This window comes from Sorex araneus, chromosome 4, assembly GCF_027595985.1.
Source record: "Sorex araneus isolate mSorAra2 chromosome 4, mSorAra2.pri, whole genome shotgun sequence".
NCBI lineage: Eukaryota > Metazoa > Chordata > Mammalia > Eulipotyphla > Soricidae > Sorex > Sorex araneus.
Window position 1 is genome coordinate 75,830,591 of NC_073305.1, and position 68,770 is coordinate 75,899,360.

General features: G+C 60.3%; 1 protein-coding gene across 3 annotated transcripts; it reads left to right on the forward strand.

The window, feature by feature from the left end:
* Positions 1-14,785: 14,785 nt before the first annotated feature.
* Positions 14,786-56,562, forward strand: FOXP4 (forkhead box P4). Of its 3 annotated transcripts, none has more exons than XM_055136023.1 (17): positions 14,786-15,061; positions 32,245-32,487; positions 43,629-43,727; positions 46,364-46,486; positions 46,586-46,672; positions 47,302-47,449; positions 47,531-47,744; positions 47,940-48,044; positions 48,526-48,613; positions 49,109-49,192; positions 49,290-49,461; positions 49,546-49,622; positions 50,528-50,629; positions 53,136-53,257; positions 54,461-54,527; positions 54,693-54,862; positions 55,024-56,562. In XM_055136023.1, exons 2-17 carry the CDS (start codon positions 32,260-32,262, stop codon positions 55,169-55,171), a joined length of 2,034 nt encoding a protein of 677 aa, XP_054991998.1. In that variant the 5' UTR covers positions 14,786-15,061; positions 32,245-32,259; the 3' UTR covers positions 55,172-56,562. The 3 variants fall into 3 exon arrangements, with proteins under 3 accessions (XP_054991998.1, XP_054991999.1, XP_054992001.1); XM_055136024.1 differs by having other exon boundaries at positions 47,534-47,744; XM_055136026.1 differs by having other exon boundaries at positions 47,549-47,744.
* Positions 56,563-68,770: the final 12,208 nt, after the last annotated feature.

Here is a 68,770-nt window from a genome sequence, read left to right on the forward strand (position 1 = left end):
GGGGCAGTCCTCGAACCTATCAAGTCTCAGGCGGCAGGTGCAACCCTGAGACAAGAGGCACGGGAACGGGTGCCCTGAACCCCGAGACGTCAGAGGGGACCCAGGGCGAGGACGTGAGCCACCTCTGTGCGGGAGGAGGAAACGTCAGGAGGAGAACAGGAGGGCCGAGTGCGGCTGGCACTGGCACCCTGCCCTTATCTCTTGGCTCTTATCTCCAAACAGAGAAGGTTGCTGACTGCCAACACCTGCTCTTTGCCTGAAGCTTTTTTTTTGTTCCTTTTCCTGGCCATGGAAACACCCTTGGCTCCAGCTCCCGGCAAGCTGGAAGTGCTGGAGAGCAGTGAGCCTGGACACAGCCCTGGGCCCCTGGCAGAGGAGGAAGGGGGGGGTCCGGGGTTGAACCCATGGCTCCCAGCATGCCTTGCAGGCCTGGGAGCGCTGGAGAGGACCGGCCCTCCCTGGCTCACCCAAAGGGGCATGAACCCTCTCCCTTCCCATTTCCCCCTCTAAGTGCTATTTCCTGGAATCCCCCAGCCCCCCCTCACCCCCAATTGCTCTTGCTTGAATCCTTCTCCTTGTCTGCTCCTGGGAGAGCCTAAACCAGGCCAGACGTGTTATGAAAAACCTAACAAGTCGGAACTTGCACGACATTCTCCCTGGGGAACTTCTGTTTGGGGGAATCAGATCCACCCGGGGCCCCCCAGCCCTGTCCACGTGCTTCCACGGGGCAGACCGGCCTCTCCCCTGGTCCCGAGGTTCTTGACAAGGGACTTTCCACATTCTGGGGCCCCAGGGAAAACTTTATTCTCAAATCCTTTCCCCTGTCTCCACTCATTCCCATGACTTTAGAGGGGCTGCCAGGCCCAGGGACACGCAGTCACAGCCGCCCCCGCCCCCCCAGCCAAAGGCAAAGGCCTGGAGAGATTTCCCGGCCCCAGGCCTGCCTCCTGCCCTGATGCTGTGATTCCTGCTTCCAGCACTCCAAACTTCTTTCATGATTTCCCATTTGCCATATGTCCCTGCCAGCCAGTGGCCCATCGGAAGGCCAGGAAGGGGGCCAGAGAGAAAGTACAGGGAGAGGGCGTTTGCCTTGCATGCGGCTGACCTGGGGTCTATTCCTCGCATCCAATATAGTCCCCTGAGCACCACCAGGAGTGACCCCTAAGTGCAGAGGCAGGAATATCCCCTAAACACTACTGAGCATGGCCCCAATAAATAAATAAATAAATAAATAAAAAGGAGGCCAAGCGGGATGAATGGCCCGGGAATTGCCCGCATTCTGGCTAGTGTGCTGGACCCTCTTTGCTCCTCACCAACAGCATTTTGCTGTTGTTTTTGTTTTGGAGGCTACAGTGCTCCTGGTTTACTCGGGATTCTGTGCTCAGGGGTCGTTCTTGGTGGTGCTCGCAGAATCATAAAGGATGCCAGGGCTTGCACCAGGATCAGCGTCCCATAAGGCATGCTCCCTGCCTGCTGGACTATCGCCCCAAACCTTTTACCTATCCAGGGAAGAAACCCAAGGAGGGCCTGGAGCCAGACTTCTGGGAGAAGGGCAGGGGTAACCTCAGGAAGCCAAGCAGGAGAGTGATGAAGCGGCCGCTCCAGTGAGTAACAGGTCAGGGTGTGAGCCCAGCAGGGGTTTGGCTCACCTCATTGCTTCTGTCCCAACCTCTCTGAGCTCTGGTCTTGGCATCTGTAAATTGAGAAGAATCACAGTACCCACTTTTTTTTTTTTTTTTTTTTTTGCTTTTTGTGTCACACCCGGCGATGCACAGGGGTTACTCTTGGCTCTGCACTCAGGAATTACTCCTGGCGGTGCTCGGGGGACCCTATGGGATGCTGGGAATCGAACCCGGGCCGGCCACGTGCAAGGCAAACGCCCTACCCACTGTGCTATCGCTCTAGCCCCAGTACCCACTTATTTTTTTGGGGGAGGGGCAGGTTTGGAGATGATTTAAGTATGGGGAGTTGAGTTAGGAGGTCAAGGATAGGCCACAGAGAGGAGGGGTGTGGAGGAAGGGAGAGAGTCAGTAAGGAGAGGTGTAGCATCTAGAGAAAAGGGTTCCCTCCTCCTGGCCCCTGGGAGTGTGTGGAGGGCTCACCTATGAGTGAGCCCACCGAAAGGAGAGTGGGTGTGAGTACAGAAGACCCCCCCTCCCGCCCGGGCTGGAACTCTGTGTCAGGTGTTCATTCCCTGGCACTTCCAGACTTCTACAGAGTGGCTGCCAGTGCCCAGAGCTCGCCCCGGGCAGGACAGGCAGGCGCTGGCGACGGGAAGCCAGAGCTGGTCCAAGGGGTCAGGGCGAGGGCACGTGGACAGCTTCCCCGCAGCCTGGGGTGTCCTCTCAGGGCTGTGGGGGAGGAAGTGAGTTCACACCCAAAGCACGCGGAGCCTGACGCACTGCTGGGTTTCCTCTGACTGGATCTGGCCACCATCAGGCCAGTTGCTCAGCAGCAGAGTGAGCTCAGCTTGGCGTGGGAGAGGCCCTGGGTTCGATCCCTGGGACTGGAAAACTAAAACTCCAGCTTTGAGATGCCTGAGGCCAAGGACCCAACAACCAGGAGTGAGAACTTGGGGGGTCTGGTGGTTCCCTGAGGGAAACGGGGCGGAGGAGAGAAGGTATGAGAGAATAGGGGGGTGCTCAGGAGCCCTACACATCTTGGCCCACCGTCCACAAGGGCAGATTTCTGAAGACTCTCTGGGGTCTCGCCTTTGCCTCTGGGCACTGCCCCAGCCTGCCCCCTCACAAGGGTCACAGAGGGATCTGCTAACTGCAGCCTTAAAAGGTATGGGGCTGGAGCGATAGCACAGTGGGTAGGGCGTTTGCCTATTCAATTCCCAGCATCCCATATGGTCCCCTGAGCACCACCAAGAGTGATTCCTGAGTGCATGAGCCAGGAGTGACCCCTGTGCATCGCCGGGTGTGACCCAAAAAGCCGCCCCCAAAAAAAAACAACCAGATGGTGGCTGTGTGGGGACCTTGATTTTATTTTTTTGAGAGAGGCTTCCAGGGGTGAAATCTAGGACCTTCCTGGCCCTGGCAAGGCCTGAGCACTGCCGCTGAGCCCCTCCCTGGCCTCTGGCTCCCCTGACTTAACTTTCTCCTTCAGATCCCACATCGCCACTGACCGAGAGCCCTGAGCCTCCCTGGACGGGGAGGAGTGCTCCCCACGCTGTTCTGGAGGCACCTCAGGGAGAAGCAGACAGGGAGGAGTGAGAGCAGTCCGGGAGCACGGCCCGCTGGGAATACAGCGCGGGCCCCAGGGAGGGAGGGCGCTGCCCAGGGCCCCCAGCCAGTCCCATCTCCCTCTCCTCCCCTCTGAGCAGTGTCCACTCAGCATCAGCCAGCTGGCTCTGGCTCAGGGGGAAGTGCTCTCAGCCTTCTCTGTGGGAACAGGCCTCCCAACAGTGCTCAGGGGTCCAGAACTGTGCCCCGAGATTCCAAGCTGCGCGGCCTGCAGTGCTGGCAGTGCAGGGGGTAGGGGGGAGCCGAGAGACACAAGCTCACGCTGACACCAGCCCTAACCCTGGGCCATTTCCCCAGTCACTGAAGCCTGACCATCCTATGGCGGGGGTCACAAGACTGGTTTTTGGTTGTATTTTGTTTGGTTGTTTGGGGGCCACACCTGTCAGTGCTCAGAGTTTATTCCTGACTGCGCTCAGGGCTCGCTCCAGCGGCACTTGGGGGTCTATATGTGAGGGGGCATGTCTAACTGGCATCAGCTGTGTGCACGGCAGACGCTTCACCCTGTACTGTCTCTCTCTGACCCCTCATGTGACTTTTTTTGTTTCTTTTGGGGTCCCCCCAGCGATGCACAGGGGTTACTCCTGGTTTTGCACTCAGGAATTACTCCTGGCGGTGCTCAGGGGACCATATGGGATGCTGGGGATCAAACCCAGGTTGGCCACATGCAAGGCAAACGCCCTACCTGCTGTGCTATCTCTCCAGCCCCTCATGTGACTTTTTAAAAAATGTGCTTTAAAATAAGTTTCTTTATGATTTATTACCACTAATATTTGTGTTGTAGACCTATTGTATATGCCTGTTTATGCGGTGTGACATAAAAAAATATTGGGCAAGTGGGGTTGCAAGGCTGAAAGACAGTACAGCGGGAAGGGCACTTGCCTTGCAGCGTCTGACTTGCATTCGATCCCCGGCACCTCATATGGTTCTGAGCGCCACCAGGAGTGATCCCTGAGCACAGAGCCAGGAGGAAACTCTGAGCACTGTTGGGTGTGGTCCAAAAACAAAAAATAAAAAGTGGGGGTTGTTGCAGATGAAGAAAGCTTTAAAAGTCCTGCTCTGAGGCATTTAGTTCCACCAGCAGCAAGTGTTTACCAGGCACGTGCGGTACTCGGGACCAGGCTGGGCCAACAGGTGAGCCCTGCAGGCTAAAGTCACACAGCCGGGCCTTCGGAGCTCAGGCACTCAGGGGTCTCCAGTCAGAGAGGAAGTGCTTACAGTGAAACCTTAATAATGTCTTTAAAGTTTCTAAGTGCTTATTAGCAAAAGTTGCCTCTTAATACACTGCAGTGTCAGCAGGAGGGAAAACGGGGCTGAGCCTGTCCTTCCACCCAAGGTCTGGGTCCCCGACTCTGCAGGGCGCCCGGCGCTAGGAGCAACCCTGAGCACAGAGCCAGGATCAGCCCTGAGCCCTGCCCACCAAAGAAGAAGAAGAAGAAAAAAAAAACTGGAGAGAAAGAAATAGAAGAGGGGCTGGAGTGATAGCACAGCGGGGAGGGCGTTTGCCTTGCACGCGGCCGACCCAGGTTTATTCCCAGCATCCCATATGGTCCCCTGAGCACCGCCAGGGGTAATTCCTGAGTGCAGAGCCAGGAGTAACCCCTGTGCATCGCCGGGTGTGACCCAAAAAGCAAAAAAAAAAAAAAAAAATAGAAGAAAGGGACTTGTATCCTATAACGGATAGGACGCTTTGCCGTGCACGTGGCCTCACTGGGTTCAATTCCTGGCACCCCTTAGGGTCTTCTCGGCCTGCCAGGAGTGATCCCAGAGTGCAGAGCCAGGAAAAAGGTGTGGTCCAGAAACAAAACGAAAACGAAAAAGAGGAGAACAGAGCTGGGTGTGACCCCAAAATGGGTGTGTGTGTGGGGGGGGTTGGCAATGTACTGGGTTACCAAGAAATTATAGGGGCTGGGGAGTAGCTCAACTATACATAACAAGACCCTGAGTTGGATCCCTCACCCCCCACCATAGAGTCTGCTGGTGGGAGCACTACGGGCAGTAGCCCCTATTTAAAGAAAAAAAAAAAACCAACCATTTCTGAAGTGGGGAGACGGTGTCAGAGCCACAATGCAGGCTTTGCAGGCTGGAGCTCGGGGTTTGATCCTGGCACCACATGGTCCCGCAAGCACCACTCCCCTGCACGGAGATGGGAGTAACCACTGGGTGTGGCCCAAAAAACAAAACAAACAGAAAAACAGTTCTAAGAATGAGGGTGGTAGGGCTGGCTCTTCAAGCCCGTGCTCCGTTGAACATGCATCTTGCTGGCCTGTCTGTTTCTTTGCTTGCCTTCTTCTCTCCGGAGAAGCCTGTGTGCCCGCTCCTGTCACTCCCCTTTTCTCTCTCCTCACATCTTTCTAAATACGCTTCAGTGGAAAACTTTCTTGTTGGGGCTAGAGTGATAGTGCAGCGGGTAGGTTGCTTGCCTTGCACACGGCCAACCTGGGTCCATGCGGTCCCCTGAGCACCACCAGGAGTGATTCCCGAGAGCAGAGCCAGGAGTAGCCCCTGAGCATCGCCGGGTGTGGCCCCCAAACCAAAAACCAATAAAACAAAAACAAAAACTTTCTTATCTCTCTCTCTCTTCTCTCTCTCTCTCTCTCTCTCTCTCTCTCTCTCTCTCTCTCTCTCTCTCTCTCCCCTCCCTCTCTCTCTCTCTCTCTCTCTCTCACACACACACACACACACACACACACACACACACACGCACACACGAAGGTAGTAGCTCCAACTTAGCCAATGAGCAGCGCTCAGCATTATCCCATCCCTGCCCCTGTGCCTGCCAGATGGCAGATGCTCGTACTCCTCCCTGTCGGCAGCTGAAGGAAGCAGGAGCAAATGTTTGCTTCAGGACTGCAGGCTAGAAAGTGGCAGAACTGGGGTTTAATCTGGGCTTCTCCACAGTGTGTGTGTGTGTGTGTGTGTGTGTGTGTGCGCGCGCGCGCGTGAGCGTGCGTGTACGGGGGGGGGGGGGGGGGAGTTGTCCCTGAAGTCTCTGAAGGGATTAAGAACCACAGAGGTGAGGAGGGTAGTTCTCTCCTTGGTGCCAGCTTCTAGGCCTTTCCTTACTTACCCCATTCACACCCTTCAGGTGAATGTGGGGTATAGTGCAGGGGACCCTCTCTCTCTCTCTGCTCTCTCTCCACTCAGGGGGCCTCATCCACTCAGACATTGGGTTCTAATTGATGGGAAATTATCCCCTGCTTGTTAGATGGTTGTTTCCTGGTCCTTCAAGGAGGATTTTCTACCCCAGCACCAGGCCTCCATCCCTGAGTCCCCAAAGGTGTCAGCAAGTGTGTGTGTGGGGGGAGAGTTGGGCCAGCAAATATTTCCCAGGGGCTGGGCACCACCCAGAGGGCATCCTGGCCCAGCCCTGTCCCTGGGTACACTCCTCTCACAGCCCAGGACAACTCCTCGCCCTACAGGACGCTCTACTCAGGGCAATATGGTAAGCCAATAAGCCTCCTCCCAGGGGCTGGAGCCTCCCTTTAAAAAGGGGGGTGGGGGGGAGCCTGGAGAGTGCCTTGAAGGTTCCTGGCACAGTTCATTAAGATATCAGCCCTTAATGAAATATTTCTTTGTTTAAATCCTCGTTTATCTTGGGGAATAGGGGCCTCCGTGGCAGAGGGGATGGCTGCCCCTTGTCATCCTCCTCCCCACCTCCACCCAGCACACACACCCCCTTTCTGTGTCCTGAAGACTGGGGAGTCCGGTGGGGAGGAGCAGCCAGGAAATGAAGGGCAGAGGGGAGACTCCAGAATGGACTGAAGGAGGGAAGGGAAAGAACTTAACAGAGCTGGAGGCAAAGGAGGAAAGAGATGGGAGAAAGGGGGGTGTACACAGCAGGATGCCCCCCACAGGGTGGCCCCCCCCAGCAGTGATACACTTTAGGGGCCAGAGTCATAGGACAGTGGGCAGGGTTAAATCCCAGCACTCCACGTGGTTCCCAAACCCCACCAGGGTTAAATCCCAGCACTCCACGTGGTTCCCAAACCCCACCAGGGTTAAATCCCAGCACTCCACGTGGTTCCCAAACCCCACCAGGGTTAAATCCCAGCACTCCACGTGGTTCCCAAACCCCACCAGGGTTAAATCCCAGCACTCCACGTGGTTCCCAAACCCCACCAGGGTTAAATCCCAGCACTCCACGTGGTTCCCAAACCCCACCAGGGTTAAATCCCAGCACTCCACGTGGTTCCCAAACCCCACCAGGGTTAAATCCCAGCACTCCACGTGGTTCCCAAACCCCACCAGGAGTGATCCCTGAACACCGCGGGTGTGACCCCAAAACAAAACAAATGAAAGAAATACACAGTGGTCTGTCCCCAGGAGGAGTAAGGAGGCCAGTATGGTGCACGCTGCCTGCGGCAGGAGTTCACCTCAGCCTTCCAGAATCACCCAGAACCCACCGCAAATAAAGGAAAGAGCAGGAAGGCGAAGGCTACCTTCATCTCACACTTCAGGGCAGCTCACTGGCTTTGGGAGCCTGGCTGGAGAGGAACAGAAGGATGAAGATCCTCTAGGGGACCACAGGGACAGGGGGTGGTATGGGGGAACGGGGGGGGGGGGCAGGGAGGACACAATCACCCTGCTCAGGGCTTGCTGATTTTGCACTCAGGGCTTGTTCCTGAGGGGGCCCCTGGAGACCACACGTGACGCTGGGGGTCAAACCTGGGTTGGCTGCCTGCAAGGCTAGCACAGCACCCATCGTGCCGTCTCTCTGGCTCCAGGATTCTGGCACTTCAGATGAATAAAATAATACTGTATTTCTCTTGAGCTGGTTTTTTCTTTTTTTAAAAAAATATGTTCTCAAGCCAGAACATTTGTACAACAAGTAGGGCATTTGCACAGTATGTACAATGGGTAAGGCATTTTTCTTGCTTGTGGTCAATCCAGGTTTGATCCCTGGCACCTCATACGAACCCTCAAGCTTGCCAGGAATGACTCCTTGAGTGTAGAGCCTGGAGTAAGCCCTGAGCACCGCTGGAGTGACCCAAAATCCATAGATAGATAGATAGATAGATAGATAGATAGATAGATAGATAGCACTGTAGCACTGTCCTCCCATTGTTCATCGATTTGCTTGAGCGGGCATCAGTCACGTCTCCATTGTGAGACTTGTTGTTACTGTTTTTGGCATATCGAATATGCCATGGGTAGCTTGCCAGGCTCTGCCGCAGGGGCAGGATATTCTTGCTAGCTTGCCGGGCTCTCCAAGAGGGACAGAGGAATCAAACCTGGGTTGGCCACGTGCAAGGCAAACGCTTTGGCTCCAGTCCATATAGATAGATAGATTCTTGTTTTGTTTTGTTTGGGGGCCATATCCAGTGATGCTAGGGATTACTCCTGGCGGTGCTCAAGAGATCAACCCAGGTCAGGTGTTCAAGGCAAATGCCCTATATGCTGTACTAACTCTCCAGCCTCTCTTCTTTTTTTCCTGCTTGTTTGGTTTTGGGGTCATACCTGGCTATGCTTAGGGGCTATAATCCAGGGCCCAACCCTAGGCCACTACGCGTGAAGCAGGCACTCGGCTGCTGAGCTTGCTCCCTGGCCTCTGTCTGGCTTTCGTGTTCAACGTCCAGTGTGTGATATCTGCCACAGTGTTTTGTCCATCCTCACAGCTTAAGAGCTAGGCCGAGTGTGGGGAGATCACGGGTTCTCTGCTAATGGCTACTGTGAATAGTGCTTGCCAGATCAAAAGAACATTCTGGAGCATTTCTTTGGATGAACACATATCTGTATGCATTTCTATGGGTAGAGTCTCACCAGTGGAATTGTGTTATGCTGCTAAAGTCTAATTCTTTACTAATTAAAATTATCTTGTTTTGTTTTGTTTTGGGGCCTCAGCGATGCTCAGAGATCACTCCTGGTGGTGCTTGGAGGACCATATGGGATGCTGGGGATTGAACCTGGCAGGCTTCATGCAAGGCCAATGCCCTCCCCACCGTACTAGCACTCCGGCCCTAAAATAATTTATTATTATTATTATTATTATTATTATTGTTATTATTTTCCTGCACTCAGGAATTACTCCTGGAGGTGCTCAGGGGACCATATATGATGCTGGGAATCAAACCCTGGTCGGCCTCAAGGTAAATGCCCTCCCTACCCACTGTGCTATCACTCCAGCCCCTAAAACAATTATTTTGAGAAGGAAAAAAGCAAGATTCAAGCATTCAGATGAATGGAAATAAAATATCTGATCCTCAATGTCTTATTCCTTGAGTGGGAACCCAGTATTTCAAGGTTCTAAAACACCACGAGGGCTGGGCACCCAGGAGTATGTTCCAGGAACAAGCTTCCTGCAACCTTCTTCCTCCCCGAAACAGCACGAGGCCATAAGGCTGGGAAAGGGCGGAGCTTCCCGGGCAGAGGTGGGTGCTAGTGTGGGCTGCACCACCACCTGGCTGTGTGACCTGGGACAGGTTGCCCAACCTCTCTGGGCCCCAAGTTCCTCACCTGCAAAATGCGAAGTGCTGCTGCTAAACAGCGGCCTTGATTGAGCACCTAGCAGGCAGTGAGCATTTACCAAGTCCCCACTGTAGCTGCCTGTGTGACCTGCAGTGTGCTGAGACAAAGAGAGTATGAGAAGAGCATTGCAAAAGCTGGGTGCTTTGCCCACGCCCTGCCCTCTCCTCCTCTCCTGTCCCCTTCCCTCCCCTCCCTTCCCCTCTGTTTTATGTGTGGGGGCCACACCTGGCGATGCTCAGGGCATTATACAGGGTGCGGGGATGGAACCTGGGTTGATCGGGGCTCAGCAAACACTCTAGCTGGCTCTCTTAACTTTTGTCTTTTTTTTTTTTAACTTTCTTTTTTCTTTCCTCTTTTTAGGGGGGAATGTATAGCCAGTGGTTCCTGGCAGCCAGTCCTGGCTTTGTGCTTCAGGATCGCTCCCCGCTGGCCCACTGCCCCCAGCCCTGGAGCTCGGGGGATTGTGCAGAGTCGGGGATCAACCCCCAGGTGCCTACAGACAAAGCATTGAGCCTCTCCCCTAGCCCACACTGCTTTGTGCTATCCTCTCAAGGGCCCTTGCAGGTAATCTCCCCATTCTGCAGATGGGAAAACTGCAGCCCAAATAGCATTAAAATTGCCCAGGGTGCCACAGCTGGTGACTTAACACAGGCTGAAGTTCAAGCCAAGGGACCTCACAGCAGCCTCTGGGCTGACCCCAGCTCTTGAGCACAGCCACCCCTGGTCCTGGTTTCTCCCAGTTAGAGCCTGGGGACCTGCCACTGGGCCCCATGGGACAATAAGGAGAAAGGGGACTCTCCTTCCTGTGCTCTGTCATTCTGCTTTGGGAGCCATGGGCTTGCCTCTGAAACTTCTTCTGGTGCTCCTGCACCAAGAGTTTTAGTTAGACAGGCTGCTTTGACTTCGGGGTTTTGGTACTTGTGTGTGTGTGTGTGTGTGTGTGTGTATGTGTGTTTGCTACATCAGAATGTCCTTTATTGGGGCTGGAGAAATAGCACAGCAGGTAGAGCATCTGTCTTGCACGTGGCTGACCCGGGTTTAGTCCCCAGCACCCCATATGGTCCCCTGAGCACCACCAGGAGTAATTCCTGAGTGCAGAGACAGGAGGAACCCCTGAGCATCGCCGGGTGTGACTCAAAAACCAAAAAGAAAAAGAATGTCCCTTATTGACTGGGGGCGGGAGGTGAATCTCCCAAGGTGATGCTTGCCAACAGGGCCACGGAGTTCAATGCTCACGTTGGAAATCTGGAGGTGCTGGGTCCAGCAGTACTCAGGGGACCAGGCAGCGCCAGGGAACTCAGAGCTTGGCACATGCGAGATAGCTGCTCCATCTTCCCCGGCACCACCCTGGCCCCTGGCCTGCTTTTCACAACGGAGTCCTTGACCTTTTGGGGGCCCCACTGTGACGCTCAGGGCACTGGGAATGGAGTTGGGTGGGAACGAGGGTAGACTAAGGTGGAGTCTCCACCTGTGAGAGACCCAGACGGTTTACTGTAGGCAGGGGCTGCGGAGAGGATTCAGAGGCCAGCGGCAGCCAGGGAAGAGCTGCAAAGCATATCAGGGGTCACCCCTCCTGCAGAAGTCCCATCTTCGTGTGGAAAGTCCCTAAATCTCACCCCAGCCAGTGCAGGAAGGAGGCCAAGAGGACCTGAGGGTCACAGGCCTGCCCAGATGGGCTTGTGAGAGGCCCAGCCACATGCAGGCCCAGTGGTGGCCTAGCCCTGCTTTCTGGGCCTTGCAGGGTCGGATCTCCATAGGAGGGAACTGGCACCCCACCACCAGAGGCTCCTTTCTTCCAAACACTCTTCTCCGGAGGACACCCTCCACCCCCGCCCCACACGAGTGCACACACACCATGATCGCTGATCCTGTCCCCACTGAGTAGGACGGCATCATGCTTCATCACTGACTAGCTGCATTAGCCTTAAAAATGAAGTGAAGGGGGCTGGAGCGATAGCACAGCAGATAGAGCGTTTGCCTTGCACGCGGCCGACCTGGGTTCGATTCCCAGCATCCCATATGGTCACCTGAGCACCACCAGGAGTAATTCCTGAGTGCAGAGCCAGGAGTAACCCCTGTGCATCACCAGGTGTGACCCCAAAAGCCAAACAATAGATAACTAAATTCTTATTAAAAAAATGAAGTGACTTCTAGGGATTGGAATGATAGTACAGCGGGTACGATGATCCGGGTTCAATCCCAGCACCCCCAATGGTCCCCGTGAGTGATCCCTCAGCATATAGCACAGAGTCACAAGTTAAGTTAAGCCTGTCCTTCTGGGTGTGGTCCCCAAACAAAAATTTTATTTTTTTTAATTTTTTTAATTTTTGGGTCACACCCGGCAATGCACAGGGGTTACTCCTGGTTCATGCACTCAGGAATCACTCCTGGCGGTGCTCAGGGGACCATATGGGATGCTGGGAATAAACCTGGGTCGGCCGCGTGCAAGGCAAACACCCTACCCGCTGTGCTATTGCTCCAGCCCCTGAAATTTTATTTTTTTAAAGTGGCTTCTATGTGCCAGGGCGACAGGACAGCGGGTAGGGCGTTTGCCTTGCACACAGCCAACCCAGTTTTATCCCCAGCATCCCACACGGTCCCCTGAGCCCACCAGCGGTGATTCCTGAGGGCAGAGCCAGGAGTCAGCCCTTAGCACCTCCGGGAGTGGTCCAAAAGGAAACAAACAAACAAACAAACAAACAAAAGTGACATCTAGGCTAGGAAGATGGGCTCAAAGGGCTGGAGCACATGTAGGAGGACCAGAAGCTGACTGAAGACCACACACACCATCTCCTAGGAACCTAGTCCCTCATGGACCCAAGGCAGCCCTCTAGGACCACTAAGAGTGGCCAGCCAAACAAGCAAAACTGAAGTGACCTAATCTGTCTGTGCCTCAGTTTTGGCCTCTGGAAAATGAAGAGTAGGATCTGCCTCACACAGGGAATCCTTTCCCTGCCGTGTGAAGGACGTACACATAACTGTTATATTATTATTATTATTTTGTTGTTTTTGTTTTTGGGTTACACCCAGCAATGCTCAGGGATTACTGCTGGCTGTACACTGAGGAATTACTCCTGGTGGTGCTCAGGGAGCCATATGGGATGCTGGGAATTGAACCCAGGTCAGCCACGTGCAAGGCAAACGCCCTACCTGCGAAGCTATCATTCCAGCCCGTTATATTTTGATTTTTTACACATATATATATTTTGCTTTATGGGTCACACCTGAAAATGCACAGGCCTTACTCCTGGCTCTGCACTCAGGAATTACCCCTGGCGGTGCTCAGAGGACCATATGGGATGCTGGGAATCGAACCCAGGTCTTCCGCGTGCAAGGCAAACGCCCTACCCGCTGTACTATTGCTCCAGTCCCAATTTTTTATATTTTTAAAAGAGGTGTTTGACTGAACTTAGAGTTTCTCCCATGCAAGGCATGTGCTCTATCCCTCCAGCCCCCATATTTTATTCTTTTCACAGTGCTAGAAGGTAACCTGGGTCTCATGCTTACCAGTTAAAAAGCTCAAACTCCCTGCCTTTACATTATGCTCACTGCCACGGCTATTGCTGCTCCAGAAAGGACACTGGCATTTAAATAAATGGTACTTAGCGTTCTCTGCCCCTCACAGCCAGATATTAGAGAGGCTCCAGCACGACCTAGGTATGCCTGTCATGCTGTGGAAAAGGGCAGACACGTCAGGATCCGTGTGGCCTTGGACAGGAATCACTAAGCTCAGGCTGATGCTGGCTATTTGCACCCATAAAAAGCTGCCGGGGTAAGGGACAGCACAGCCCAAGAAGGACCGCCCCTTATCTTAAAGACCCTTCTGGAACCGCATCTCAGGTGCCACATGTAAGCTACAATCCCAGAAGCCCCCACCTTTTTGCAGGTGCATCACGTGACCTGCCGGGCCCACACACACCTGCCTGGGGAGACTTGAGCCAGGGACCCTTAAAGAGCCACTGCCTCCCCGGACAAGCCTTGATCCCCGCTCCCCAGGTGACCCTCACGTCTGCACAGGGCAACACAGTGACAGGCAGTGGCCGCGGGTGGGGACGATTTATTCGGATTTCCCGGGGTCTCCGAGAGGAACGGAGCGCCTGCCCCGACTCGGCGCTCCCCTTGAAACGCGGGCCCTTCCTCTTCCGACTCCCCCAAGTTCCTCCTCCCACACCGCGAACACAATCCCGCCAGGTGCCCTCCCCCCGCACCCCCTAGCAAGCCATTTCGTTTTGTTGACAATCTAATTTGTCCGGATAATTGCCTCGACTTTGCACTTCGCTTCGGCCCGTTTGGATCGGGCCCGGGGCTCCTCCTTTATTGGCTCGCGGAGCACTTTAAGGGAAATTCCCCTTCCGGAGAGGGAGGCAGCGCGCGCCCGAGGGACGACGGTTCACAAAGCCTCGAAAGGAGCCTCCCCAACTTCCCCGGGGTTCCAAGGGCCCATTCCCAGCTCGCACGCAGCGGGTCGCCGAGGCGGGGCCGGGGCTGGTACCCAGGCCCGGAGCTCGGGCTGCGGAGCGCGGCCAGCCCGGAACCGCGGAACCGCGCGCGAGCGGGTTCCGACGCTCCCGGGCCTCCGGAAAGCGGAGAGTCGGCCAAGCGCGCCGCCGGGCCCGGGGGTCGCCGCGCCCCCCCGACCCCTTCCCTCCGCACCGCGGCCCCGGGCCCCCAGCGCTCCGGCCCCGAAACTTTGGTCCACGTGGTCTCCCCTGGCGCAGCCGGCCGGCGGCCCGGCGCGCAGAAAGTCGCTGCACCTGCTTTAGGCGGATTGTGGTAGCGCTCGAAGTTGGTCTCCCCTCCCTCCGCCGCTCCCTCCTCCTCCTCGCCGCGCTCCCTCCTTCCCTCCGCCCGCCCCGCGCCGCCTCCGCCCCGCGCGCCGCCCGCGCCGCCCGCCGCCCGGCTCAGTCGCAGCCCCTCGGAGTCGGGAGCCGGCCGGCCCTGCGGAGCGGACAGCGCGGCCGGCCGCCCGGGCCGAGCCCCCCGAGCCCGCGGGCAGCGCGCGGCGCAGGCGGCGGCGCAGGCGGCGGCGGCGGCGGCGCGGTGGGGAGGAGCCCGGGCCGGAACCAGGGCCGGGCCGGGGGCGGGGACGCCGGGGTCCCGGAGCCCCGCGGCGAGCGAGCGGGCGGGCAGGCAGCGGCGCGGGCGGCTCGGGAAGGCGGACGGGGCCGAGCGGGCCGCGCTGCCCACCCAGTGCCATGGCCCGGCGGGGCTAGGGCGCGGACGGGAGCACGCCCGGGGCGGCCCCGGCGGGTGGCGGCGGCGGCGGCGGGCCGGGCGGCGACCCGAGGGCCCCATGCCCCGCGCGCGCTGACGGGCCGGAGCCCGCACGGAGCGGCCGGGCCGGACAGGTAGGTGGGGGCCGGGCCGGGGACGCGGTGGGGGCTGGGCCGGCGCGCCGACCAACTCCCTTGGCTCGCGCACTCTCGCGCCCGCTCGCTGGCTCACTTTGTGTTTGCAAACTGCCCGCCGGAGACGCGCCGGGCGCCGGGAGGAGCCGCGGCCCAGGCCGGCGCACTTTGTTCCCGCCGGGGCCGGCGGCGGCGCCCCGACCCCGCGCCGCGACACCCCGCCCCCGGCCGGGGGCCCCCGCCTCCCGGAGCGGCCGGGGGGAACAGGTGGGGGCTCGGGCGCGGCGGCGGGAGCCGGGCGGGAGCCGGGGGGCAGTCCGAGGTCGGCCGGGCGGGGGGGGTGGGGGCAGCCGCGAAGGCCACCGAGGCCCGCCCTGCCCGGGGGATCCGGGCCCCGCCCCCTCCGGGCCCCACCGCAGCGAGTGGGGTGTCAGGGGGCGCGACACCCCCCACCCGCCCTGAGTCGGACAAAGAGTACTTTCCGGGCCGGGCTGGTCCGGGCTGGGGAGGAGAAATGGCCAAGTGGGCACCCCCCCCAGCCGCCCGCCAGTCCAGGGTTGCCCTCCAAGACGCATGGGGTTGGACGGCGGGGGTCGACCGGTGGGTCCCGCGCGCCGCGTCGTCCCGGGTCCTGAATCCACTCGTTTGCTTGGGGCTCACCCCGGAGCTAGTGGGGCCTGTCCCCCGGTCCCCCGGGCAGCGCGGGATAGAGCGGAAAACTTCTTGGGGACTTGGGAGCGTCTGGAGACGGCCCGGGCGGTTTTGTGCGCCCGAGCAGTGGCGCGGAGGGACCCATCTGGACGAAACCTTGACGCACCCGGTTCTGGGAAAGCCCCTGCCCCTCCGTGCGGCGGGGAAAAGGGGGGTGGTAGGTCCGTGGGCCACCTGGGAAGTGTCCCGCGGTGATCAGGCGGAGATGCGAGCGTCTTCTCCCCTCCAGCAGACTCTCCCCTCCACCGGACGGTCATCTCGACCCCCCATCTCCCGCGCGGCCACCTTTGTAATCCGCGGCCACCCCACGCCGGCGGCGCTGCCCGCGGCACCCAGCAAACTAACTTGAGCTGCCGCAGTCGCGCCAGCACGCGGGGCGCCCTGCGCCCCGCGCGAGCCGGGTCGGGCGGAGGACCGTGTGTTTTCGCGGGAAGCGGATTCTAAAGCGCAGGCCCTCCTCTCCCACTGGGGCGACCTCGTGAGCCCCTCTGCTCGGGCCAGGAGGGACAGGAGGCTTGGGGTGGCGGGAAGAGCTGGGGCAGTGCGCAGTCGCTGGCCCCGAGGACCCCCTTCCCGTTCTAGCTTGGCGTCTCCTAGCAGCTGCTGGTGGTCATCGCAGTGGGTGCCTGAGTTGGAGGCTTCTGGATGGCAGATTGATGGCCAGGGCTGGAGTAGGGGCCCCAAAGCAGTAAACCCGAGCCTGAAGCTGTCATCCCGGCCGTTTCTGAGAAAGCCCAGGAGCCTTTTGGCCCGATGCGGGTTTTTGAACTTCATGCGCGCTTTTGGAGCGCCCCGCGTTGCTTGTCCCGGCCCATGCCGCGTTGGATCCGGCGTTGAGGGCTCCCCCAGGGCAGCCAGAGTTGAACCCTAACACGGGACCAGGATCCCTGTCCTCCCTGGAGAAAGCCAGGACAGCTGTAGGTCTGCCGGGCCGGCACAGGGTCTGACCAGGCCGCGACGGATTTGAAACTAGAGAGAGGCTCATTTTCCACGCAGGTCGCCCCACCGAGCCCCAGCATACCAGCCCCTGCTCCTGGGGAGCCAGGGGGTGGGCCCAGGGCCCCAGGAGGGTCTGGCCCAGCAGCGCCCCGTCCCACATGGCCGAAAGCACGTTGGGAAAGGGGAAGTTTGCCAGCTGTGTATGTGAGTGTGTTGTTTTCATATGATAAACTTTTGTCCGGGGTCTGCTGGCCCTTTGTTAGCAGTAGGCTGTCTGTCTGTCGGGAGGTTTAGAGAATTCGGCACTTGGGCTGATGTTGGCTCCTGGTGAGCTAGGGGCTGGGGGCTGATGTGAGTTTCTGAGAAGCAGAGCTCGGGGGGTTAGACGGGGCCCTGCATCTGGTCTCTTTCCACTCTCGTCAGTGGGTTATGCTTGTGGAGGAAGTGGCACTCTGGATGTCTGTCCGGGAAGGGCTGAGTCTCTCTCTCCCTGTGAGCGGTTGGGTCCCCACCTTGCCTGGTCCCAGCCGTGGGACTCTCTCCTGAGCCGCTTTGTCCTCCCGGTCCTCCCGGTCCTCGGCAGGTTTCCTGGGAGCTGGGGAGTTGGGGGACCCCCGAGGGAGTGCAGGCAGCAGGGAGGAGAGGGGCTACAGAGCAGATTGGGCTCAGCTAGCAAAAGGACCTACCCTACTAGGTCCTCTCTGTGGGTCCCCTTCTCATGCAGACCCCCCAGATTCACCTCTCCCTCCCGAAGCTTCCTTTCTGGCTTGAGCAGGTAAGTCCTTTCTTGCCAGGAATGCGCATACCCTTCCCAGGGCCCCTACTCCAAACACCCCTCTTCCTCCGGGAGGAAAAGGGGGTGGGGATGGAGGAGGCTCCTTTTGATCCATTTATTCCCCCAGATGCTTTGCAGAGCCCCTTAGCAAGTCTGGGCCACCGTAGTGCCCAGGCAGTGAAGGCTGGGGTATGCACTCTGCACCCCACATTGACAGATGAGGAGCAGGAGGTAGGAGCTGGTGTCTGCCTCCACGCGGACATGTGACAGGGAGGGAGGAAGGGGCTTCCCACCTAGAAGCCTTCCTGGCATGCTGCATTCCTGGCCCCCCACCCTGCTGCGTCCTCCCATCCACCCTCCCCAGCATTGCCAGGGATGTTTGCCTGTTTCTCCAAATTCGCAGGCACCTCCGGGTCCCTCCGAGAGGCATGAGGTCCCCACATTCCTCCTCTTCCAACTCCCTGTATCGTCCTCTCCACCTTGGCTGGCTCAAGCCAGGCCGCTGCCGTCCCAGCTCCGAGGCCCAGGGCTGGCCCGGTGCTGTCTGGTGGAGGGCGGAAGCATCACCACCTCCAGTAGCACCTGCAGACCCGTTTCCAGGCCCCTGGAACCCGGGGAGCAGGCACTCGGGCTCCCGGGGGGACCAAACACGAGTGGGAGCGGCTTTGAGAGCAGTGCCACACAGGGCGCTCGGCACGGCCCCGAGTTTTCTCCTGTGGAAAGTAGGTCAGTTAGAGCTGTCGCGGACAGCCACGTTGGGCACTGCCGGGGGAGCGTCCTCGGAGGCCATTGCACCGTGCCTGGCACAGGTCCTGCTCACCAAGGGGTGACTTATTACCAGGGCCCGTGTCAGGCGTGTTCCTGGATGTGCTCGAGGATCAACGTCTATTTTATAGGTGGCGAACTTCTGTTAATTTCTATTTTATGGACGTGGCGTCCAGAGAGAAGCAGCTGCCCGTCTGTGGTCGCACAGTTAGTGGGTGGTGCGCTGTGACACGTGTTTGGGGCTCCTGATTCCCAGGGCCCCTAGCAGGGCTGGAGCCCCTGCTGGGCGGGGGGTGGGGGGTGGGGGGGCTGCCAGGAGCCTGGAGAAGCCTGGGTGCCCTTTTCTGTCTTCCTGCTAATGGGGGCAGGTCTGGCTGCTGCTCCCACCGGCATAAACACCTCCCCCCCCATCCAGGTCCCCCGCTGTTCCACCCAGCCCCCAATTTCTGCCCTTCCCACTGTGTGCATGGCGACCTGTGAATAAATGGAAGGGCAGGTCCCAGGAGAAGTGGGGCATGGTGGGTGGGTGTGGGGGGGCTCCACCTCGGCTCCAATAGGGAGATTTCTGGGTCACTAGAATCCCCTTATGGAGGACAGGTTGGCACCCCCACCTCAATATGGGGTATGGCCCCTCCTTCCCCAAGTCGAAACCAAGAACAAACTTCCCTGGAGCCTGAAGGGGCTGGCTCCGGCGTCCCTGGGAAATGCACAGCTTCACGCACCGCGCTGTGTGGCCGCTCGCAGCCCGCGTGGCACCTGCAGCGGGACACACCTGCCTGAGCGGGGAACCCAGAGCTCGGAGGCACAAAGGGCGCCTGCCTGCTTGCACAGGGACCACCACTGGGCCGTGGCGCCCCCGCTTCCTGCCCCGCCCCCTCCCCACCCCACCCCCAGGCCCTGCTCCAGTGCACTGTGACGCCAGGCCACTCCTGCCTGGACCCCAGCGGCTCTGCTCACTTCCCTGGGACCCAGACCCAGGCCCAGTGGAAGTCTTTGGAGCTGAGACCAGAGGGCTGGGGGCTGTGGTGTGGGGGGCAGAGGTAACTGGTGTCCCCCCTCCCCTGCTTTAGATGGGAGGGAGGAGGAGGGGATGTGCCCACTGGAGTGTGCTTGGCACACAGGAGGAACAGGCGCTGCCCCCCGAGGGGCATGGCCTCCTGAACAGGGGTCAGGTGGGGCCCTAAGACTTTTATTTTTTTCTAAAAGGAGTGTTTACTTGGTGCGGGAACAAAGTGCAGCACTCAAACTGGGCTTGGCCAGTGGAGCAGGAGGGACCCCGAGTGGCCGAGTGCTGACTCCAGGGCCCAGACTCCTCCTCATCTGGTCTCTGTAGCCCCGGGAAGCGACGCCAGGGGGGCCAGGAGGGGGCTGCAGGGCCGCTGGAGCCTGGAGGGCAACATCCTTGAGCTAGGGGTGAGCCCAGGTGCCTAGAGTGGGGGCTGGACTTGCAGGAGGGGCTCCCCCGGGGCTCTGTGACCCCAGGCATGTCGCTGCGGGAACGCGCAGTGCCCTCTCCCTGATGCCCGTCTCCTGGGGGCTTCTCCCTTTGTTCCCTGGAGGCGCGGGGCTGCAGAGGCTCCAGAGTGGGGCACTGTGGACCAGTGTGTGGGGCTGGGGGTGGCCTGCTCGTGTCCTCCTTCCCAATTAGACAGCAGAGCCTGATTAAAAGGGGGTGCTGCCTGCCCCCTCCGCCCGATCCCCATCATCGAGATTTCCCTTCATCAGAATCTCACATCCTCCAGAAATTAATTTGATGCCTCTTGTTATCAATTAATTGAATCTCGCCGGGAGAGAGCGCTCAGCCAGGCGGGCTGCCGCCTGGTCCCCCTCACACCCCGGACAGCCTCCCCTCTCCCGCTGTTGCCTTCTCTTCTGCCTCGATTTTTAATTTTACTTATTTTCTAAAATAAAACCACTGCTGCCTGCGAGCCCTTTTGTCTGGTTCGGCCCAGCTGTATTTGCCCACCTGGGACCTGCACGCCCGAGGCCAAGGCCAGACAGGGGAGTACCACTCTCCTGGGCCCCCTACCCGTGCCTCCTTAAATCAACAGAACCTCACCCTTGGGGAATTTGGCCCTGACCCTGACCCCATGAACTTCAGGGCCTGCTGGTGAGAAACTTGGGGAGAAGATCTGGGGAAGGGGGGGCCTGATCACTCCCAGAACCTACCCCCGCCCCCGGCCACCGTAGGTCAGGGACCAGCCAGTCTTTGCCTCGTAAAGATTTCTTTTTCTCTTGTAGATTGTTTTTGACCCTGGCAGGCTGCCCCATTACATGTAGGGGCAGAGGACACAGTGTGTCCAGTACCAGGCCAGGCATTCCAAGGGACAGGCCCGCAGCATGTCCAAGGACACTTGGAAGCCTCCACTCTACCTCCTGGAGAAGGAAGGTTCTAGAAGATAATCGTTCTGGGAAAGGATGGTCGCAGGCATGAGGTAGAGCTTGGTGGTCACTTGTTTGTTGTACCCCCCAGTCTCCTGACGGGGCACTTTCCAATTGCCTTCGGGTGACAGGCCCAGAGGGGTCACGTAACTTGCCTAGGGTCACACAGCTAACTGGAACCCATTGCCTTAGAAAGCTGACCATGAGGGCTGAGGTGACAATGTGGACGAACTTCACCCCTGAAGGGTCTTATTGACCCATATACGATTATTTATAATCCCAAATGGCACAGAAATGGCCACAGTGGACTGCTGTTGCAGGCCTCTAGCCCTGACCACATGGAACCCACGTTTCTGTGAGGTACCACAGACTGGGGGTCTCTCCACCAGAGAGAGAGGCCCTGGTCTGCAGGATCAACGGTGAGGAGGGTGGTGCCGGGTCTGTCCCGTAGCTCAGGGCCCCCTTGAACTCCTCGTCCTGCCCGGAGCCCTCACTGCGTTTCCACCCAGCTCCCTGGCCCGGGTTCCCTCTCCACCCTGGGGGCACTACCCCTGTGAGCCTCTCTGGAAAGTCCTTGCCCTCCACCTGTGCTTCAGACTCACTCTGCCTTTTGCCCTGGGGGAGGGCGACATCTTCCCCCCACCCCATGGACAGGCAGGGGGAATTAGGGGAGATGCTCAGACCATCAGGAGCACTGGGGAAGGATGCTCCGTGTGGAGTGCTTGGCGGGGCCAGGCTCTCGGCGCCCCTAAAGTTGGTGCCCAGGATCCTCCGGTGGATGCCATACTTCAGTGCCCTCAGGGGGATGAGGGGGGCACAGCAGAGAGCCAGCCAGCAGCCTGACCGGCAGGAGCCGCCAGGTCCACGGGCACCCTGAGAACCAGGCTCCAGATGGCCACTTGGGCCCAGGGTGGGTTGTCCCCACCCCTTCAGCAGTCGGCCCCCCACGTAAGACGTCACTATTTAATTAGCCAGCTCTGATGAACCAAACTTGGCATTCGCTCCTCTTGCCCTCATCTTTCCCAGCGCTGAATCAATGGCTTTGATATGCTAATTAGGGAGTAATTTAATTTCAAAAGGCCGCAATTAACAAGGGTGTTGTGGACATGCTGTAGTTAAGCGGAGTAATCTAATTTGCATTAGTAACAAGCAGGGACTAATTAGAAGCTTAATTAGACACTTAGATGGCTCTTATGTTTACTTTCTTAATGAGATGGAGTGGGATCTTTGGATCTCTCTTTTTTTCCCCCTCCTTTTCTTCCTATTGTTAATTCTTCCTTTCGGGCTCAGTCCTACTGAGTTGTGGAGGGAGGCCACCTTGCTTCGGCCGGCCCCGGTAGGAACACTGGGGGCCAGAGTCAGGAGCTGGGGGCTGGGGGTGGGGGTGTCGCTGACTGCTCACCGCTCTCTGGGTCTTGCTGCTGGGGGAGAGAGGCGAGGGGGGTATAGGAAGACAACTGGTTTAGGAGTCAGGAAAAGCCCTGTGACATGGGGCTCTTTCCTGAGAGCTGGGGCAGAGGACAGGCAGCGAGAGAACTGTGAGGCAGAGTCGTCGTTAACTAATGAACCTTTCCCACGTCGTGTGCCCAGGCCTCATTTCCTTATCACTCGGAAGTCACCTCGGACAGGGACCCCCCTCCTCCAGCGCACCCCATCCCTGTCCCCCAGGGTCTGTTGAACATCACATTTGTCGTGTTGCCTGCCTTGTGTTAAACTGAGGTGTAGAGCGGTTCCAGGGGCTCCAGCCTCGCGGGGGCATTTCGCCAGATGCTGGCTTTTGCCCGAACAGCTCAACTCTATGCCCGCACCCTGGCACCCAGTGCCGGGGCTGGGTGAGAAAGCCGGCTCCCAAGGTCTTTGGAGAAGGCGCTTGAGAATGAATGAATGAATGAGTGAATGAATGAATGGTGGGGAGTCACTCAGAAGGCCAAGGTTGTCCGACGTCCCGGGCCGTGAGTGTGTGGCTGCAGAGTTGCAGCATGGGTACCAGCTGTGTGGACGCTCTCTCGAGCCCTGGCCAGGCTGCCCCCTGCCCTCTGGAACATGCGTCCCGAGCGCCGGAAGCACTGCATGCGCTCCAGTCAGTCAGAACCGGGGAAGCGCCCGCGTGTCGGGCCCGGGGGGATTGGGGAAGTCAGTTCTGGAACCTGCAGCCCATTCAAGCAACTATGTGACCACTAAAAACTGTTGCTTAAAATATTTGAAGTCATATGGAAGTGGTTACGATTGTAAGTGGTGAGTGGAAAAATAGGAAAATTCAAACCATGTTCCGATTATGACCCCGGTTTTACTTTTTAAATGTTTATATGCCAAAAGAGAGTGAAAATGGACTGACAAGGAGGGGACTGCCCCAGAAGGCTAACGCTCTGGGTGGTGAATTTATAGGTTCCAATCTCCCCACCCGCCCTGGTTACACCCGCCTCTCCCCCAGGTTTAAAGTGTCCTACAAAAGGACATCTGTTACTTTGTGATTGGAAAACAGAATGATTGGACCTTGGGAGTGAACCTGGAACGGACAGCTGAGGTTGGCCCCTCGCCTCCAGGACTGGGCCCAGGCGCTGGCACGTCCACCCTCACCCTGCCCTTTGAACTGAGCTGCACAAGCCCGGTGTTATGTGGCAGGAGGGGCTTTTAGTGGTCTTTTAGATTGTATGGGGGTGGGGTGGGGTGGGGCTTGGGGTTAACTCCCACCTCTGTGCTTGGGCATTGCTCCCCAGTGCCAGGGATTGAGCCGGGGTCAGCCACGTGCAAGGGAAGTGCCTTCATGCATCCACGCTGGTGCGTGCCACAGGTGGCTCACGCTTGGATGTGGTTTAATTGCCAAATTGTAGTGCCACATCAGCAGGTCAAGCCTCGTGCCATCCCTCCTGCCCTGGAATGGCCCTGTGTGGGGAGAATCTCAGCGAGGCGTGGGAGGGAAGGAGGCCTGGGGCCTGCTTCTAGCCCTCTGCAGGGCGTCCCAGAGTCGGAGGCAGGGTCTCGGGGGGATCTGCCAGGCTGAGGGGGCGGTGGACAGATGCTGAGGGTCTGCTCAGGGGATCCTAGTGCTCAGTGACTCATCGCCTGGCCTTGGGGACCCAGTTTGGATGAAACCTCTGTGCCATGTCTCACTTTCCCCAAGTGTTAAACAGAGGGCTGCGATGAGGACAGTCTTCAAGCCATAGCCCCCTCAGGGCTGGGAGGTAGGGGGCTTTCTGGAACCCCTACACCAAGAGTATTTCCTTATCTCTGTTCCCTTAAAAAAAACAAAACAAAACCGATGTGGGGGCCGTAGGGTAGGGAGGTGTGGTGGGGTGCTGGGAGACTTTGGGCTACATCCCGCAGTGCTCGGGGATTACTCCTGCTCTGTGCTCAGGGACTGTATGTGGTGCCGGGGATCTAACTGTCCAGCTGGGGTTGGTCGTGTGCAAGGCAAATTGGTTTGTGTTTGTGTGCATGCATTTGTGTATTTTTGGTTGGTCGGCAAGCATCTTAATCCCTGCACTGTATCTCCAACCTCTGTATTTAAAGTTTTAAGGCCGGCGGCCATACTTGGTGGTACCTGGGGTTGCTCCTGGCCGTGCTTCTGGTTGGTGATCAGCCCCAGGGCTCCTGTATGCAAAGCTGTGCTCCAGCCCCTCTAGTGCTCCCTCTGGCCCAGCATGCAGTATACTTTGTTGTGGTTTTGGTTTTTGGCCCACACCTGGCAGTGCTCAGGGCTTACTTTGGGCTCTGCACTCAAGGATCCCTCCTGGTTGGCCCCGGGGCATCAGATGGGATGCCAGGGGTCGAACCCAGACTGCGCACAAGGCAAGCACCCCTACCTATAACTGTCTCTCTGGCCCACATGCAGTGTATCTCGATAGCACCAGAATCCAAAAAGGAGGATCAGTTGAGACTGGCCCCACACGGCAGATTCAGAAGTCAAGGCTCACTGAGTTCAGTTCACTGTTGAGTGTGTTAAGATTACAAGAGTGGAGAAGGGGGGCTGGAGTGATAGCACAGCGGGTAGGGCGTTTGCCTTGCACGCGGCCGACCCGGGTTCTAATCCCAGCATCCCATATGGTCCCCTGAGCAACGCCAGGGGTAATTCCTGAGTGAAGAGCCAGGAGTAACCCCTGTGCATCGCCGGGTGTGACCCAAAAAACCAAAAAAAAAAAAAAAAAAAAGAGTGGAGAAGGGCCGGCAGGGACAGTGGCGACTGAGTGGCCAGTGCGGCTGCCCCGTGCACTCCTCACCTGGGGGAGGCTTTGGGGCCTGAGCAGATGGGGAAGGTTGGTGCCTGGGCCCTGGGCTGGCGGGGCCTGAAATTCCAGAGCCCGTTGCTCTGAAAAGTCCCCTGTTTTCTGGCTATTAGCAAGAGCAAGTGAGAGCTAATAGCAGGAGGCTATAAAGGACGAGAAAGAAGGAAATAGAAAGTTTCTGGGTCCTGTTCTACGTGTGTCTGGCTCTGCATTCGTCACAGAGACCTCAGCTGGGTCAGGTCCAGAGTGGCTCTCCAGGAGGCCTATGCTGTTCCCGTCACGTCCTTCAGTGGTCTTCAAGCAACTCAGGGCTACACTGCCTTCATTTCCGTTTGGGGTTGTTTTGAGTGGGGGGGGTTTGGGTCATGCCAGCAGTACTCGGTGCTTGAAGGTCACTCTTGGTGGTTCTGAGGGATGACAGTGCCGAGGAGCAAATCTGGGCCTCCTGCATCCTAGGCAAGTGCTCCAGCCATTGGACTATCTGGCCCCCAGCTTTCATTTCTTTTTTTTTTTGGGGGGGTCACACCTGGCAATGCTCAGGTTTCCTCCTGACTCTGCATTCAGGAATTACTCCTGGCGGTGCTTGGGGGACCGTATGGGGGACCATATGACCTGGGAATCGAACCCGGGTCAGCCGCGTGCAAGGCAAACTCCCCTCGGTGCTATCTCCAGCCCCAGCTTTCATTTCTAAGCATAAATGTCATTTGCTCAAAGAGGCCTGCCTTTAACAACCCCCTGTCCTATCAAACTTAGATTCTCCTGTTTATTTTGTTGTTGCTGTTATTTGGGTCACACCACCAGTGCTCGGGAGTCATGTCTGGTTCCTCAGGAATCACTCCTGGCAGTGCTCGGGGGACCATACTGGATATTGTGGACTGACCCCGGGTGGACCATGCAAGGCGAGCGCCCTCTCTGCCGCACTCTCCCTCCAGCCCTCATTGCCCTGTTCGTTCTCCGCTCTCCCATGTGGCAGAGTTAATTTTGAGTGCATCTCTGTGTCTTCCTGTCTCCTCTTCTTCCCTTCAAGGGAACATAAACTCCAGGAGAGGCAAGCAGGGCCCCGGCCGGCCCCCCTGAGTCTGCATGCCTCGGGCCTGGCCCTCTGTAGGTGCTTAAGTATTTGTTAAACCAGTGAGTGAATGAAGGGTCGCTGCTGGTGGCATAAGCGGCTGGCGAGCCAGTGCAGGCAAAGGAGAATGACTTTGTTCCCGGTAAAAGTCCTATTAGTGGCTAATTAAAAAAAAAAAAAAAAACCTAGAAATGAAGGGCTGGGAAATAGGACTTCCAAATATTACCAGTTGTCCTCAGATGACTCCTGCATTTGAGGTTTGTGCTTGTGTTGTAAGCCTGCAGCGGGCAGGGACCACGTTTCCGTTTCCAGCAGGTAGATCCTCCCACCTGTCTTACTCAGCCACTAAATTCATGTCGAGTGAATAAATAAGCTTGGAGAGGAGCCCAGCTAATTTTGGCCATTTGAAGCACCTAAACTCAGGTCAGTGAGCAAGTCCGGCACATCGGAACCTTGTGTGGCCTGGGACCAGCAGCATGAAAATTGCCCAGCCTGCTCAGTACCCAGTGCGGGAGCCTTGGGCTGAGAGCCTGGCGCGTGGAAGTCAGAGCTTTCCTGGGAGCCTTTTTTTCCAGGGAGGGGACACAACCTGCCATGCTCAGGGGTGGCTCCATGCTTGGGTCTGTACTCAGGAAATCACTCCTGCCGAGTTGGGGGCCATCTGGTATGCTCAGGACCCAGCCCTGGCCGGCCATGTGCGAAGCTAGTGCCCTCCCCCCAGCGCCAGGGCGCAGGCCCCTCCTCCCAGCCTGTGTCCATTTCTTGCCACAAGCTCCAGTTCTCTTTTTGAGAAGCTGTTTTCAGGTGGCTGGAGAGCCCGTGCAGCTGTTGCTTTGCAAGTGGCGGACCTGGGTTCCATCCTTGGCAACCCAGAGCACTGCCAGGAATAATCCCTTAGCGCAGAACCAGGAGGAAGCCCTGAGCACAGTGGGGGTGTGGCCCGCAAACAAAAAAACAAGCAAACAAAAAAAAGCTTCAGCTTTTTCAGTCTCCCTTCTGATCTTTCTTGGACGGTGAAGATGGGGGAGGGGCCGGAAGGAAGGTCGACCACATTTCCCATTGGCTGGAGAAACGGGCCTCTCACTTGCCTCAGATCACACCGAAAGTTGGTGCAGGAGCGCCAGGGGCTGCCGCTTCCCTCGTGGCCGCGGGTTTCTGCACTCCCGCAGGCGCGGTGCAGGCACCTGGACTGGAGGGAACTGCGCCTTCTCTTTTCAGCGGGGTCCGTTATCCTTGCCCCAGCCCGCCCGCCAGCACCCTCGCGCCCTAAAGAGCAAAGGCGCAGAGGCGCGCGCGCTCTGCGGGGACGCGCGGGGGAGGGGCCGCCCCGCCCCGCCCCTCCCTCGCGGCTAAACTCCGGGCATCCATCAGTCTGTTAATTGCACTAATTAGAGATCGCGGAGGTGTTAATTGGAAAACCCTGGTATTGTGCCTGTTTGGGGAAGAAAACGTCAATAAAAATTAATTGATGAGTTGGCAGGGCGGGTGGCTCAGGTTCGCGGCGAGGCGCAGGGTGTCGTGGCAAATGTTACGGCTCAGATTAAGTGATTGTTAATTAAAAAGCTACGGTAATTAATACTCCCGACAGCATATGGGCCCGTGAAAAGGCACAAAAGGGTCCTCTCCCCAACCCCAGTCTCCTCTCTCAGGAGCACCCAGATGATCTTAAGTTTGGACCCAAGGTCCGTGGCTCTCACCACTTCCGGCAGGGAGGGGGACTGGGGCAGACCGCGTGTGCCTCCTTGCTGCCCTCCCCACACCCCCCTTTATCGGAGGACCTGGAGATTCGGGGATCCCTGAGCGGCCAGTGGCCCGCAGAGGCACCCCGCAGGGCGGAAGAGGCGGCTGCGGGCCCCAACTCGCTTCCTTCCTGCCTCACAGCGCCACCTGGGGTGCCAGGAGCTGCCGCCTGGCCCGCACATCCCTGATTAGAGAGCGAAAGCCAACTCTCGGAAGACCCTCACGTTGCCCCCAGTGGGTGCAGGAAGAAAGCGCAGGGCAGTGACAGGGGCCAGTGACTTGTCCAGGGCTGGGCAGCCTGAGGTCTGATGCTGCAGTGGTCAGAGCTGCTTTCTGCAGAGGGCAGACCTGGGTGGGGAAGGTGACAGGAATGCTGAGGGATCCCAGGGTAGAAACAGGTGGAGGAGAGGCCTCTGAGCAGGCTGGCCCGTGGGGCCAGAGGCCACTGGGCGAACTCCAGCTTCAATTTCCCGTGCAGTTTGACTGGGGAGATTCCTAGTCAAAAAACCTGCCCTGAGGGCTGGGTAGATAGGACCAGGTTAAGAAGCTGCCTTGTAGCGTTTTGATCTCCTGATTTGATCTCCCCCCTTTCTACCCCCACCCCCCAGAGCAGCCAGGGGCCACCCTGAGCACAGAGCCCCAGGGCAGACCCCATTATTGCTTGGTATTGCCCCAGTCCCCCCCCCCCCCCCACACACACACGGAGAAATCTGCCCAATCTTCTGGGGTAGGCTGGGGAAATGGCAGCCCAGAGACGAGGAAGGAAAGGTCTCACTTGGTGGTCTGCGGGTGCATCCGCTCACCCCAGAAGGGAAGTCTCCACCCTCCACCCCTGTAGACCTGCCTCCAGCACCCCGTTAAACTCCTGGCTGGCTCTGGGCCCCAGACACCTGAAGCCCGGTTGGAAGTCACATGGGAGCACCCGCCTTGCAGGTTTGGGTGGGTGAGAGCCTGGCAAGAGGTGAGAGGCCTGGAAGGAGGCAGAGCGTGCCACATGGGAATTAATGCCATTCACACACCCCGAGGAAATGACTTTTCAAATGCATATAATCTCAGGCATGCAAATGAGAAGCTTGCTTCACCCTGTTTAATATGAATGATCGGCCCTTGAATAGCTATTATTACACTCCACATTGCCGCAATTATGTCATTCACTGGGGGGTGCTCTGTACCCCCATAAAAAGGAAAGGGACACCTCTGTTTGCGCCCTTTATTTTTATTCTCCTTTCCCCCAAACTTCTTGTCTGATCTGTAACTCTGTGTGTGTGTGTCAGTGTGAGAGAAGGGGGCCCTCTCCTACTCCAGTTAGTGCGGGATTCTGTGGTGCAGACATACACCACCCCCTGGGGCTTGAGGCTTTGTCTCACCCCCACCCAGCCCGCCCCTCCCCAGGCCACGGCATTCTCAGATCTCCGAGAAGAGAAGTAAGACTGGGGTCCCAGCAGCACCAGGGCTCAAGGGAGAGGGAAGGGGCTCCATGTGCTGCTGGGAGGGATCCGGGTGGGTGGCTGGGGGGGAGAGGGGCTGCCAGGGGCTCCAGCCGGTGGAAGCCGGCGCCCACCCCATCCATCATTTGACAGCCACCGGCCCTCTAGCTGACATGGCCATTAAGGCCCGAGACTGAGCGCTCAATCTCTTCCAGACCGTTGCCCCCAGCCTCCCCCTCTCCCCGGGCCCAGCTCCTCAGAACCTTCCAGGAGAGGGAGGCGGAGGCAGCGGACAAACGTGGGCTACTGGGTGGGGGGGGGCCGCGTGGGTCCACCGGGACTGAGCCCCCTGGAGTGAGAGGAGCCACGGGACTGAGCCCCCTGGAGTGAGAGGAGCCACGTGCCCCAGGTCAACTCTCCACCCCCAGCCCTTCTCCCTCCTCCCTCTCCTGCTGTCAGCTGGGACAAAGGCAGCATGTGGGCCAGAGAGAAGGGGGGAGCTTTCTTGCAGGGAGGAGAGAGGATTTGGGGTAGGGGGGAGCTGCCCCCTGGGGGAAGGAAGGTTATCCTCTCCCAGCCAGCCCCGTCTCTACTGTGCTGGACAAGGCCCTCATTCCCCCACTGGGTCGCCATGGGAGACCAGAGGTTGAGGGGTCTGCCCAGGCCTAAAGGGGCATCAGAAGGGCGGAACGACACTCGTTGGCACCCACCAGCCCAGGGTCCCCCGGCCTCCCCAGGTGCTTTCCCGGCATCTGCTCCATGATCTGTGGAGCTGGCCCCAAAGTTGGGTTGCTCTGAGCCTCGAGGGTCTTTGCCCCGTGAAGGGCATGCTCGGAGCCCCCTCTGCCTGGCAATTTGTGAGCCATTTAACTTCCTCCTCCAAGCCCACGTGGGGCTGGTGCTACACCCACAGAGCCCCGCATCCCAGACGGCGCCATCAGGGCTGCAGAGCTGAAGGGGGGGAATCGCGCAAGCTTCAGCAGCCGGGAAGGGTTTCTGAGCGCACGGACCAAAATGAGTTGAAAGTCACGCGTGACCTGAGTCCCAGGAGTTTCTGGCAGGGCTCAGCTCTCTGGTGGCAAAAGCTGCAGAGGGCCCGGTTGAGACCAGGAAACGGGTTCTGGGGGCTGGGTGGCAGTGGGGAAGCACAGCCTGGTCCTCTTTGAGCCTCGTGTCTCTTGCAGGGGACCATAGCTTGGGGTTTCTGGGGGTGTCCCCACCTTGGAGAGCAGCTCTGCAAACCGATTTTCCCTGTTACCGTCACACGCGTAGTCCCAGAACCTTAGTGGATGGAGAGAGGACTCGGGCCTCTTACTGGGCCTGGTTCTGGCCCTTCCCTCGGCCTTGGCTCTCTGCACTTCCCCTCTACTCTGGCCATCCAACACACTCTCTCTGGAGATGTGTCTGGCACTCACGGAGAGGGAGAGGCGGGGAGGGTTTGGGGGTGGGGGATGGCGCTGAGAGTCCTGGGTCGCCCACGTTAACACCCAGAATACACACACACACACACAGCATGGCTGGAAGTGGGTCCCCGAAACGCGGTCATGGAGGAGGAGCAAGTGGGAGTGGCCTTAGGGGGTCTGGTCTTTTATTTATTTATTTATTTATTTATTTATTTAGGCTGTTTTTGGGTCACACCCAGCAATGCCCAGGGGTTACTCCTGGCTCTGCACTCAGGAATCACTCCTAGTGGTGCTCAGGGGACCCTATGGGATGCCAGGGCTCGAACCCAAGTCAGCGGCATGCAAGGCAAACCCAGGCCCTGATGTGCTGTCACTCTGGCCCTACAGGGTTCGGGTCTTGAGCCTTTGGGGGAGCCCTGACCGGACTCCAGTTCTCCCACCGGGACGGTGAGATGCCCGTGGCTGTCACAGGTTTGGGTTGGGGGTGTGAAATGGCAGCCAGCCCCGCCACGTGACATCCGGCCCAGCGTCCTGCGAGCCCTGCCCGCCACACAGCAGCCCTTGGTGCTCCGCTTCTGCCCGCCCCCTCCCTGCTGCTAACGCACATTTTGTTCTAAGGGTCCAAGAGTTTGTGTTTGTTTTTTAACAACAACAACAAACACCCTTACCCTGGGAGCTGGAGAGATGGCACAAGGTTGAGGCGCTCCCTTTTAGGCAGCCCTGGTTGGCATCCTGGGCACCACGTCAGGTCCCCTGGGCAGTGCTGGGGTGGCCCCGACCAAAGCCCCAACACCAGAAGAACCATTCTGTAAAACATAAGTCTCGGGGGTGTTGTCATTAGAAGTCGTGGTTTCTGTCCACCCCCTCCCCCCAACCCTTTTGCCCAGTCTCCCCACCCCTGCAGCCCCCTTTCTGGAAACCAGTTTAACAATGTTTGCCTTTCTCCAGCTGACTTATCTCACTTGGCCTCATCCTCTCAAGGCCCGGCTGCCTTCCTGGATGGCTGGAGCTGCCCAGGGCTTCTGTGGCTGACCAGTCCCTTCGTGAACACAGCTACTCTGTGTCCACTCTCACTGGGCAGTTAGTGGTTTCTCTCCCAGGTTCTGGAGAGAAGGGTTCGAAGAGGGCTCCCGGGAGTCATCTTTGGGCCTGGGTGTGGGGTGGATGGTGAGGTGGGCGTGGGTGGGTGGTGTCTGGGGCCCTGGGCTGAGACCCCGTAAGGGCTCCCTAGCTCCACCCTTCCCCCCGCCACCCCCCAACACAGAGGCTCTCACTGGTGTTAGGGGCGTGGGGGTGCTGTGCTTTCTTGACTGATTAGGGGTCACTCCCGCTGGCGCTGAGGGGACCTGGCAGGGCTGTGCCTCTAACCCGGGTCCATCCCAGTCCACAGAGAGTTTAAGACCCGGGCCCTGCCCCTGGCCTGGAGGAGAGACAGGTTTGGGACTGGGAAGGGCCGGCCTGAGGGATCCTCCTGCCCTGTGCAGGGAGCTGTTTGAGGTCAAAGGTCTTGGGGTCAGGGGCCTCAAGGTCTCAGAGGAGGAAATGTGGGGGAGGGGACCTTGGCTGTGTCCACTTCCTTCAGAGCTGCCCCCTCACAGTGTGGGTCTCGGTGACCCTGGGCAGGGCGGAGGAAGTTGAGGAGCCAACCCCAGTGCTCTGCGGGTCCTGGGGGCACCAGGCGGAACCGGCCCGGCCCTTGCCGGGCCAGCCTGGAGCCTCAGCCCCTCCCTGTTTCTCCTCCCCCTCCAGGTCCGCTAGAGCGACATGATGGTGGAATCTGCCTCGGAGACAATCAGGTCGGCCCCGGCCGGGCAGAACGGCGTGGGCAGCGTGGGCAGCCTGTCGGGGCCGGCAGACGGCGGCGGGGCGGCCACAGGAACCGCAGGGACAGTGGGGACAGCGGCAGGCGCCAGCAGGGAGGCTGCAGCGGCTAGCGCGGACAGCAACGGTGAGATGAGCCCCGCGGAGCTGCTGCACTTCCAGCAGCAACAGGTAGGAGAGGGCCCTGGGGGCCGAAATCACGGGGCAGCAGGGCCGGGGGAGGCTGTGTCACCCGTTGTCCGCCTGAGTCCCCCTTCGGGGCTGTCTTGAAGAGACGGAACTTTCTGACATGAGGGGCAATGGCTCAGGGCAGGCCTGGAGCCAGCTGCAGATCCAGTGCGGCCGTTTTTTAGAGGACCCCCCCTCCCGGCCTGTCCCCCTTCCTCCTCTCCCCTCCCGTCTTTCTCAGCCTGCAACATGCAGAATTTGGGAGTTCCACACCTGCTTCTCTGGGGTGGAGCCCGAGGCCCGAGGGTGGGGAGCTCAGCGGTGATGACTTAGCAGGGGCCCCAGGTCCCGGCCCCACCCGACAAGAGGCAGAATCACGCTTGACAAGTTCAGGAGAACCGGCCTGGCCAGCCCAGCCCGGGCTGGGGATTCTCCTCTGCTGGCCGTGGCCCCCAGGGGCTCTACGGGGAATGCAGCCGAGCATGTGCCTCCCGCCCTGCCCCAGGCCCACATCACCCTCATGCGCTGCTCTCTCCCAGGGGCGCACCCCCCACCAGGCCCTAAAGGGCCCTATCCTACCAGCTCCTTGGGGCCAGAGGTCAGGCAGGAAGCAGCCCACTGGGCCAGAAGCCTGGCACCTGCAGGCCCTGGCAACCAGGGATTGGGGAGGGGGGACACAGGGCCACAGTGGCCAGGTCCTCTGCCGCCTGACCCCAGAGCCCGGGCATAGCCTGGGATGAGGTTCCTTTGCCCGTGGGGTATGATGGCCCAGTGAACGGAATCGTGGCCTCTAGAATTCACATCGCTCATGCCAGGGACAGAGCCCCGAGCAGGAAGGCCCGGCGCCCTCCATGGGAACGTGGTCCTTGGGAGTTGGCTGGCATCCCCCCCAGCCTTCCCAGTCTCCCTGGGCTCTCCGGGGAAGTGATCCCCGGAGTGTGTGCTGACAGCTGGGGACAGAAGGCCAAAGGGCAGAAATCCTTCCTTCTGGAAATGAAAACAAAACACACCCCACCAGAAATCTCTCCAGGCCACTCTTTCTGAATGGCCGGTGAATGCTGCCCTCCTACAGCTCCAGGCAGGCAGCTCAGAACTTTTCTGAAATGTGTGTGTGTGGGGGGGGGGGGGCGGTGGGGGTGGGCAGGGGATGGGGAAATCCCAGAGCCTTGAGGCGTTTGGAGGAGGGACGGAGGAGGGCTCGGGCAGGATTGCTGGGCTGTGCCCACTGGGCTTCTGGGGTTTCTCCCCCTGCATCCCGCACCCGCCCGTGTCTTCGTGCCCAGGCTTCACGTTCCAGGTGCTCTTGTTTGTTTTGGGGACTATACCGAAGTCCTGGAAGAATTCTGTATCTGCTTTACATACCAAGCTGGAGCTGAGGCTTGGAGGCCAGTGGCCGCCTGGGCCACTCCCGGGGCTGTGCCTAGTGAGCGAATTCGAGAAAGGTTTTGTTGGCTCTGAATGGGGTCGAGAACCCTGTGAGATAGAAAGGACCTAATGGTCAGCTAAAGTGACAGCTGGAGCGGTAGTACAGTGTGTAGGGCGTTTGCCTCCCACGCGGCCCACCCGCGTGGAGTTCGATCCCACCAGGTTCGATCCCCGGTACCCCATATGGTCCCCCAGGCACTGCCAGGAGTAATTCCTGAGTGCAGAGACAGGAGTAACTCCTGAGCATCGCTGGGTGTGACCCAAAAAGCAAAAAAAAAAAAAAAGTGACACTGTGAGATGCTCCACACCCCCAGAGATGGAGGGGTTTTTGGTGTGTGGGGGTGTCTTTGGGGGTCACGCTCTCAGGTATTCCTTGCAACAAGTGTTCTGATTGCAGGCTGTGGCCCGCGCTGAGATGCTGCCCAGGGGACTCCTCCTGCATCTCAGCCCCATTCCCGAGTCCCAGGGGACAAACAGATTAGCATGTGTTGGGTGTTTGGTTTTCAGTCCACGCCTGGGGGTGTTCAGGGGTTGCTCCTGGCTCTGCGCTCAGGAGTTTCTTCCAGCAGTGCTCAGGGGGCCGTATGGGTGCTTAGGCTCAAGCCCCGAGTGGCTGCATGCAGAGCAAGCCACTTAGCCACTGAGCTGTGGCTCCAGCCCCCACGTCTTGGGACTTGGAGTCTTGCATCTTCGCTGTGGCTTTGCGCCTCCCTGCCCACGAGCTTGAGCCTTGTCTGTCCCATCTTGTAGTTTGGGGGCCTGGGGTGGGGGGCAGCACCAGAGAGGGCGATGACTTCTCAGGAAGACCCTGCTCAGTTCCCTTCCTCTTTGCTCAGACCGTAGCCAAGGTCCCCCGAGGGAAGCCATGGAGCTAGCCTGACACAGTAGGTGCTCAATAAAGAGCCTGGGTGGCTCTTTACACAGACCCAAGCCACACTGCCTGCTGGCCCCACGGAGCCCCCACCCACCTGGAGATAGGGCATGGATCTGCTGGCCAGGTACAGGCCCTGCCCGCCTCCCGGCTCTCCGAGCCCCTCACTCTCCGTTCCCCCCCACTCCTGGCTGGGTCAACAGCCCTGGAAATGCAGTCCTGGCTTGGGGAGTCATGAGTCGATCAACAGGGCGGTGGGACTTGGGGGCGGGGCTTGAGGCTGCCACACACAGTGCCGCAGAGGTTGGCTGAGCCAGACCGGAGAAGTGCAGGCGCCTGTTTTCCACACAACAGCCGGCCAGGAGCTGGTCTGAACAGAGGCTGGGGGCAGGGGGAGGCCATCTGAGGAGATCGGGGAGGGGGCTCGCAGGCTGGCTCCCCCAGCTGCCAGCCACCATCTCCACCACTGCGGATGTCCCCTCCCCATCTCCCCGCCGCCCAGAAGGTGCCCCAGGTGTGGGCCGTCTCGGGCATCTGGAGCAGGCGTGCGTGTCTCCCGCTGCTGTCTGAGCCCCCTGGCTACTGCCAGCGGGCAGGAGCTGGTCATCAGCCCGCCCCTCCAGGCCCGAAGCTGGGCCTTTGTCTCGGCAGTAGCCAAACCCAGTTCCCGCTCCCCCAGGGACTCTCTGCGTCCAGCTGGCGGTGGGTTCCTGACGCTGGAACCCGGAGGAGGGTTCCAGGTTTGAGGAGGCTTCCAGGTTTGAGGAGGCCTTGGGGGGACCCCTCTGGGCCCTCCCCGGGCCTGGTGGGGGTGGGACGGGCCCGCAGCCGCTGGCCTGCGCTGAAAGGAGCCCTTGGAGCACGCTCCATTGTCCTGAGGGCTTGGGGGCGACAGGTCAGCGAGGGTCACCGGAGGGTTGCCTAGCGGCAGGGCGCGCCCAGCGCAGTTGCTGTGGCAACTGGGGCCAAATCCCACCCTGCTCACATCCTGTGAGGGGATTCAAAGGGGCTGGGGGGCTTTTGTACCCCACCCCCTTCCGAGGAGCTGGGGGTGTGGAGCCGGGAGGAGAATGGAAGTGGTTCCTGCTTTGCTCCTCCTCTGGCTCAGGGGCGCTGGGAAGTGGGATGGGGGGGCCGCTCGCCCCGACACTGCCAACAGGTAGTTTCGTCCTCAGTGGAGGCGGGGCCTGTCAGTCAGCAGCCAGGGGATTCCCACCATACCCTGCAGGGAGAGTTGGGGTCTTCGCACCTTCCTGCCCCGTACAGAGGGCCTGCGGGTAGGCCAGCCCCCTCCCAAGCTTTCTCTGACCTGGGTCCCCTCAGCACCCTGGGGCCCTGGGGCCGCCTTTCTCTTTCTTCTCTTGCCCCTCTGTTTTTTGGAGGGGTGGGGGCTCCCCAAAAGATGCTTAGGCGGTCCGGGGGCCTCCACTGGCTGTTCTTCACCCGTCAGCCGCTGGCCCCTGGGCTCATGCTGCAGTGCCCCGGGGACTGAGCAGAACTGGGGTTGAACCCTCACTGCCACCCCCTCTCGGCCCACCTGGCCCTAAGTAGGAGTCGGGAATGCTGGGGGCCGGGGAGGGTGTGTCTGAGAGGGCAGACGGGGAGGCTGCGCCCCTTCACAGCGGAGCCAGGACTCGAGGAGTTCAGGAAACCCCACGGGAGTCCCTGGGATGGGAACTGCATACCCCAGTGAGTCGGTCCTATGCTTGTGGACCCCTGGAGGGCCGACTGTCCTGGACTCTGGCTCTGAGCCCAGACCCTGAGACCTGGTAATATGCAAGGGGACAGAAAGACACCTGGGGACCTGCTGCTGCACCCGCTCCCCGCCACCCCACCACTGTAGCCTCCTGGGCAGCGGTTAGCGTGTGCAGGGCCCTGGGCCTGAGCCTGGGACAGGGACAGGGAGGCCCATGGAGCTGCCCCAACCCCCTGCTCACTCATCCCCGGGGTCCCCAACCAAACTGCACGGCAGGGGGTGAGGGGCAGTGCCTCCCCCACCCTCGTGGCCTGTCTCAGCTTCTACGGCTGGTTTTAATTTTAATGGCTCTAATTTGAGAACGCACCAATGTCATTTTTACAAGGTTGGTGTAAAAAAAAATTTATAGCCTTTTCCAAAAAGGGTTTTTTTTCTTCCCAAGGGGAGAAAGGTATAGAATCACTTAGAGGGGCTTTATGGTCTGTTCACCCCCACCCTCCTTGTCCCCCTTCTTGGTGTAATTTCATTTTTATATCTCTTTACTGGAGGACAAAGGTCGGTGGGGGAAGAAGCTCAGAGTTCTCAGGTCAGTACTTGACTGGTTGGGGGGTGACGCTCTCAGCCCCTCCCTTCTCTCCCCCCTCTCTGCCCTCTGCATTGCATTTCAGAGGGTGGACAGAGTAGTTTCCTACTGGATACAGATCCACAGTGGTCACCTTACTGCTTACGACAGACCGGCGAGTTTGGTGTCTACTCTCAGATTCTATCACTTCCTGTTGAAGGTCCCCGGGTGCTTTTTCCTGAGGTGGAAAGAGATAAAAATCCACTGTTCACAGGAGAGATAGTCCAGCCGTACAGCCGGCTGAGCACCTGTCATACGCGCCGCCCAGCCAGCTGGGGTTCTGTCCCCAGGTCCCCACGTGGTCCCCAGTCCTGCCTGGAGTGACCCCTGAGAGCAGAACCAGAAGGAAGCCCTGAGCCCTGCCAGCTGGGCCCCGCCCCCACTCCCCAAAAGAAAAGTCCGTTGACCTGGCATTCTGGTTCCTGCTTCCCTGGGCTTCCCCTTGGCCACACTGCCCTCTCCGGGGGTCCCCCCCAACGTAGGCTCTGCCCCGCCCCCCGCCCCCCCCCACCTGGGTCTGCTGCTCTGCCCCCACCCCCCAGCAGCACCGAGGTGAGGGAATGCCTCCCTCTGCACCTGCAGCCCCGCCCTTCCCTGGAGGGCTGTTCCCAGAGGAGGAGTTGTCTCCGCTCCCCCAGGGCCTCGTCCAGGAGGGGTCTTGTCAGGGCAGGTCCCGGCCCCTGCACCCGTGTCCAGGACAGCCCGAGAGCCCTGCGGGCACTTGCTGAGCTGTGGAGGGCCGGCTCCCCTCTGCTGCCCCAAATCTAGCCAGACCCCTGCCCCCATGTTACAAGCGTTTAGATCCCCCGTTGGCCAGAAGCAGACAGGGTCAGGCCTTAGTAACTGCACTCCCTCACTCTGAAGTAGTTGCCCCGTTTGCTCCCGAGTGGGGGGCAGGGCGGGGCACACTAGGGCCGCACCCAGCGGGGGGTGAGCACTGTGGGGACGTGTGGTGGGGGGATTGATCTTGGGTCAGAGCACAGGCTCCTCCGAGCACCCCCCCAGCCCACGCCCGCTTCTGTCGCTGCGCCATTTCCTCGTTTACAGAGTAAACCAGAGCCACAGAAACCCTTTTGCCTGAGATCGTTAGTAGAAACCCGTTTCCTCGGAGCCCCACGCCTGACACGTTTCCTGAAGCAACACCTACACTTCCAGTAACCCACATCTTTGTAGATCTGTGTCCTCGACCGTATGTACACGTGAGCACATGCACCACATTCTGCTCGCCTTTTTTTTTGGTTTGTTTTGGGGTCATGCTTAGCCATGCTTAGGGGTAACTCCTGGCTCTGCCCCAGGCACCACTCCTGGTCGGGCCGGAAGGGCAGTGTGAGGTGCGGGGATGGAGCCCTGTGCCAGGGAAAAGCCCTGCCCGCTAGGCCAGCACTCCAGCTGCCTTTTCCTTTTTTTTTTTTTTTTTTCTTTTATTTTCTTTTTAGGTCACGCCTGGTGATGCTCAGGGGTCAGGGGTTACTCCTGGCTCTGCACTCAGGAATTACTCCCGGCGGTGCTCGGGGGACCATATGGGATGCTGGGAATGGAACCCAGGTCAGCTGCGTGCAAGGCAAACACCCTACCAGCCGTGCTATCACTCCAGCTCCCTTTTTTCCTATTTTTGACCCTCGATCAGTATTGGCAAAGTGGGGTATCCACCCCCTGGGAGCACTGGGTCAGTGGGGAGAGGCCGAAGTACTCTCTGGTGGGTGGGGACGGAGGGAAGTACTGTTATTTTTTTCCTGAATAAAATCATTTGTGGGGCAAATGAGTTTGGGACCCCCCAGTAAGTCATACCCCGCCATGAGAAAACTTGTCCCCTCCAGCCCCTGCAGGTCACCAAGTGTGTGTGTGAAGATGGGGGGGGGGGTACTGCACACATGTCCTCCAAGCTCAGCTTTGGAGCTACCCTCCCTGGCTCTGGGCACCCCCTGCTGGTGTCATCTCCCCTGGGGGTGAGGCCCTAGCAGCCCCTGGCTGGCTCTCCTCTGCCTTCTCTGGCTCCTCGGGCCCTCCCTGGTGCCCGTTATAAGCCATTTGTTGCTAATTGAGGAGATCCTGCTAATGATTTCAGAATGGGCTAGGGCGGGGGGAGGGGGGGTGGGGGGAGCTTGCGGCTTCATTAGCCCCTCGAGTTGGGGGAGGAGGTGGCAGGAGGGGACAGGGCGCTGCAGGAGGATTTGGTTAGTGAGGGTACTGGCTGATGGTGGGGAGGAGCCGTTCATGCCCACCCAAGCGCCCGGCCCGAGGCTGCACGGCCGGGAGCCAGCTACCCCAGGGCACCCGGTGGACGGCGAAGTCCATCTTTGGAGCCCTAGTTCTTTGATCAGGGCCGTGCTCCAGGGACCGTGCTATTCCCTAGGAATGGGACTGTGTCCCTCACACCAGAGCTGGGTGTTAGCGGTTGGCCCTAGGAACAGGAAGGAGAGAGCAGGAGGGGGGCCCTGAGCTCCCTCTCTGCAAGGCTCTCTTCCTGGGAAGGCGCCAGGTAGCTTTCCTCCGAGGCCACAGCCCAGGAAGGAAGGCTGAGCCCCCTTCTCTCCCCAGATTTCCTCTTTCTTCCTTCCTTGTTTAAATCGAATCACCTTGGGAAACACAGTTACCAAGTTCATGATTGGGTTTCAGTTCCAACACCCATTTGTTCACTGATGCAAATCTCCCATCCAACTAGTATCCCTAGTTCCCCTCCAGCCACCCCCGCCCCACCAGCCCACTCTGTGGCAGACACGCCCCCCTCCCCTTTGGGGCATTAAGGTTTGCAGTACAGGTACCGAGAGGGGTCATGGGTGTCCCTTCACCTACTCTCAGCACTCGGTTCTTGCCCGGAGTGGTCCTTTCCAAGCGTCTTTGTCCTGGGGTCCTTGCTCTCTCCTCACTGCCCTCCCCGCCCCAACTTGGTGTAGACTCCCAGCCCCGGACCAGTCCTCCTGACGCTCCTTTGTAGTGTCTTTAGACATCAGTCTTGTGCTGTTTTAGTTTTTTATGTCCCGTAAGAGGGTGCAGTCATTCTGTGTCTGTCCTTCCTCTGACTCATCTCACTCCCTCCGTATGTAAGCAAATGTCATGACCCCATTTTTCCCTGTGGCTGTGTCGTATATTCCACTGTGTGGTTGTACCATAGTTTCTTTACCCAGTCGTCTGTTCTCGGACACTTGGGTTATTTCCAGATTCTGGCTTTTGTCAATAGTACTACAATGAACACAGAGGTGCAGATGGTGTTTCTGCCGTGTGTTTTGGGGCACTCAGGGTATATTCCCAGGACTGATATTGCTAGGAAGCTTAATTTGTCCTTTCTTGAGGAAAGCCCATGTTGTTTTCCAAAAAGGCTGGACGGTCAGCATCCCCACCAGCAGTGCAGGAGAGCCCCTTCTCCCTGCATCCACGCCAGCGTGGATGTTGTTCTTGTTCTTTGTGATGTGGGCCAGACTCTGTGGTGTGAGGTGATATCTCACTGTTGTTTTGATCTGCATCTTCCTGATGATTAGTGATGCAGAACATTTTTTTATATGTGCCTTTTGGCCATTTGAATTTCTTCTTTGAGGAAGTTTCTGTTCCTCTTCTCCCCATATTTGGATGGGGTTGGATGTTTTTTTTTCTCATAAAGTTCTACCAGTGCCTTGTGTATCTTTGATATTAACCCCTTATCAGGTGCCTGTTGGGTCAGTATCTAGGACCCTTCCCTAGTCCCTCCAGCTCACCCAGCTGCCTCCCCTCACACCCAGAAAGCAGCGGGCCCCGGGCCTGGCAGAGAGGACTCAGAAGCCCGGCCGGGGGACCTTGGGCCTCAGTTTCCTTGTCTGTAGCACGGAGACCGTGGCAGCCATCTTCATCCACGTGCTTGGGGGCAAGCTTTGAAAGCCAGGCAGTGCCCCGCAGACCAGCCCTGGCCGCCTTCCCAGCCCAGCCCCGGGAAGGGAGGGGGTCTCACCGGCACGGCTGCCCACGCCAGGCTGGGGCTGGCAGCCTCTCTGCCAGAGGCTGCACCCTGCTGGGGTCGGCGGGCAGCATGGGCACCGGTGTGGCCAGGTGGGACTCGGGCAAGTCGGACCCCGTGGTTCCTTGGGTGAGCGCCTTGAGGAGGCTTCCATGATGGGGGCCTGGCTGGCGTGGGGGGTAGGAGTGGCGAGTGGAGTGAGTCCGTCGCCCTTTTCTCCACACCCCTCCTGCCCCCTCCTCCCTCTCCTTCCATTCTTATTTCTGTACTGAGGATTCCCACGCTCGGGCGCCCACACTTGGTCCTGTAACTTGGTCCTGTATTTTTGGGCCACACCTGACTGCTCAGGGCTCACTCCTGGGGGGGCCCTTGGGAGGTGCTGGGGGTCGAATCCCACTCAGCCATGTGAGACAGACGCCCCCCCCTCGGACTCCAGCCCAGGCTCACCCACTGGGTGCTCAGGCGGGGTCTGCTGTGCTTCTGGAGGGTCCCACCCGTCTCCAGAGGCCATGCTCACGTGCCTGCTGTGTGCGGGAGATCACGTCCTCCTGAGTGGCCCCAGGGGTCCCAGATAGCAGAGCTGCCGGTAGGCGGCACCCAGCAGCAAGCTCACGGTCTGTCGCAAGCCGGAGCCGTCCCTGGGCCTTGGAGAGTCGGGGGCAGGGCAGGCCATGCCATTTGGGGAGGGGCCAAGGGTCTGTCTCTCACTCCACCCCTGGGCCCTGAAATTGCCCGTGTGGTCAGTAGTGGCTGTCACCTCCCAGCCTGGAGCCTTTGGTGGCAGGCAGGCAGCGCCGGGGCCTGGGGCCTCCCCAGCACACGTGCGCCTCAGTGTCCTGCCCTGAGGGTTCGAGGTCCTGGTCCTGCACTTCCGTTCCCTGGCCGGGGGCACCTTCAACCTCCCACCCGGTAAACTTGCCTTAGGCCCCTCTGCGTCGGCTTGCTGGGCCCGAGCTCGGCCCCCTCCATCCTCTGCGTGCAGTTCGCTAGACCCCCGTGTGGCTGGCCACTAGCCACTGCCCACCCGAGGGGAGAAGTCAGCGGGGAGCTCAAGCCTCGGGCTCTGGGCCTGGCGCAGTCCCCAGGGCCACCTCTCCCCAGGACACAGCCAGTGGTGACCCCTGAGCACCACTGGATGTGGCCCCAGAGCCAGGATTAAGCAGGAAGAGTGGAAGTTGGCGCTGTGGCCAGGCCTGTCGCGTGCGGCCCGAGAGGACGGGGCGGGGCTCGAGCTCGGCCTCAGCAGTAGGCGCCAGGCCTTGTCCCGTTCCCCTGTGGAACGTTTCACGCAGTGGGATGCGAAGCAGGAGAATCGGGAGCGTGGCGAGCAGTCCAGACTGCCTGTGCCCTGGCAGACCCCTGCTACCCCCTCCCCGGGATCCAGGCGCCTCCCCACTGTGACCAGTGTCCACTCAGCAAATCTGAGCTAACCCCCTGACCTGGCCCATCCTGCACCTTGTTGTCTTGGGGGCAGATTTGTGTGTGTGGAGGGAGGTGGGGTGCTGGGGACGGCCCTGGGGACAGCCCTGGCCTCACTGCGCAAGGTACGTTCCGTGACCACATCTCTGCCACCTGCCCCCTGTGTACGGCCCCCTATGTGAGGGGGGCATAGAGGCGGGGCCCCCAGCTCGCCCCAGCTCTAGGTTTGTCATCAATGAACCGCACGCACTTACTGGGGACACTGCTGTCCTGTGGGGACCCTGGCCTCCTGCACATACCCAGTGCCGGCCTGCGGGGGTGAGGACAAAGGGGGGTTGCTGGGACCGACCAGGACTGAGGTCGAAAGGGCAGAGTGGGGGCTGTGAGCGGGAAAGGGGCCCGCCCCACCCGTGCTTGGCAGCTGGAGGAGCCCCAGGCAAGGTTGAAGCGTCCCTGGTGCCCGGGAGGTCTGTGAGGAGTGGGCGGAAGGGCTTCTGCCTGTGGGGTGTGGGTGCCCCCGTGGCTGAGTGCTGGCCTGGGCTGCGTCTTCTGGCCCTCATGCTCCTGCCCGGAGGGGGCAGGAGGGATGCTCAGGCTTCACACCCCCACCTGGCACTTGGCTGCTTCCCCCCAGGGCCAGGGACCCCCACACACTCCCAGGCCCTGAGTCAGGCTCCCGGGCCCTCCCCGGGCATCGAGCACTGACCACAGGGGATGCCACTCTGAGGCCCCCACCTGGCCAAGGCACTGGCCCCCCCAGACTCACACCCAGCCCGCTCTCGCCTGTGCGGCTGCCCCTTCCCACTGCCTTTCCTGGGGGTCCTTCCGGCGCTGGCTGCTCTGCCCTTCCTCAGACCCCACGGAGAGTCCCTGCGAAGCCTTCCCGCCCCCGCACAGGACAGGCCCCGGGTCTGGTGACCACCGGCCTTTTGCTGCTCGGTGAACCCCACCTTTCTCAGGCGGTGAGGCTCGTGGCAGGCCAGGCTCCATTGCCCCGCTAGGGGTGACACGCACAGCCGGGACCTGGGACCCTGAGCTCAGATGGACCCTGGAGACGCAGCACTTCGCCCCCCCCCACACCCCTTTGCGGTCTGCCAGCTCTGCCAGCCTGGGGTGGGGCCGGCCTGGCCCTGGCCTCCCCCGGGCAGACTGGGGGGCCGGGCCCTGACGCCCCTCTCTCCCTCAGGCTCTCCAGGTTGCCCGGCAGTTTCTGCTGCAGCAGGCCTCTGGCCTGAGCTCATCCCCCGGGAACAGTGACAGCAAGCAGTCCGCCTCCGCCGTGCAGGTGAGGGCGGCCGGCAGCCGGGCACCGCGTGTGGGCACAGTCCCTGGAGAATCCTTCCCGGCCTTCCCCTCGGCCCCTTTGTCCCCGCGCCCTGCCGGGTCCTGCTTCCCTGGGCCTCTCTCTGGGCTGGTCACTGCCCCCAGACCTCTCTCCCACCAGCTCTCTCCCGTTTCCTAGTCCCCGTCCCCGTCGTCCCCCCCTCCCCCCCTCCTGTCCCCGCTGGGGGCGGGGCACGGGCAGGCTGGGTGGGGGAGGGGAGGCTGGCCTTCTGTTTACCTTTTGTGTCCCAGAGAACTTGGGAGGATTGTCTGAGGCGTGGGTCACCCCTCCCTCCCCACAGCAGGGGCCGGAGGCTGGGAATTGGGGAGAGGATTAAGCCTGGTTTTGAAAGGAAGTTTGCCTCCGGGAGGAAGGGCGAGGTAGATTTGGGGCCAGAGGTTGTGCAGAGCTTGGGGGGCGCTGCAAGGCCCCAGGAGGCGGGGAGACCCTGCCCCGGCCTCTGGGCTGGATGAGGACAAGTGCTGTTGGGAAAGTGCTCCCCAGCCGTCACTGAGTCAGGGACACGCCCCCACCCCATCCCCATGCCGGGGCGCAGGTGAGGGGGGCGCAGGTGAGGGAGGGCGAGGAACTGCTCTTCCTTTCCTCACTCCGCACCCGCGCCCCCCAAGGTGAGACAGGCCCTTGGGAGCCCTGACGGAGAGAGAGGCCTTCCCCGTGCCCCCTCCCTACCCTTCACCCCTTCACTCAGCACCTTTTTACTACTTCCTAGACAAACTGCTAATTTTTTTACTGATTATTTGCCATGGGCAGACAGAGCGCTTTGCAACAATCATCCCATTTTATCCTCCTAATCCGATGATAGGGAAAGGCTGTGATTAGCACTGTCTTGCTGGGGAGGAACATAAAGCCCAGAGAGGTGAAGGCACTTGTTCAAAGTCACACAGCACGACCAGGGAACGCCAAGCTTTAGACCAGCCCACACTGGGAGTCTGCAGCAAGCTGGGCGGGAGCTGGCCAGGCCTCCCGGGAAGGCTTGTTTCCTCATCCTCAGCCCCCAGTTGACCCTCCCCTCTGGGGCACTGGGCCCCTCACCCCAGGCACAATCCACACGCGCTCCCCGAGACCCAGCTCCGGCCAGGGGCAGGCAGGCACTGTCCCCCACCCTCTGAGATGGCCCCACGTCCCTGCTTGGCGTCCAGCCACTGCCTCTCCTGGGAGGGTCTCCCCCCCATCTTGCCCTCCCCGGGCACACCGGCTTTGCCTTCATGGGGAGGGGCTGTGGGCCTGCTGCAGGGACAGTGGGACACCGCTGGCCAGCGGGGAGGGCAGGGCTCCCCCAAGGTCATTGCTGCCAGGCCCCCTGGCTGGGCCCCGCTGCTGGGCCAGAGGGACCTGCAGGTGTCCACTGAGCGGGTTGGCCCCGGCCAGCGCCCCTCCTTCCGTTTGACTCCGATCAGATGAGCGGTCCAGTGCTGTGGTCCCAAGTGACCCTTGCCACACACATTGCTCCCCGAGGTCTCAGATGTCCCGTGGTGGGAGGGGGAGCAGGAGAGGGGCACCTGCCGAGGCACCTGCCAGGGCCCACCGGGTCCCCTGGGTGCAGAGCCAGGAGCCTGAGCACAGCAGGAAGTAGCCCAAACTTTTTTTATAGAGGGGGCAGGGCAGTCGCTCAGAGGCCTGGGCACAGAACTTGCATATGTAAGACCCCAAGTTTGGTCCCCAAAAAGACCACCCCTCTCCCTGGTGGCATTGTCTGGCGGGACTCTGGTCCCCCCACCCACCATACAGGCCTGAGTACTGAGTAGCCCCACATGTCTCTGGGCTCAAGCACCAGAACAGCCCCCCCGCCCCCGCCACACACACACACCTCCTCCCGCTGCCACGGTGTGAAGGGGGTCTGGGGTGTAAGGAAAAGGCCATGAGCCCCTGAACTGTCATTTTCTCTGCGTCTCCCTACGGACGAGGGGAGACAGACCCGTCTCCCACGCCCCTTCTCCCGTCGTCCCCAGGAGACCAGCCTAGGTCATCGAGCCTCAGTGAGACCTTTCCCTGGGGCTGCTCTGAGATGGCCCTGGGCAGCGGGCAGGTCTGCACCCCTGCAGGCCCCAGCCCCGCCTGGCCATGTGTGCCCAGCTGTTCCCCACCGGCTTTGGCTGACCCTGCTCTGCTTGAGACGAGGGCCCCGTGCCCCCCACACACTGTCCCCATTGCTCCTGGGCCTGATTGGCGGCCCTGCCTGCCTGCACACCTTAGGGGGACAGGCCTCCTGCGGGGAGCGGGGGGCAGGCCGGGGCCACCCAGTTGGCCGTTTCCCACGGCCACTTCCCTGCACAGCCCGCCGGCTGGCCTCTGCCCGCTGTTCTCTGCCCCCCAGGAGGCACTGCCAGGCAGTCCCCTGGGTCTCTGCGTGTGCTGGGGGCAGGGGGGTGGTGAGCGAGACCACAGCCTGGGCCAGGAGGGTTCTGTTTGGGCCCCCTGGGGCCTGACCACGTCCACCTCACAGGGAGAGCCCAGAGGGGCAGAGCGACCTTGCGCTGCCCCTCTTCCCTGTGAGGGTCCCCGGGTCTCGCGGCCCCGGCCCCTGTGCTGGGGAGGGGACACCGCAGAGCCGGAGGGGAACCAGGCGTCCCGCGCAGGTGCCCGTGTCGGTGGCCATGATGTCGCCGCAGATGCTGACCCCCCAGCAGATGCAGCAGATCCTGTCGCCACCCCAGCTGCAGGCGCTGCTCCAGCAGCAGCAGGCCCTCATGCTGCAGCAGGTGAGTCCGAGAGGCCGCAGCCGCGGGGGGGGGCTCTTCCTGGCTCGCCCCACCCCGCTGACCCACCCCGCTGACACCGCTGGCCTGCCTCCGCCCCAGCTGCAGGAATATTACAAGAAGCAGCAGGAGCAGCTTCACCTCCAGCTCCTCACCCAGCAGCAGGCGGGCAAGCAGCCGCCCAAAGAGGTGAGGCGCGCGGGAAGTAGGCCCCCCCCCTCGGTGCCTGGGCCCCTCCCCCCTCTCCGCCCTAAGGTCTTAGCTGCCTCCTCCAGGAAGGCTGCCGTGCTCACTCGCCTCTGCCCTGAAGCAGCTGCGCACAGCTCTGCCTTGGGCAGGCGTGGGGGTGGGGGTGGGGCAGGTGACTGACTCACCCCGCCCGGGCCGGCTGGCCGAGGGGGAGGCGCTGGAGAGCGCGCAGGTGTGCAGGTGGGCAGTGTGGTCCAGGGCCCCCCTGACCAGCAGGTGCCCGTCTTTGAAAGTGGGGCCCGAGGGGCTGGGCTCCTGGGATTTCCGCTGAAAGAGGCGCTGCAGGCAGGAGGGGTCCGCCCCTGCCGGCAGGCCCCTCTGTCGTTGGGGCAGCCCCCAGCCCGGCGCGGCGCGGGGCGGGAGGGAGGGGGCGGGCGGAGCGGCGGGCGTGCGCGCGTGCGTGCTGCGTGCGGGTGCGCGGCGGAGGCATGCAGCCCTATGGAAGCTGGGCCGCGGGCAGGGAGGCCGCGGACGCCGCCGCCGCGCCGGGCGCTGACAGGCCCTGGGAGGGGGTGACCGCGGGCTGGGGCCCAGATGGCGCGCCCCCGGCTGACGGCGCCCCCCCGCAGGCGCTGGGCAGCAAGCAGCTGGCCTTCCAGCAGCAGCTCCTGCAGATGCAACAGTTGCAGCAGCAGCACCTGCTCGGCCTGCAGCGACAGGGCCTGGTCAGCCTGCAGCCCGGCCAGGCCTCGGGGCCCCTGCAGACCCTCCCGCAAGGTCAGTGCCCGCCGGCGCGGGGGCGGGAGGGGCGCGGGCGAGGCCGTGCCAGCCGCCAGCCCCCCTCCGCCTCGTCCACAGCAGCCGTGTGCCCCACAGACCTGCCCCAGCTGTGGAAGGGTGAGGGCGCCCCGGGGCAGCCTGCCGAGGACAGCGTCAAACAGGAGGGGCTGGACCTCACCGGCACGGCCACCACCGCTACCTCGTTCGCCGCCCCCCCGAAAGTCTCCCCCACCCTCTCTCACCACACCCTGCCCAACGGACAGCCCACTGTGCTCACAGCGCGGAGAGACAGGTAGCCGCCGCCCTGGGCCGGGGTCCCCGCTGGGGGTGGGGCGGGGGGAGCTCCCAGAGCGGAAGCTGTCGCCTCCCAGGACACACCAAGTTGTGTCCAGCCTCTGGGGAACCCGGAAACCCCCAACAGGGAAGCTGGGGTGAACCGGGCTGGGACCCTGCGGGAGGGCGGGCCCCTGACCACCTCCTCCCCCAGCTCTTCCCATGAGGAAACCCCCGGCTCCCACCCCCTCTACGGACACGGAGAGTGCAAGTGGCCGGGCTGCGAGACCCTGTGTGAGGACCTGGGCCAGTTTATCAAGTAGGTGTCCCGTCGTTCCCCCCCCTTCCTGATCTGCCTGCCCGCCTCCCCCGCCCCCTTCTCGGCCCTGAGCTGGTGCTGGCCACACTGCAGGGACCTTTCTCTCCCATGGGCCCCCATGCATCCCCCAGGCACTGCCTCCCACCCCCTCTCTGCTGCAAGGAGGGGACCCCTCCCCACCCTCAGCCAGTGGCCAGCTGCCACCGCCCAGCCAGGCTCTGTCACTGACTGATTAACTCCGCTGTCTCCCGACCCCTTACAGCATCGGGGTCAAACAAATTGTTTTCACGCTTCGTCAGAGGTTTACTTAATTAGTTCATTTGCAATTAGATCTCTTGATGCCCGGGATTTTAGCAAAGACATCAAAACGGGCAGAGGAGCAGGCGGCTGCCTCTGGTGCCCCTCTGGTGCCCACCCCCTCCTCTCCTGCGGGGCCGGGGTGAGGGGAGAGCCCAGCAGGACGCCCCTTTCTCTCCCCCAGACACCTCAACACGGAGCATGCCCTGGACGACCGGAGCACGGCCCAGTGCCGGGTGCAGATGCAGGTGGTCCAGCAGCTGGAGATCCAGGTGGGCTGCCCAGCATTGCGGGCGCCTCGGCCAGCCTTCCTGGCCATTGCCACCCCCTTCCAGAGGCAGAGCACTGGCGCACAGAGTCCCACGTTGAGGGAGAGCACAGGGCCGGAGTCCCTTTTCCTCCAGTCTCACTGCGGCCTCGGGGTTGGCCTGCTCCCTGGGCCCTGCTGCCGGGAGGGGGGGGGGGACTGCATTTATGAATGGGCGGGAGTGACTCATTCATCCCTTCCCGCGCTCCATTCATGGCGGGCACCCGCTCATACGCACCCCTGAACTTGGGCGTTTGGCAGGGCCTGTGCTGCTGGAGGTCAGGACAAAGAGGCGGAGGGGGAGGGGGCCCGGGACAGGCTCCCCTCCTCTGGGCTGGGGGGCTGCCCAGAAGAGCTAAGGGGAAGATGCCCGGGGAGGGCCGTGGCGGTGGGGAAAGGAGGCCTGCTGGGGACAAAGGAGGACGCAGTGGACAGCTGCTCACCGCCCGCCTCCCCGCAGCTGGCCAAGGAGAGCGAGCGGCTGCAGGCCATGATGGCCCACCTGCACATGCGGCCCTCCGAGCCCAAGCCCTTCAGCCAGCCGGTGAGCTCCGGGAGGGCCCCCCCACTGCCCCATCCCGCCCACGGGCCCGCCCATGGCTCGTGCCCAAGCCACCTCCACGCCCCCTTTGCTTCCGCAGGCGACCATCTCTGCAGCAGACTCTTTCCCAGACGGCCTGGTGCACCCCCCCACCTCGGCCGCTGCCCCTGTCACCCCCCTCCGGCCTCCGGGCCTCGGCTCTGCCTCCCTGCATAGCGGGGGGCCTGCCCGGCGAAGGAGCAACGACAAGTTCTGCTCCCCCATCTCCTCAGGTCAGGGCGGGGGCTGCGGGCTACTCCCCGGGCCATGCCCCCCCCGGCCCCCGAGGCTGCTCACCCTCTGCCTGTCTCCCCCAGAGCTGGCCCAGAATCACGAGTTCTACAAGAATGCCGACGTCAGGCCCCCCTTCACCTACGCCTCCCTCATCCGCCAGGTGAGTGTGGATGGTTGGAGCCCGCCCCTCGGGACGCCCCTCTCCACGGTTCCTTCACAGCTCTGAGGGTCCCGCACAGCCTCCGGGGAGGGGCTGGATACACGGGGTCATGGCATTCGTTTGTCCGCGGACACGCTCCCACAAGCTGCTTTCCTGAAAGACTCGCCGTCTGGGCCGCCTCCTGTCCCTCTCTGTCCCTCAGCACAGCCCTGTCCTCCTGCCCGTGATCCTCCTGCCCAGACCCGTGAACACACGCTTCCACGTCCTCGACTTGGTCACGCGAGCTCTCCTACACACGCTGTCTCCGCATCACAGGCCACCGCATGAGCACACGCCCGCTCCCCACACACCCCACTTTGGACGCCGCACGCCCCCACCTCACACACCGGCACATGCTGTTCCGTGCCTATGTACGCACAGCCTCGTACACATATGCCATGTCTTGGTTTTGTGTTCAGGCCACCCCTGGCGGTGTTCGGGGCTTACTCCTGGCTGTGCACTCAGGAATCACTCCTGGCGGTGCTTGGGGGTGCCCAGATCAAACCCGGGTTGACTGCAAACGCTCTACCTGCTGAGCTCTTGCTCCGGCCCCCTCACATACCCCATTCTCTACATACATGCATGTCTATGCGCCCCCCTCGTACGTACTCTGTCATGTACACACGCCTAACCTTACCCCCCTACTCCACACACACAGGGCCCTCTCGTGTGCACCCCACCCTCCCACATAACACCCCCCCACCTCGCACATACATGCTCCCCTCCCCGCCGTTGCGCGCCCAGCTCACCCTCGCACAGCTGCCCTGCTGGCATCTGCTGAGGAGCTGGCCATTGTCACAGAAGCACTTCCTCACCCTGAGGCCCCTGCTGACATCCTCGTCCCTCTGCTTCTGCTGTGCCCACAGGCCATCCTGGAGACCCCCGACCGGCAGCTGACCCTGAATGAGATCTACAACTGGTTCACCAGGATGTTCGCCTACTTCCGGAGAAACACTGCCACCTGGAAGGTGAGCTGCCCCGCCCCGCCAGCCCGCCCCAGCCCTGGCCGCTTTCTAGAAATGGCCCCTCGGAATGCCGTCTGACCGCCCCCCAGGGCCTGGCCTCAGGAGTCCCCCCAGGCTGCACACAGCGGGGTCTCCACAGGCGTGGGGCAGGCAGGTGACCCCGCACCCAGGACCCCTGGGCTCACAGACCCCCATCAGAGCCAGGGAAGAGCTCCGTCCCAGCCAGTCGGCCCGAGCTGTAGCAGGGGCACAGAGCGAAGCTAGGGCAGGCGGCGTAAGCCCTCATCTGATGGGCCTGAGCGGCAGGGTGGGAGGAGAGATCCATGTTGGGTTCCAGGGGAGAGGGGAGTGTGGGCACCCTGTACCCCCTGGGAGGAGCCCCTAACTCGGGACCTTCATTGGATCCCTGGCCCTTGAGTCCCCCTGCTGGTCACTTCTGAAACTGCAGTTGAACAGGTTCCACTCCCCGCTCCCCACCCCCACTCCCTTCAACAAGTGTTCCTCACCCCGCACATCCCACCTCGCCCTGGGCTCTGCAGAGATCCCTGCTTTTGCCCCTCTGCCTCTGAAGCAAAGTGGGTCCAGTGAGAGGGCGACTCCACCACCTTCTGTCCCCTACGTTCCCCCGTCTCCCGTCTTGGGGGGAGGTGGCCAGACCAGAGCAGCACTCTGATTGGCTGCGAATGATGTCATTCCCCACCAACCGCGGCGCCTCCATCCCAGGCCCGGGGCAGGTTTGATGACCAGGCCTGTCTCTCACACGGGCTGGGGCCTGGCTGGGTGGCCACGGAGCTGGCTTCCAGCGTATTTCAGTTGTTTGAGCGCCTCACTTCACTCTCCCCTGGGTGGTTTCTGCTTCTCTCCTTTCGGGGAGCTCTGGAGGGGCTGACTCAGCCACGCCCCCAGGCCCAGCCCCCTCAGCCTCTCCTGCCCCCCCTGCCCTCCTGAGCCTGCCCCTCACCTGCTCGAGTTCCTGCGGGAAGCTGGCCAGGGAGCCAGTGTGTGCCCAGCCCCATCAGGCGCTCCCCTTTCTGCAGCTGTGTGCTCAGGGCGCTGCCTGTGTGTCCTCCCGCACCCCCCCATCCCCCGTGTCCCCGGCTCCACCAGGGGTCCTGAGGCCTCAGGACTGTTGCTGCTGAGCCTCGGCACGGTTCCTGGGAAATGCACCGGCTGTCTGGCTCCGGGTCTGCATCCCTCCACGCCTCCCCCACCACCACTTGAGGTCCCTCCTGTCCCCCGTGGCAGCTTCCTTCCCGGCCTCCCCCGAGCAGCCCACGCAGACCAGGGCAGAAGGACTGGGGGCCAGCATCGGCTTGGCCAGCTGCCATCCATCCGGGGACAGAGCTGCCATCTGCCACGCTGCCGTCCCACTAGCCCTGCCAGCCCCACCCCCACCGCACCCCGTGTCCGTCTCCTCCCAGGGCCCGTGTTGTGGGCCCGTCCTTTTGTTTACGCAGCCCCCCTCCAGACCCCTTAAATTGCCGTTAATGTTTTAGCGTAACGAATTAGTCTCTCATCACGAATCAGGCTTCGAAATGAGGGAAAAGAGCCCCGGTGAGGCCATCCTCGGAAATTGGGGTCATTCTCATTTGCAAAGCGGAGGATCCGAGCCCCGTAATGCGGGCAAATTTATTCCGAGGCAGGAGCCCCGGCGTGATTAGGCCCTTTGTAATTATCGCTCCAAGAGATTCCACTCCAGCCGCCCGCCTCCCTCGTGGATTAGCAAGCGAGTCGGAAAAATACACAGGATTTAATTAGAGGCAAATTAAAATTGGTAATGAAATGGGGCCAGTTGCAAGTGGCAAGAGTTGGAAGGGAGAGGGAGAGAGGCTCTCGGGGGGCCGGGCGCCCGCCCTGCCTGCCTTCCTCTCCGTTTAGAAATGTAAAGAGGAGACCAGGACGGGCAGCGGCGGGCCGAGGGGGGGACAGGTAAGGGGGACAGGGACGGCTGGGGGAGGGGCGCTGGTGAAGGAGACAGGGATGCGGAGCAGGCAGGAGTAGAGCCCGGGCCCTGCGCCCCAGGCTCCCCTTCCAAGTGTCCTACAAACCAGATGACCTCGATTCCTGAAGTTGGCCTGCATGGAGGAGGTGGGAGGGACAAGGTGACTTTCTTCCTGCTGCATGACGCCCAGGCACCCTGCCCTCCTTTTCCGGGGCTCTCTCTCGAGGCCCCGCCCTCTCCACCTGTCTCTTCTGTGCCGGGGGCCCTGACATGGCCTCCAGGGGAGGGCCACGGGCAGGTTCCAGATAAGGTGCCCGAGGTGAGGCGTCCCGGCCCCTGCAGGGGACACGCCACGCCTGCACCTGTGCTGCGTGGTGATGGGAACGGGCAGCACTGCCCTGCCCTGCTCTGCTTAGCGTGTGGTCCACGACGGGATCCTCGGGGACAGGTGATCTCAGGTGACTTGTTGGGGGCCTTCGTCCCTCTGTCCCTGTGCCGGGGGAGGAGGCCTGGCTGCTCGGCGCGTGCGGCCCTCTGAGCCCCTGCCCTCCTCCCACCCGCCCCCAGAATGCCGTGCGGCACAACCTCAGCCTGCACAAGTGCTTCGTGCGCGTGGAGAACGTCAAGGGCGCCGTGTGGACGGTGGACGAGCGGGAGTACCAGAAGCGGAGGCCCCCGAAGATGACGGGGTACGTGGGAACCCCGGGGCCCAGATCCCTACCAGGGGGGCTGCGGAGAGCAGGGCTGGGCGGGCATTGCTCTCGTCCTGCCCTCCTGGCCAAGGCAAGGAGCCGGGGGTCCTGGCACCAGAGAGGGGCCATGGCTGGAGTGGGGCCCGGGGAAGGAGCTGCCTCACTGTGTGTCTGACCTGAAGCGGGGCTGGGCCACTGTGACGGGCGAGCCCTTGACCGAGGGCACCTGCTCTGTTCTGGCCCTCAGCTGCTCGAGGGCCCCTGGGAAGCAGGGGAGGGCTCGCTCTCTTTGGGTCCCTGCCTTAAGGCACTGTCACTTCTTGCACCCAGACACCCCACGGTGGCCGCCGGCATGCCTGGTACTTGGGGTGGGGGGTGCCTGTTTCTCCACAGTCCCCTCTTCCTAGAGGAGAGCCTCACTGCCCCCTTGTGGGTGCCCCCTCAGCTTCTCAGAACATCTCCTGGCCCGTGTGGGATCAGAGCCTGGGTTCAGACCACCCCTGTCCTCCTCAGCAGCTGTGTAGCCCCCCCCTGAGCAGTTCTGCACACTGGGGTGGCTCCTGTACAAGAGACCCATCTCGGTTCTTTCATGGCGTTTGCTAATCTGACCCCCGACCCAGGACTCAGCACTTTTCTCCGTAAGAAAAGCCTTTGGCATATGTAGTGCGTTGCAGGGGGCATGGCCGGCTGGGCTCGTGGCTGATGTGTCCCCTGGGTCACTTGTTCTGCACATCGCCAACCCTGGTTCCATCCCCGGCACCATGTAAGGCCCCCTGAAACTGGCCAGAAGCAGGCTCCTGAGCACAGAGCCAGGGACAGTCCCTGAAAGGTGTGACCCAAATCCACAGGCAGAGACGGGGCCTCGCAGGGCGGGCCTGAGCAGGGCTGCCTCAGCTGTTTCTACTCGCCCCTTTCACCGGAGATATTTTTACAGGACCCCATAAAATAGGTCTGTGGGTCAAATGTTGACTTGAGAATAAGTCACAAAGAGACAGTCTGAACCAGTAGCAGTCCCCAGGGGGCAGGGCGCTTGCTTCACGTGCAGCAGGCCTGGTTCAGTCCCTAGCACCCACATGGTCCCTGGATGAGCAGAGACCCAGGGGTCAGCCTGAGCACAGCCTGGCATGACAGACTAAAGGGCCCGCCAGCCGCCCAGCCCCTGAGAAGGCACTGACCAGACAGGCCCCTCTCTTCCCCCAGGAGCCCCACCTTGGTGAAGAACATGATCTCGGGCCTCAGTTACGGAGCACTTAATGCCAGCTACCAGGTGAGTCCCCGCAGCCCCACAGGTTGGAGGAAGGCACAGCCACACCCCGCCTCTGGTTTCAAGATGGCCAGGGGGCACTTTAGGGAGCATGGGGTTCCTTTCCTGGTTTACCTATGGGGCCCCTGGGAAGGAACATGGACGCAGCTGACCCGTCTCTGCCCGCAGGCCGCGCTGGCGGAGAGCAGCTTCCCCCTCCTCAGCAGCCCCAGCGTCCTGACCCCTGGCTCGGCCGGCAGCCTCCTGCCCCTGGGCCACGAGGATATGGGCGCCTCCGGGGAGCCACTGCCCAGCAACGGCAGCAGCCCCCCGCCCCGCCTCTCCCCACCCCAATACAGGTGAGATCCCCCCCCGCCCCACCCCTGCCTGGAGAGACCCCTGGGTGGGAGGGGGAAAAGGGGGTAGCCCAGGGCAGAGGGGACCTTGAGGACCACCCCGAGTGGATGCATTGGGCAGAGGCAAGTTAGCCCCCGAACCCACAGACCCCCATCTGTCTTAGCCACCAGGTGCAGGTGAAGGAGGAGCCTGCAGAGGCGGAGGAGGACAGGCGGCCCGGGCCCCCGCTTGGCGCCCCCGGCTCTAGCAGCGGGGGCCCTCCCGAGGACGGCGAGCTGGAGGAGGAGCAGCCAGGGGAGGAACTGTCCTAAGGGCCTCTGGGGGCCGGCCGGGGTGAGACCCCGCCTCCCGGCCCTCGGGAGCCCCGCTCCCCCCACTCCACAGCCCTGCCCAAACCTCAAGGCACTTCCAGGACTCAGATGGGGGCGCTGGGCAGCACCCCCAGTGTGGCCTGACTGACAGACGCAGGGGGCGGGCCCGTCCCGCCTCCCCAGGGGACACAGCCCCTGGTCTGGGACCAGAGAGGACACGGAGGGCCCAGGCCCCTACTCAGACCCGCCTCTGCATCGGAAAGCGCACCCCCGCCCCGACCACCAGCAGCCGCCGCAGGGTCCCCCCCCCCCCCCGCCCCGAGCGCCCCCGCCCCCCAGTTCTGCTCCTCTCCGCCCGCCCTCCTTTCCGTACTGTGAAGAAGCGACTGCGCCCTCCCAGAGGGGTGCCCCTAGGACTCTCTAAGCGGGGAGCCCCCAGCCTCCCAGAGGGGTGTCCCCCAGAGGAGCCCTGGCAGGGGGCGGGCCGTGGCCGCCCTCCTCCAATCACGGGCCTCACCTGCTAGCCCCGCCCAGGGTGGGGCGGGGCGGGCTCGAGGTGGAGGTGGGGCCGCTGCAGGGGCCTCGAGGGGTACGGAAGGCGTCCCCAGGGTGGCCGCTCTGACCGGTAGACCTGCTCTTGCCCCCAGCCTGCGGGCCCCTGGCCCCTCCCTCGACGCCCCTCCCCGTCACCCCAGTTCAACGGATGACCAAAGACCTTTCTTATGCCGGAAGCAAAAACCAAAACTTTTTGTTGGCTTTTTCCTTTGTCGCCTCCCAGCCCTCTGCTCCGTCCCCAGCTCCGCCCGGGCCCAGGCTGGCAGCCCTCCCCCCCACTTAAGTTATTGTTTTAAACCAAAGTTTACAGTGTCTGTTGGTGGCCAAGACCCTCCCCTCTCTGCACCCCACCCGAGGACGCCCCCGGGGGCGTCGCTCCCCTCTCCTCGGCTCCTACCCAGACAGGGGGAGGGCAGCGCGCAGACGAGGGGGAGCGGCAGCACCCCGGGGGGCATGGGGGCCAGAGCGCTGCTGCCCACCCTGGCTGCTTCCTGGGGGCGCGCCCAGACCCCCTTCCTAGGACCAAGTCCCCCATCGTGCTGGGAATGTGGCTTTCAGAGAAGGAACCGGAGGTGGGGGGAAAGAGGCTCCACAGACCCCCTATGGGGGACCCCGACTCAAGGCCAAGGACTGGGAGTGTGGTGTGCTCACGACGCCCCAGGTCAGGCCCTTTGCTGAGAAGACCCCTTGGACGACTTCCCAAAAGACCCCCACGTACACGCCCTTCACAAGTCACCCCTCTCGAGAGGCGGGGGCCCTCCGCCTTCCCCATGTACTCCCCACCTGTGTTCCAGTTTGACCAGCACAGAAATATTAAAAGTCCTCTACTCACCGGGCCCTGCGTGTGTCACCCAGTGGGCGGGCAAGGGGGTGGAGGGTGGTGCAGGGTGGACGGTGGGGGCTCCCCGGGGTCCTTGTCTGAGACCCTCGGGTGTATGCAGGCTGGCTCTGCTCCCAGCGTTCCGGGCCCCCTCCCCGATCACCAGGTGTGCAGGGGTGCCTCATCACCATCCCCCTAGCCTGCTCGCTTCTTTCCAGGCAGTTTCCTGCAGACTCAGAGGGGTCCCTCGCCTTGTCCTTGGCTTGATCCCTGCCCCCCACGGGGTGGCATTGGGTGGACCTGGACTAGAAAGGGGGTGTCTTGTTTTTTCTCATTGGGCACCCCAGGCCATGGGGTGGTCAGGAACATCTCAGACCCCTCCCCCTGGACACTCCTAAGCCCCGGAGCCATCTTCAACCCCCCCTCCCCCTGGGCTGCTCCTAAGCCACGCCCTGACCCGTCAAAGGGGTCTCAGACAGTTGGGAGGGGAGATGGCTCATCTTGTTTGGCCTACTTTTCCATTTTTAGGAAGAAAGATGTACGTGTGCTCTGGAAGTGTGTTTCAAACAAAGCACCCTGTAGTTTCCTCTGAGGGCACCCCCAGCACTGGGGGGAGGGTCACCCACTTTGGGGACTAGGGATGGCAGTGGGGCCGAGCGTTTCCTCAGCACGCCCCCCAGGAGTCTGCTGCACACGAGTCTTCCTTCCTGCACCCGATGCCTCCCAGGCCTGCGTCACCTGTCCCCAACCCAGGGAGGAGCGGCCCGTGGGGAGTCCAGGAGAAAGATGGCACCAACCAGCCTTCCCAGGCCTCTTCACTGAACTGCCGGGACTCTCCAGAAAGCCAGTATAGGGGAGGTGGGGCGGGAGGGGGTCTGGGCATGGAGTCTTATGGCTTCCAGATTCAGGCCTGTCCCATGGTCCCGTCCACTCCCCTGGCCTCACCCAGAGAGCCTGTGCTCATCTGCCTGTACCCACATGGAGGGCATCTCGTGAGGGGCCTTGCCACCAGACCTGTTCAGAGGCCGCCCAGCTGTGCGGTGACAGCCCCTCTGCCCCATGGAGGCAGCGATTCCTTTCATCTTGGAAAAATTTCCTCTCTGGGCAGGCCCGGGGACACCTCACATCAGAGACCCAAGCAGGAGGGGAACAACGTTCTGCCAGCGTCCTTTGGATACTTACCATCGTGGGCAGTGCCGGGAGGCACCGGCGTTTCATGGGTCCTGCAGAGAGCAGGGCTGAAGGGTGATTTGCTGCCCAGGGTCCCTGGCCGGACTGTCCTACCTTCAACCTCTGCCCCTCGCTCCCTTGAGGCCTGGTTATGTTTCTCCTCAGGGCTGGTGCCTTCGGGCATGGGTGGGGGTGAGAGAGAGACCCCTGAAGACGCATTGGACACGTGCGTGTGTGTGCGCGCACACACACACACACACACACACCTCTCCAGACCCCTGCTCTGACATTGGGGCACTCGCCCAACTCCCTGGCTGCTGTCACTGCTCCCCTTCTGGCCAGTCAGAGCTGCTGGGGCGGTGGTGCGCTCTGACTGGCAGCTACCGCCTTCTTGCATTTCTTGTTAAGTTTTTTAAACTAACTGTGCTCCACATTCAGCCGTGCTCAGTGCTTGCTGTGCAGGCACCTTTTGACTCCAAGAATCAAACCTGGGTCAGTGCAGCAACTGCCTTAACCTGTGCTCTCTCCAACACCAGCAGTACATGCTTAACGTGTGCATGACAGGACCTGAAAACCACGACACGCAAAGGGCAGAGTCCTTGTCATGCCTGACTCCTCCCAGACCTGCGACAGGTCTTGCCCCGAGGGACACATGGGGCCCTTCTGGGTTGTTTAGGGAGAAGCCTCTAGAGGAACCAGGACGCGACTCAGGGCTGGAGCCTGGGCCTGCAGGCGCGAGCAAGAAGGCGTCTGCCCGGTCCAGAGCAACAGCACAGCCGGCAGGACCCGGGTTCGGTCCACAGCATTGCTCCCGTGGTTCCCCAAGCACCACTAGGAGTAATTCCCGAGTGCAGAGCCGGGAGCAACCCCTGAGCATCATTGGAAATGACCCCCTGAAAAAAGAGGGAGCCTTCTGTGAGCCTTCTGAGAGTTTTGAAGATGAGAAGAGCACTGCATGCTGGGTCCGGGCAGAAGTCCCCCTCCTGGTCACTTTCTGAAAGCGCTCCCGCCTTTAGGAGCCCCTTCAGCCCGCCTCGACTTCAGCCAGCAGAGGGCGCCATAGGCAATGTGGCCCTTCTGAGCAGGTTAGAGAAATATGGAGGGCGGCTGTGGGCACGAGGGGCCCCACTTCCGGTGAGGAGGGCAGCCCTCCACCGACCAGACCCTGAGGCCAGGGCTCCTCCTGTTGTTTGGGGGGTTCCCAGACGCTCCACTGTGTGGCCGGCGCAGCAGGTGGAGTTGGAGCGGCAGGTCCAGAGGGAGGCTGTTTGGGTGGGGCCCACGCCTGGGCACTCAGGGAACCGCACGCAGTGCCTGGGCTGCCCACACACAGGCCCCCGGCCCCTGCTGAAGATTCAGGAGTTGTGATTACCCTTACCACCGACCCGACACACTTCTCAGAGCTGGAGACCTCACAGTGTTGCCCCCATTTACTGCTGGAGAAACTGAGTCACGCACGAGCTCGAGGCTCACACGGGGAGCAAGAGTGGGCTGGAGGGGGAGACAATGTCTGTGGCCTTGTCTTAGCTTCCTGGAGACTTAGTACTTAGATGCCCCCTCTCCTTTTTGGAACCCCCCCCCCCGCAGGGAAACCGAGGCATGCAGGCGAAAGCCAAGCATTATTCACTGGCTCTAGCGGTTGTTCTCCTCGAGGCGGAGTGAAGTAAGCCGGGGCTCAGGAGACAGAGGAAGCCAGAGGAAAAGGCCGAAACACCCTCCACAAATAATCAAGCGGGCGTCTGAGGGAACTGTGGCAAACAAAGAGGCCCTTGTCCGGCTGGGGGATGGATGTCCTCAGTCACAGGCACGGGCATGCCGAACCCCCGGCACATGCGCAGACCCCCGGGCACCCCTGGGTCCTTTGCACTGACCACTGAGCCTGTGGTCACCCGGGGCAGGGACAGTCACCCACCGAATGGCGACCCCATATGCTGCCCTGGGGCCCCTCCACGCCGGCTGGCTGCCTCCCACCTGCCCGAGTTCAGAAAAACAGCCCTTCCAGAGAAGGTGGCTTGGGGGCGATGGGCTGAAAGGCCTCTCTGTGCTCCCCCAGGGCTGTGGCCAGGTGTGGAGGGGCCCCAGCCTCCAGAGCCCCAGCCCCTGCCGGCTCACTTCCGCTCCGGGCATCCCATCCCACAGGACCGGGAAATGACTCCAAGACTGTTCTCACTGCCAGGCTGGTCTGGGCTGGCTTCTACTTACTGACTGCTTTGTGGCCTTGGGGACATGTCTCAAAAAAAAAAAATTATGTATTGGCTTGCAATACGATTATTAGTAGTTTTGGGGCTGGAGCAATAGCACAGTGAGTAGGGCATTTGCCTTGCATGCGGCTGACCCGGGTTCAATTCCCAGCATCCCATATGGTCCCCCGAACACTGCCAGGAGTAATTCCTGAGTGCATGAGCCAGGAGTGACCCCTGTGCATCGCCAGGTGTGACCCAAGAAGCAAAAAACAAAGACAAAAAGATTATTAGTAGTTTCTTATGGACATAATTCTGACACCACACCCATTACAGTGCTCCCAACTCCATCCCCCACCCCCACCCCGCCTTCATTGTGTGTCAGTCCCCTGGTTTTGTTGTGTATCTTCAAGTCCCACATTGGGGACATGTCTTGGCTCCTCTGGACCCCCATGTCCTCCACAGAAGTGGGGTGACTCCCGTGTGCAGGGTGCAGGGCCTCTGACACGCACTGGCCTCGGCACACTCTGGCTGTAAGACGTGGCCGTAGCTATCGCCATGGTGGCAGGGGCCTGCCTGGAGACAGGCCCGGCTGGCTAGGAGAGGGAGAGGGAAGATGTCCCAAGTCCAGTCAGTGTTTCCCCAAATGAGCGCCCCCGACCCCACTGAGGGGAGGTGTGCTGGGACAGTCGGGGGGTGGTAGCGTGTTACTGGTGCCCACCCACGATACTCACGCTCTGACCCCTAACTCCAACTTTTGACATAGTTGGGGGTGGGGGCACAAGAAAAAGACCATAAGGGTAAAGCGCTTGCCTTGCACACAGCCAACCCTGGTTCAATCATTGGTACCATAGACAGTCCCCTAGGAACTGCTGGGAGCAAGCCCTGAGCACAGAGCTAGGAGCACTGCCAATGTGGACCCCAGGCGAAACAAACGGGTGTTTCCAGAGGCCCCAGAGGGGTTCTCTTGCTCTGTCCCCGCCAGCCTCAGGCAGGGCCATGAAAGAGGCGGGATGCCAGTGGCTGGAGACAGGAGGCAGGCCAGTGGTCTGGGGGGGGGCAGCCGGGGCCGTAGACATGGGGCTGCACATCTGGGCCTCGTCTGGCAGGGAGGGCAGAATGGCAGGCGAGGGGGCAGTCCTGAGGCGGGGGTCCACGGTACGGACCCCACTAGGCCAACAGCTTTGCGAGCGTGAGGCTGGCAGTGCCCAGCGGCAGCGGGACCCCAGGCTGCACCCAAGGCCAAAAGAGACCACTTTGTTTTGTTTTGCTTTATGAGCACCGCTTCCCAGGAGAGCGAGCAAGGGAGGGACTGGGGGTCCCGAGTGAGGGGGGACACAGTGAGTGGTGTTCCGGCAGCAGAGGGAAAAGAGAGCCCCCCACTCTGAAGGATGGGAGGGGCCTGGGGGGTGGGGGGAGCTTTCCTTTTTCTTTTTTTTTGTTTGTTTTCGGGCCGCACCTGGCAGAGCTCGGGGACCACAAGGGGTGCTAGGGATCGAACCCAGCTCAGCTGCATGCACGGCAAGTGCCCTGTGTTTTAATGGTTTTCTATCATTTCAGCGGGGGGTGGGAGACGGGTGTTCAGGGTGTCTGCGCCCAAGTGACAGTGTGCTCCCTGCGCCATCAGACTAGCCCTTTCTCCTCTCCCTCCTCCTCAGGACCTCTCTGAGGAAGTGGGGTTGGAAATAGTCCTGAGGCTTATTCTGAGGGATGAGCCAGGGAATCCCCATGCAGGCACAGAGACCTGAGCACTCAGGGGAGAGGGGAGACTCGGGTGTCTCCACCCAGACCAGGCAGGGGGCTGCTGGGGGAGGCTGAGGGTTAGCCCAGCCCTCCGAGTAGGGAGGCCTTAGGGCAGTCCCCTCACCATCGCCCCAGCCGCACCCCTCTGAGGGCCTCTGCACCCCAACATCCCCTGCTTCCCATCCCCCCTCAGGCCCCGCTTTCTCCCTGCCTGCCCAGGGGGCGGGCGGGGCTGGCGATGGCGATTCCCCAAGCCTCTCCCATGAAGCCCAGCCTGCTTTTTTTTTTTTTTTTTTTTTTTTTTTTTTGCTTTTTGGGTCACACCCAGCGTTGCACAGGGGTCACTCCTGGCTCTGCACTCAGGAATCACCCCTGGCAGTGCTCTCGGGGAGCCGTATGGGGTGCTGGGAATCGAACCCGGGTCAGCCGCATGCAAGGCAAACGCCCTATCCGCTGTGCTATCGCTCCAGCCCCCGCCTGCTTTCTGATGCTGCCTCCAGGCCAGAGTCTCCCCAGACTATCTCCTGGGTAGAGAGCAGGAGGCAGGCGAGCCTGGGGTGGGAAGGAGACCCCCAGTGCTGGAGTGCAGGGGACACGGTAAAGAAGCTACTGGCAGGAATCAGGGTGGAGGGAGAAGAATTTATTTCGCGGTGGGAGGTGAGTGCCAGGCCCACATCCCGTTGGATTTGCAGCAACAGAAAGCCCAGGGAGAGACTGTTCACTGAAGGAGGCGGCCAGCCGAGGGGCCTGAGCAGAGGCACAGCAGGCAGGGGCCAGGGTTGGATCCCCGGCGCCCCACGTGGTCCCCTGAGCACTGCCAGGAGTAATCCCTGAGTGTAGAGGCAGGAGTAAGCCCTGAGCACTGCTGGGCATGACCCAAACCTTCCCCCCCAAATTAAAAATATTTGAAATATAATAGTACTGGGCTGGAGCGATAGCACAGCAGGCAGGGCGTTTGCCTTGCACGCAGCCAACCTGGGTTCGATCCCTGCCATCCCATATGGCCCTCCGAGCACCACCAGTAATTCCTGAGTGCAGAGCCAGGAGCAACCCCTGAGCAGCGCTGGGTGTGACCCAAAAAAAAAAAAAGAAAAAAGAAACTTCCAGGGGCCAAAAACATAGTAGAGCATGTAGAGCGGTAGAGTCTTTACGTAGCATATGGCCAACCCGGGTTCCATCCCCAGCACCTTGTATGGTCCCCTGAGCACCAGCAGAAGTCACCTGAGCACAGAGTCAGGAGTACTGCCCCCTGAACACTGCCCAGTGCAGCCTAAAGGAACAAAACATGAATTCAAAGATAGTTCTTAGAAATTTTCAAAATAGGGGCTGGAGAGATAGCACAGCGGGTAGGGCGTTTGCCTTGCACGCGGCCGACCCGGGTTCGATTCCCAGCATCCCATATGGTCCCCTGAGCACCGCCAGGAGTGATTCCTGAGTGCAAAGCCAGGAGTAGCCCCTGAGCATCGCCAGGTGTGACCCAAAAAGCAAAAAAAAAAAAAAAAAAGAAAAAGAAATTTTCAAAATATAACAATACAGGGGCTGGAGTGATAGCACAGCGGGTAGGGCTGGGGAGAGGGCCCTGGGGTTGGGGAGAAGGCTCTGAGGCTGGAGCAGGAGTTTGTTGGAGGGAGCCTCGGGTTTGAGCAGTAAACCACATGCATCCACCCCTCCCCCCGCTCCTCCAGGGTAGCTGGAGCACCACAGAACAAAACACAAAAGCAAAAGTGCCCTCCCTGAAGCACACCGTGGTAGACAATCTGAATACTGGCGAGTTAGGAGAAGATCCTACAGGCCTGAAGTGATAATGCAGTGGGGAGGGCCTTTGCCTTGCACGAGGCTGACCTGGGTTCAATCCCCGGCATGCCATATGGTCCCCCAAGCCCACCAGGAGTGATCCCTAAGTGCAGAGCCAGCCAGGAGCAACTCCTGGGCTCAGCTGGTTGTGCACGCGCCCCCCCCCCAAAAAAAAAGTAAATAAAGAGAAGTTCCTACAACTCCTAGAGGGCAAAACAAGTTACGGGAAGGGATCGAGATGCCAAACTCCACTGGCTGTTCAGCAAGGCAGCCCCGGGAGATAATGGGGCTTTGCCTTTGAAGTTTTAAGAGGAAAATTATTTCCAACCTAAAATTCCATGCCCCACCATCCTATTAATTAAGGATGGGATGAGAGCATGTCGAGACAAGCAAATTCCCCAAAACAGCATCTCGAAGTCTCTCGTCCTGGAAGCGCAGGACGTGTCTGCCTGGCCCGAGAGAGCGCACAGAGGCAGAGCCATCAGGCTCGCTCGTCAAGAGACAGAGCGGGGGGAGGCGAAGGGCTGGGGAAGGTGTCTCCGAGACGCTGAGAGGCAGAGCATGCCCAAGCTGGGTCCACACTGCTGGGGGAGAGTTGGAAGTTGTGTTATAGTTGTACATAAAGAAACTGAGCAAATTAAAAAGGTTAGAGGTGTGGCTCAGTGGTACAGCCCAAGCTTTGCTCGTACCAGGCCCTGAGTTCCAACCCCGACACCAAAGACTTACAAAAACAAACCAAGGGGCTGGAGCGATAGCACAGCGGGGAGGGCGTGTGCCTTGCACGTGGCCGCCCCAGGTTCGATTCCCAGCATCCGATAGAGTCCCCTGAGCACCGCCAGGAGTAATTCCTGAGTGCAGAGCCAGGAGTAACCCCTGTGCATCACCGGTGTGACCCAAAAAGAAAAAAAAAAAAAGGGCAACTAATGGGAGGGGACAAAATCTTCCAAGAGACAGGATAGTAATTACACAAAATATCACCGCGACCAGGGAGGTGGGTCAAAGGGCCTCGTGCTTTCACTGGAGGGGCCTTAGGTTTGATCCTTACACCACGTGCCCCCCGCCCCCATATCACCTAAAAACAAACTAAGAAGAACACTGAGAGACCAGAGAGATAGTAAAGAGTTAAGGCGCTTGCCTTACATGTGACCCACCTGGGTTTGACCCCAATGGTCCCCCAGCACCGCCATGAGTGCTCCCTTGAGTGCAGAGCCAGGAGTAAGCCCTGAGCACCACTCCGAGTGATCCTTCAAGAAAAGCAAACGGGGCGGGGTGGGGGTGGGGAGGTTTACTGTGGTTCTTGGTGGTGGAATATGTGCACTGGTGAAGGGATGGGTGTTGGAGCATTATGTAACTGACAATTAAGCCTGAAAGCTTTGTAACTTTCCACATGGTGATTCAATAAAAAAAAAGAAAGAAAAGCAAACTAAGGGGGGCCAGAGAGAGAGTACAGTGGGTAGGGCATTTGCCTTGCACGGGGTTGGCCCAGATTCTATTTCTGGCATCCACATGGTCCCCCAAGCAGAGCTGGGAGTAGCCCCTGAGCACTATTGGGTATGGCTCAAAACAAAACAAAAAAGAAAAAGCAAACAAAAACTAAAAAAAAAGAAAATTGAGTCATTTTGTTTGTTTGCTTTTGGGCCACATGTGGTGGTGCTCAGGGCTTACTCCTGGCCCTTTATTCAGGGATCGCTCCGGGCAGGCTCAGGAACCATAGGGGATGTGGGAAGATCAAACCCAATTCATCACGTGCAAGGCAAGTGCCCTCCCTGCTGTACTATCATTTCTGTCCCCAGAAAATGGAGTCTTAATAAAAAGACATCAAGCCACATCTCCCCAGCAGAATATCAGGACCGTAGTGGGGGAGCCAGGAAGACGGGAGCGGGGTTAGGAAGGGTCAGGACAGGAGCGGTGGATGACAGAGAATTTAATCACCCGTTGCAGAGAACTTCATTGGCACCTAACACTGGGAAATCAAAATGGAACTCTGTCGGTCCTCTGTCGATGCGAGGGGAAAACTCAGAAGCACTCAGGGAAGAATGGACGACAGCGGGCAGCTGGCGGAGGTGGCCGCGGGATGCTGCCTTTCCCAGCAAGGCTGGGGAGCTGCCGGCTCCCGGCACAGCCCCAGCCCTGGGGTCCCAGAGAAGGCGAAGCTTTACGAGGCCCTGCGGAGGTTCCGCTCATCCTAGAGCTCTGGCGCTTCGGCCACGTCCTGCCAGACAGCAGCGCAGCCCGCAATTATGTGTCTGCGGCGTGAGTCACCGAGGGTTCAAGCCGGGATGGACCTCCTGGCAGCCCCATCATTTCGCAGGCCGAAGAGCTGGGACCCAGACAAGAACGGACACCTCCCGCAGAGCCCAGGGTCGGGGGTGGAGCCCTGGGGAGGGTGAAACCGCAGGGAGGGCGTTGCCTTGTATGCAACTGACCCAGGTTCGATCCCCGGCATCCAGTACAGTCCCCGAGCACTGCAGGAATGATTCCTGCGTGCAGAGCCAGGAGTCAGCCCCGAGCATTGCTGGGTGTGACCCAAACACTTTTTAAAAGCGCATGGTACGTGCCCCAGCCTTTGAAATCTCCCTGGACCTCGGGTTGAGCTTTGAACTTGAGAGAAGGGTTCGGCAGGATGCGGGGGCCTGAGGTAGAGAGGCAGGAGGGAGCAGGGAGGTCAGAGGAATGTGAGGACCAGAGACAAAGCCTCAGACCCTTGCCTTACGGGCAGGCAGCCCATCTGACCCCCAGAGCACCACTAAGGAGTGATCCCTGAACACAGCCAGGGGGGACCCCAACCCTCCCCAAAAACAAAACCAAAAATAAATAGATAAGCCAAGAGCTGTGGCACCAACCTAGCATGTGCGAGGCCTGAGGCCCGTCCCGGCGTCGTTCCCTGCCGTCCCCAGGCGGCGCCTCTGTGTTCGGCTCAGATGGAAAAGGTCAGCCTGGTGCCATTCCACAGCTGCTGGGCTCTAAGGAAACGACCAACCCACCCCTGCTGCCCCTGACCCAGCCTGGGGAACACAGGTTCAGGGGTCCCCAGCAAGGCAAACTGGATGAGAGAGAAGACCTTTTTGGAGGCAAGATCCAACTGGAGGGGAACCACTGAAATAGTGCCGCTGATCCCACTCTACCACCAGAAGTGATCCCTGAGCCAGGAGGCAGCCCTGAGCACAGAGCCAGGAGTCAGCCCTGAGCACAGAGCCAGGAGTCAGCCCTGAGCACAGAGCTGGGAGGCAGCCCTGAGCACAGAGCCGGGAGTCAGCCCTGAGCACAGAGCCAGGAATCATCCCTGAGCACAGATCCGGGAGTAAGTCCTGAGCACAGAGCCGGGAGGGACCCCTGAGCCCTCCTGGGTGTGGCCCCAAACGAACAAAACTAAAGAACCCCAGGATTTCCCAGCTCCAGCTCACAAACTCTCTCCTGAAATCCCACTTTCTTTCTTTAAAAACAAAAATTTTGGGGCTGGAGCAATAGCACAGCGGGTAGGGCATTTGCCTTGCACACGGCCGACCCAGGTTCTAATCCCAGCATCCCATGTGGTCCCCTGAGCACTGCCAGGAGTAATTCCTGAGTGCAGAGCCAGGAGAAATGCCTGTGCATCGCCAAGTGTGACCCAAAAACCAAAAAAATAAAATAAAATAAAATAAATAAATAAAAATAAAAACAAATTTTTTTTTCTATTTTAGTCACAGTGAGATTACGAAGTTATTCACGATTGGGGTTCAGGCGTACGTGGTTCCAACGGCCATCCCTCCGCCAGTCCCACTGCCCCCATCAGTGTCCGCATCCCTCATTCGCCTCCCGCTGCCAGCCGGCCTCTGCCAGAGGCACCTTTTAAATACAAGTTTCTGCCCTGTTGCAGACCTCCCTTCAGCCAGTCCTTGTCCCAGACTCCAGCACACATGTCCTGCCTCGACCAGCAGACTCACAGAGGCCCCTTGGCATCTTCAGCATCTCTTCCAGAGACTTCTGTGTCTACTCTCCCCGGACGCCCCACCCCTCCCTCTGGACACCACTGGGCCCGGGTTCTAACAGAACCCACCCTTGACACGTGCAGTCCTGGTCAAAAGGGCAAGGGAGGCTCCCTAATTCTTGGTTTGGGGGGGATTTGGGCAACGGGGCAGTGCTCGGCGGGGGTACTCCCTGTGGTCCTTGAAGGCACTTCCAGGAGTGACCCCTGGGCACGGAGCCAGTGGCCAGCCCTGAGCATGGTTGGGGGTGGTGTGTGCCGCCCAAGAACCAAAACACACCGAATAAGCTGGGGCCAGGGGGCAGCTCCCGGGTTGCACCTGTCCCAGGCACCGCTGGGGGAAGCCCTCAAGCATCGGGCTGGACTGACCCCCTCTCTGTCTCCCTCTTGAAGTTGCCCTCTGGAATCTGGGACTCAGAGCTGGGGAGGGGCGGGGTTAGGCCTTAGGGACCCCGCATCTGTGCCCCCGCAGTGCTGGGCTCTGACCTGGCCGCCCCCACGTAAAGCCTGTGCTCAGCCCTCGACTTCTCTCTCTGGCCCCATCCCAAAACTGGGTCTGGAGGGTGAAAGACTCCAGATGAAGCTAGCAGACCAACCCATAAATTCAGCTCCAGCTGCCTGGTCTAACAAACGTACCTTCCTTTTGACTAAAAGCTAGGAATTGGGGGGCAAGGGGCAGTTAGGGTAGGGAAGGGACCAGGATGACAACACTTAGAAATGATCCCTCCGGACAAGAACTGAGTGTTGAAAGAGCGTAAAGGGATATACATGGTAACCTTTCAGTATCTGTATTGCAAACCATAATGCCCAAAGAAAGACAGACAGACAGACAGACAGAAGAGAAGTACCTGTCGTAGAGGCAGGGGGAAGGAGGAAAGTGGGGACATTGGTGGTAGGAAATGTACGCTGATGAAGGGATGGGTGTTTGGACACTATATAATGACAAACTCAATACAAACAATTTTGTAACTGTATCTCACTGTAATTCAATTAAAAAATTTAAGAAAAAATAGCTATGTGTATGCGTGTGCACACACAAAGCTGTGATATTTCCCTGGTAAAAGGCAGAAAAGCATAAAAATCACTGAATTAATGAATATGCGCATGTATCAGAGTTCTGCTGATGGGCTATGAGTGTTTGAATGAATAGCTAATAAAAATAGCCATCATTTATGAATTACCATGTCTTTATCCTGTAATGCTTTTCTTGCTTTTATTCACTGAAATCATTGTGCATGTTTTTATAAACAAGATTGTTATAAATTGTTTAACAATTATTTTATCGACATCAATGATAGGAAAGATTAAAATAATTGTGTCTAAAGTAAAAAAGAAGTAATTATGTTTTCATATATTTCTATTATGAATAATGA

Coding starts and splice junctions, on each gene's coding strand:
- FOXP4 (XM_055136023.1), top strand. CDS start 32,260: ATGATGGTGGAATCTGCCTCGGAGACAATCAGGTCGGCCCCGGCCGGG. Junction 48,614..49,108: donor TCCAGCAGCTGGAGATCCAG/GTGGGCTGCCCA, acceptor GCCTCCCCGCAG/CTGGCCAAGGAGAGCGAGCG. Junction 49,623..50,527: donor ACGCCTCCCTCATCCGCCAG/GTGAGTGTGGAT, acceptor CTGTGCCCACAG/GCCATCCTGGAGACCCCCGA.